This window comes from Anastrepha obliqua, chromosome 5, assembly GCF_027943255.1.
Source record: "Anastrepha obliqua isolate idAnaObli1 chromosome 5, idAnaObli1_1.0, whole genome shotgun sequence".
In the NCBI taxonomy this organism is placed as follows: Eukaryota; Metazoa; Arthropoda; class Insecta; order Diptera; family Tephritidae; genus Anastrepha; species Anastrepha obliqua.
In genome coordinates, this window is record NC_072896.1 from 44,288,460 (window position 1) to 44,360,548 (window position 72,089).

General features: G+C 37.9%; 1 protein-coding gene and 2 non-coding genes across 3 annotated transcripts; all 3 read left to right on the forward strand.

Annotated features, from left to right (window-relative positions):
• Positions 1 to 6,005: 6,005 nt before the first annotated feature.
• On the forward strand, positions 6,006 to 12,435 carry LOC129247738 (zinc finger protein Noc). Its single transcript, XM_054887016.1, has 2 exons — positions 6,006 to 6,707; positions 9,951 to 12,435. Exons 1-2 carry the CDS (start codon positions 6,618 to 6,620, stop codon positions 11,448 to 11,450), a joined length of 1,590 nt encoding a protein of 529 aa, XP_054742991.1. The 5' UTR covers positions 6,006 to 6,617; the 3' UTR covers positions 11,451 to 12,435.
• A 20,759-nt stretch (positions 12,436 to 33,194) lies between these two features.
• On the forward strand, positions 33,195 to 33,266 carry Trnap-agg (transfer RNA proline (anticodon AGG)). Its single transcript has one exon. It is a non-coding gene; the product is annotated as a tRNA-Pro (tRNA).
• Positions 33,267 to 33,507: 241 nt separating this feature from the next.
• On the forward strand, positions 33,508 to 33,579 carry Trnap-agg (transfer RNA proline (anticodon AGG)). The gene has a single exon. It is a non-coding gene; the product is annotated as a tRNA-Pro (tRNA).
• The last annotated feature ends 38,510 nt before the right edge of the window (positions 33,580 to 72,089 follow it).

A 72,089-nucleotide genomic window follows, 5' to 3' on the forward strand; every position in this document is an offset into this window, starting at 1 on the left:
TCCAATCCCAATTCATCAAGTTGCGGCAAAACGAACTCGTTGATCATTGCTTTGTAGCGCTCACCATTCACAGTAACCGTTTGGCTCGCGACGTCTTCGAAGAAAAAAGGTCCGATGACTGCTCCAGCGAAAACAGCACACCATACAGTGACTTTGAGCGGGTGTAATGGCTCTTCGTGGGTTACACGCGGATTTTCAGTGCCCCAGAAGCGTAAATTTTGCTTATTTACGTACCCGCTAAGATGGAAATGGGCCTCATCACTCATGATTATTTTTGATGAAAAATCATCTTCCTCTTGGTGATGAGCGTATGTTGGACGCGATTGGCGGTCAGCAGCTAACAGCTAATGCACCGTCTGGACTTTGTACGGAAACATCTGCAAATCTTGTACCAAAATTCGCTGTAAAGACCGTCGACTGATACCCATTTGCGTGGCACGTCGTCTGGTCGATGTCGACGGCGCTTCCATGGCATCCTCGGCTACAGCAGCAATATTCTCTGCAGAATGGCTACTCCGGGGTCTGCCACGCCTGGCAGCATCTCGTGTTGTGCCAGTCTCTTCGCGGCGAGCGGCTAAACGTCGCAGTGTTTCACCAGTAGGCGTTGGAAGGCGAGGAAATCTGGTCATTGGTCAAATAAATAGTCAGCAATATTCCGCGTTCTGGAGCAGTGTAGCGTAAAATTGTTTATTAACGTGTATTTCGCATATGTTTACTACACAAATTTCAAAACAGAACTGACATTAGGGGCCCATCGCAAAATTTATAGCATTTTCCGATAGGAGGATTACTTTAGCGCCGCCTGTTATATATGTATATAAGTACATAAATACCTTAAAAACTATTTATTAAAGAATATACCACAATGCCCCAAATTGGCATTGACAACCAAATTTCTTTCAAATAAAATGCGCAAAGCTTCTTTGCTGCAAAATAGCTGCTATGTTTTCTAATTCGTTTAAGTTAGAGGGAGAGCAGTGTAATTTTTCGTCCCTTTCGAGGTAAATAACATCACCAACCAATAGACCTCACGAAAAGAGCTCAAACTGTTACATGAGATCCGCAGAAAAACTGTTACAACTGTATTATAGCTTCCGTCGAAGGTTAAACTCATATTTATTCTGAATATACAAAGAAGCTGCGCTCGATTACAAACCACAATTCCACACGTCCACTTAAATTACCCTTTCATCTTACACTCTTCTCAATTCGGTCCCGTCCGGAAAGAGGAACTTCCTTAGGCTACTGTTAGATGCTCTCGACGACAGCGTATATGAAATGCTGGCTCAGTAATATTCAATTGTGAATATATTGACTGGAATTTATCCTCTACCGTACGCAGAGGCTGTCTGGTTGGACTATTATTGCGATTATATCACCATGATAAAAATGTAGTCCTTAAAAAATATTTTGATGTAGCCAGATCATAAAAGATTTGAGAGTGTGCCTGTACAGGGTGTCCGGTGACAGAATTAGGTTTTAAATTTAAAGTTTCTCCATAACCGCTGAGAGCATAAGCGGTGAGGGACCGCGTTAGCTTTGTTATTAGTGTATTTAATGCCATATTCGTGATTCGTGCGCGAAGGTTCTATGCAACAAGTGCGGTGGCAAACAGTTCACCACCGGGGCACACTCAGACATCGAGAATAAACGAAAGTATTGAACTCAAGTTTGTATGAAAGTATTGAACTCAAGTTTGTATTGAAGTATTGAACGCTACAAGTTTAAATGATAATCCAAGTCAGACTGAGCGCGCGTCAAAAAGGCAGTCCAGAGGCTGCCAAGAACTATTGTGCACGAAATATTGAGAAAAGGTCTACAAGCATCACCCCATCAAAATTCAAATTGTGCAAACGGTTAAGCTTAATTTTTACAATTTGCGTATAAATTTTTGCGAGCCAATATTCGTACTGTAAACACTACCTTTTGGAGTGCTGAGCCGATTTTCATTTAAACGGAAGTGTATCTAAGCAGGAGCAATGCAGCAGGAGGAATGCAGCAGGAAGAATGCAGCAGGAGGAATGTAGCTGCGGAAGCTATTAAAACATCAACAGCCACTTCACAGTCCCAAAGTGACGGTTGGGTATGTCTTGTCGAGCAGTGGAGTAACTGAATGAAATTTTTGTTTTTTAAATCGTCGACGGCAAGAACGGCATGCTGAATGATTAGTTTCTGCCAATAATGAGGGAACATTTTTCCTTCAGTACGGCCTAAACCGTGTGCTTTCTCCCTGACAAATTTCACTGTCCTATTCTTTCCGTCTAGGTTGCCCAATATTACCCCTATGGACTTTTTTCTATGAAACAACCCCAGAGACCAACAAAATGGTGCGGAAGCGCTAGTTGGATTCTGGAGGAATCACCACTCTAACCAACCCCAGCGACCATCTCGGCATTGGAAAAAATATCGTTGGCGAGTTTAGTGACATCCCCACATTACTTTTGTAGCGTCGCCAGATTCCAAGAGTTTATACAACGTAGCGGTCGACATTTAGAGGAAATTATTTTAAAAAATGGTCAACGGTCTACATTTGGAAGAAATAAAAAAATAAATCGTATTTGTCTTCTTTCTAATAGTTATTGAAATAAACTTTTATCCCTAGCAGTTCTATGTTAATTTAGCTTTTAATTCCAAATTCTGAAACCGGACACTCGGTAGTGAAATAAAAAATGGCTATGCCTATATCAAAAACTCCTTTTTTAGCCATCTATTATCAAAACGAATTTACAACTGTGAAAATTCAAAAAAATCGATTATTGTTTTTGCATAAACTGTTAGTATAACAACTCAAGAAAATGTGGTAAAAATTTTAAAGCCAAATTCGCTGTATTCCCGATTCTATAGGGTCCGCCATATAACTTTACGGAATTGAAAATGCTATAAAAAAGAAACTACTCAATATTTTTCCAAACTGTTTTTTTATTTTGAAGTACAATCCTTCCGGTTAATGATGGAACACAACTTCATTCATATGGCTGCCTCGGCTAGCCATACACCATCCCATACGATCGGCCCAATTTTTCAACACATTTTCGATTGTATGCGGCTGTATTTCAGCTATGACATCGCGTATGTTGGTCTTCAGTGCATCAATTGTTGCTGGTTTGTTGGCATAACACTGGTCTTTGACGGCACCCCAAAGATAATAATCCAACGGCGTCAAATCGCAGTCACGCGTTGGTTTGTCAAGAAGCAACCAAGTTTATCTTACTTTTTTCGCAAAGTAACGCACATACGCTTCATTCGGTGCTTTTCTTCTTCCCATTGCCGTACGTAATTTTCGTACACATTCTGCAACATTACCATGATTTTCAAAGTAATGTCACAATATTTCCCAGCGTTCTTTGACCGTATACACAATTATTTTCGTTCAGCGGAAGAATAAAACTAATTTTCTGTCAAATCAGATGACAGCTAAGTGTTACCATTCTTCAAATAATACCTAGTTCAAATGCGTAACGATAGATGGCGGGCCCTGTATATATGTGTACTTAAGTGAACGCCCGTCGGTTCGGCCGACTTTTTTTTAATACGGTGGCAACGATTTCTCGAAGACTAAGGAACCGATTTTAATTTTCTTTTCTTCAAAATTTTTGTTATCGCATTGGCTATCATTGTTCGTAGCCGATTTTCAAAATTTTGAAAATAACTATTTTTTTTGGCCTGTTGAAAATCAACAAAATTGTGAAAAAACACATCGAAATTGATATCATCACCATTTTGTCAAAAAAAAAAAAAAAAAACGGCTACGTACAACGATAGCCACTATTGTGCAGATTAATCAAATTTTTGGTTTTTTGATTTCAGCTGATTATTCATAGCTGTATCGCTGCCGCCACGTAATTTTTTTGACAGGTTACGTTTTTTTACATAAATTTGTCAATTTTCAATATTTTTTAATAAAAATTTACATCAACATAGTTTAATACATATATGTATAATAAACTGCCTTTTGTCCGATCCTCGAATAATCATTCCTACTTACAAAACAAACTTCCCAAAAATCGACTATTTTTTGACCCCCCACAGTGGCGTTCCTCCTTAACAGTTCTCGCCTAGAAAATAAAAATTAGTAACGGTTAAACACTTTTGCATTTTCATCACAGAATTTCTGAAATATTTCCATACTTAAAATGTATTGCATTGTGGCTTATCACGATTATTTTAGCTGTTACATAGAGAAATCAGCAACTCTATTTCACATACACACACCAATGCAGCTGACTTCATAAAATTTTAATTTTTAATACTTCTCTGCATAACTTGCTTTTTTCATGCCGCAGAAACTATTGTTACCTCATTCAACCGCATCCGTGCTTACGCAGCAAGACTGCGGGGAAAAAGTCTATTTTCCGACGGCAAAACGTCGTCCAACCTATTGCATAGCAGATTCCGAAAGCAAGTGCGGCGGTAGTTGTTTGCAAAGTGATTGCACGAGGAAGTTAGCCAACATTACTTTTCACTTAACTGCTAAAATCATAAACAAAAAGTAGACAAAGTAGTAAAGCGTAATAGTGAAGGCTCTTTTTTAAGCTTCGTAACGAAAACGCGCTAAATTGAAGTGTAAAAATTTTACGCGAGCATAAATTGCATATGCTTCAATTCATATACACAAACGTTGTACATTGATAGTTGCACACCTACCCACATACATACATATATGCATATGTATGTATATGCATATGTATGTATAGGCGTACGAGTGTATGTAACGCGACGTGCTAACCAACTTTTTAATGCCACTAAAGAGCCAGAAATGTGAGCGATTTACAAGCGAATGTAACCATTTAGCAGTCGAGTTGAGTAGTTAGTACCATCGACAATTTAAGCAAGCGGTGTGGCGCGGCAATGCGCACCAATGCTGCAGCAAAGTGCAGTTCAACTTGAAATGCCGACAACGCGCTCAATAAAAATAAAAATGAAAATTATAGCGCTCGTTTATGTGCCTCCTTGTTGCTTTAGCTGCTGCTACTGTTAGTTGTTATGATAGTTGTTTTTGGTGTTGTTGTTGTACTGAAAGGCGTGATAAACGTGACAGTTTAATTGCAACCTTTTGGTCACTTAACCAAACGCAATGATTGCCACCGACAAGAGCGTAGACGAGCGCAGACGAGCCACAATCAAAGCGAACTGCAAGCGCGAAAGAGCGCAGCTCACTCGCTTTAACAAATTAAGGAGAGCACTAAATTAACATTTCATGCCAATATTTAATAATGCAATGCAAAGAGTACGGCGCTCAGCGGTCATGAATGCTCTACAACGCACTCAACAAACCGCATTCACTACATATTTCCCTAAGGTAACCCCATTTTGAAGTGTTGCCATTGCGCTGTATACACAAAAACCTTCAGTGATTGGTTATAAATTACGGCCAAAAACACATAGTGAGCAAGTGCAGAGCGTAAACGTGTATGTGCATGTGGCGGAGAGCCGCTCAGCTTCAGAAATGTGATGTGCTCGTTGCGAACACAAAAACCTGTTACTCCAATTTCATGTGCATTCTCTTGTCTACTTCTCTCGCCTGCGCCACATATGTATTTGGCTCATACCAATTGACCAGCCATCCCCATTCATCCATCCATTAACAACCGCTTGACAGCTGGTTGCCACAATTAGCAGCAGCACATATATATGGAGTTGGGCTGTCACTGCCGCTACCGTCGCGCGCTTGCAAAAGATCAAAGCGCAATCATTTTTATGGCGCATGCGATTTGATTGGACAAAAAGTACGCCATATTTGAAAATTACGCTATAGCCTACTCACTCACACGCAACGCAGTGGGCTCGCTTACTCACATGTCGCCATGCAGGCGTGCACTCTTTTCAGGTTTTGAGCGCCACGGCAACTCGTTGCAGCACTGCAATGGAGCACGCGCTCTCTACGCGAGAGTGCACTTGAAATTGCCTATGGCGCGGCGCTCTGGCAGCTAGGCATGCCAGCTACTCGATTGGGAAGCACCTAAGCTAGTTGTGTGCTACAAAAATTTCAGTTCGTGTTTGGCTATCTTTGCGTTTGGACGTATCTGAAAAGAAACTCGGAACGTGGCAATCTAAATACTTTGGCTATACATACATCTATGTGTATATGTGCACTACAGTTAACTTGACAATTTGACAAAACGTTTGTGCTCAACAACGGAAGAGTTCTTCTAATAAAGCAGAAAAAATAGATATATTTTGAAATTATCGTAAGAAATACCTAACAAGTGCGACGTAGGCTGCTGAAAAGCGGCAAGTGTGCTCAAGCGAAATTTCAAATACTGCCAAAATTTAAGTGAAAACAAATTGCGAAGTGCAAAACATTGCTAAAAAAACACAAAAGCCCTTAAGCAATAATTGAAAGAAATATCAACACTCTCAAAAAATAATATTTATAAATACTGTGCCAGCTATAAAGACTAAATTGTGCTAACACTGCTAAGGTTTTGAATTACTTCGAAACTAAAGGCTTCGCAAATTAAAATTAAAAATAATTGGATTACCCGCCGCGTCAACAGATCTGCCAGCTACGCGCGCAGCAACTCCATTTTCCCACTGGATTTACCATTTTTGTGGATTAGCTGTATCATTTAACTGCGTTACCCACGCTTTCTACACAACCTTTGGATTTACGTAAAATGGTTGTTTTAGAAGGTGGCGGCGGTGTTGTTACTATTGGAAATAACCAATACTTGCAACCGGATTATTTGTCACCAATACCCACAACGGTGAGTTAGAGTTAACTGAAAAAGGGAGAAACATCTCAAAAGTAATTATTAGAAACATTTATGGGCTTATGAGTTGTAAGAGGGGATAGGCATAAAAAAGGTCAAGAAAATCGCTTGAAATTTAGGAAGCTTAAAAGATGAGAATTCAAGCGAAGTGAGTAAGAAAATTAGGTTGCTTTTTGAATGAATTGTAACACCTTTGAATGAGCTACGTAGTGCGGAGCCTAAGTTTGGGGAAAAATACGTATTTCAACTTAGATCAGAATGAGTAACTAAAAAAAATGTTTATTCACATACATATAAAACTTGCTATGGCTTAAATAAATTAAAATTTGACAAATAAATAAAAGAAATTTTAAAATTCAGTCGGCCAGGCACAGCCAAGCGTACTTGAAGCTGACTTCTAATTTGGCTCAAAATATCGACAAATAAACAAAACGAAAACAAAATCAATTTTTGAGCTTGTTGTTTTTGTGTTAAGCAGGCCTTGTGCGCACATAATAAAAATACGAAAACTAAATATTGGAAGCCCATAACTCAATTTAAATAATTCGAGAAGATATCTTAAAAAAAAGTAGAAGCAAACTTCGAAATCCACATTTTCATTTAAAATTTAAAATAGAAATACTTGCAACTGAATTTGAAGGAGAAAATGTAATAAAGTAGTATGAAACAATTAGAAAAAAAATGAAAAAAAACTAGTATGAAAAAATTAAAAAAATAGTACAAAAAATTCCAAAAATACTATAAAAAATTAAAAGAATAATAATATAAATTTAAAAAATACTATAAAAAATTAAAAGAATAATAGAAAAAAATTAAAAGAATAATATAAAAAATTAAAAAAAATATATAAAAAAATACTATCGTACTAATAACAAAATAATTAAAAAAATAATAATAACAAAATAATTAGAAAAATAATAAAAAAATTAAAAAAAAATAATATAAAAAAACTAAAAAAATAATATAAAAAAAATTTAAAAAATAATATAAAAAAATTTAATGAAAAAAAACTAGTATGAAAAAATTAAAAAAAAGTACAAAAAATTCCAAAAATAATATAAAAAATTAAAAGAATAATATAAAAAAATAATTAAAAAAAATTAAAACCAAATACTATCGTATTAAAAAAAATATTAAAAAATTAAAAAAAAACCTAGAGCTAATAACAAAATAATAAAAAAATTAAAAAAAAATATAACAATGCAAATAGTCAAAATAATTGAACCCTTTTTTAATGCTGCCTTAAATGAAAAATTTACATTTTAAACAGTAATTCCAAAAAAAAAAATTTCGACAGTATTTCAAGCATTCAGAATTCTAAAACAAAAAGAACATAGAATTGTAAAGAAACGATAAAGTTAATAACGACTTTGAAAGTCTTAGAAGAACCAGCATAGCAAACATTTCAAGTTTAAACCCCAATTTTTTGGGTAAATCTGAAATTAAACATTTAATATTTGAATATTTGAATTTTTAATATTTTGACTAAAAATTGAAAATTTAATATTTATATTTAATGAAATAAGTTTAATATTTAAATTAAAAATCTAAACATTGCAAAGTTTTCTTCCTGCTGCCAAATCTACTTTGCTTGAAATCGGCATATGGCAAAAAATTATAAAATTAAAATCTTAGAAATAAGCAGAAATGTATGTTTTTTTTATGCACTTGACCCGCAACATAAGAATTGGGAAGTAAATAAAAAAGCAATGCAGAAAATTAACCAGAAAAACAGAATTAAAATTTTATATATTTGTTTTCAATAAAGAGCCTCACAGCGCTACGGCTAAACGCTATGTAGCAACGGTTGAGCTGGACACAAAGGGCAAAATGAGAGTAAATACAAAAAAAAAAACAAATAAATTAATTTAAAAAAAAAATTAAATAAATTAATAAAAAAATTTAAATAAATTAAAAACAAAATAAAATAAATTAATTAAACAAATTAAATAAATAAATAAAAAAAAATAAAATAAAATAAATTCAGGAAAAAAAAAATTAATTAAAAAAAAAATAAAATAAAAAAAAAAATAAATAAAATAAATTCAGGAAAAAAATAATTAATTAAAAATAAAATAAAATAAAATAAAATAAATTAAATTATTGTAATTAAAAAAATTAATTAAAAAAAAATTAAAAATATTAAAGTTTAAAAGATTAAAGTTGTTTCCATAGGAGGCGTCATTATCAAATTTGTTTGCATGTGAAAATCAAAAACATGCGCTTTCTGAATTTTGAAATTTTCAAAATTTGTTACTCACAAATGGAAAAACGGTGAAGTGGTTTAAGTAAGCAGGTATACAATCACAAAGAACGAATTTCATTTTCCCTCAAGTGTGCGCTCTTTCTGGGCAACCATTTCAAGTCACTATAGACATATGATGGCATATTCCTTTCCTTCCCATTGCCTAAATAAAAAAAAAAAAAAACATTAAAGTGTTTGCCCAACTCAATTAGCCCAAGATTTCCACTTAACACCGAAACAGTTCAGTTCGCTGCAAACTAAGCGATAAGTTAATTATATATTTTTGCTTTTTTCCACTTTTTAATTAGCATTAAATTTTTTAATTTACCGAAAACATGTTTAATGCACTCGTAAAATTAAAATTTAAGGTATAATAAAAATCTGGAAAAAACACGAAATACATTAAACGAAATTTATTTTTATTACCACATCGCCAACTTTATTGACATCATAATCTCTGTGTCACAATATGGACACATAAAATCTGGCTATTATATGCACAAAAAATGTTTTTATGGGCCTGTCATTGGCGGTGAAAGCGGTTTTATAGCTTGAAATTCCTTCATAATGCAGCTATCAAAACTGAATTATGGATTTTGCTGCTTTTTTTTCAAGTAAGAAATGGGCTCCATAAGTAATTTGCTACGCACAAAAAGTAACCAAAATATTTGAATATAAACTATAAATAAAAGTAGCAGCGCTAAATAGACGCGCCTTCGATCGGGCGCACTAAAGAAAAGTTGCGCGTGCATGACAAAAAATAGATGACTTCAATTCATATGCAAAGTTTGCGGCGAAATCTGCATGCCCATGCTGACATGTGGCAGGGAAGGTAGACATTCTCAAATTACCATGCACAGCTAGAAGAAAGAAAACATTTAAAATGAAAGCGAAAATTAAAGCATTTCAAACGCGTAGAAAACTTATTAGTCTCTTGTATTTGTATGTATAAACGCACCACTTATAAACTTGTATTCCTTCTCCCATTCCAGATGGATGCCAAAAAGAGTCCACTCGCCCTATTGGCACAGACTTGCTCACAAATTGGCGCCGATTCCTCGGCCGTCAAACCGCTACTCGCTATGGATAAATCAAAGAAATCCACATCTTCGTCTTCATCATCCACCTCATCGAATGCCAGCTCGGATTTGAGCGCTTCCAAATCGCCGACTCAGGCCAAATCACCCAAATCCACAACGCCCACCACCACCGAGGTGAAATTGGCTTTCAAACCGTACGAAACCAATGTTCTCAGCGCTCAAAACCACAACACATTCAAGTCATCGTCATCGATTGCGGACGAGCAACGACCCAGCTCAAAATGCTCGTCGAGCGGGGCCGATAATATGACACGCGCACCGTCACGCAGCAAGTCCAATTGCACACCGGAATCGCACACAATCAAAACGGAAAATGGTCATGGTGCCACACCAACACCCAGCGACAACAATCGCAAAACCGTATCACCCGCCGGCTCGTCACAGCGCGGTGCCAGCCCCATTGTGCGCTCCGGCATGGAAGTACTCAATAATGCCAACGGCTCGGCCACACACCCAAAGGAGATGAGCAGCATGGCTGCCGCAGCCGCCGCTGCTGCTGCCGCTTACAAGGCAGCCAGTCCATATGGCATTAATCCACTTTCCGCACTATGTTGCCCACCCGGCATGGAACAACACGCCAATCCTGCTTTCCGTCCACCATTCGCCGGCGGCTTTTCGCATCACCATGCAGCCATGATAGCCGCTGCTGCAGCAAGTGGTGGCTATCCAGGCGGTCCCAATGGTCCTGGCTCGCAACCAAATCCCTACATCAGCTACCAACGCATCAAGACACCATCAGGCGGTGAAGCCATAGTGCCTGTTTGCAAGGACCCATACTGTCCCGGCTGTCCTTACTCGGCACACACGCAACAAATGCTCATGGGTGCCCCCTGTCCGGCTGGTTGCACGCAATGTGAACACCAAAAATACGGCATGGCAATGATGGGTGGCGCCGCTGGTCTCCCACCGAGTCATCCTTACTCACAAGCCGCCGCCGCTGCTGCCGCCAGTGCTGCTGCTGCACGCTCTGCGCCTTATGTATGCAGCTGGGTAGTAGGTGACGCATACTGCGGCAAACGTTTCCAAACCTCCGACGAACTCTTCTCCCATCTGCGCACACACACTGGCAATCTCTCCGATCCAGCTGCAGCCGCCGCCGCTTTGGCACAGTCACAGGCACAATCATTGCTGGGAACACTCTTTCCGCCGTCGGCTTTGCGTGCTGGCTACCCAACGCCACCATTGAGCCCAATGAGTGCTGCTGCTGCGGCGCGTTATCATCCTTACGCAAAGCCTGGTGGCATACCAACAAGTGCGCTAACAGCGCCATCCGCTTTTGGCATGACTGGCTTCAATCCAGCAGCAGCAGCTGCTGCTGCGGCACTCGGGCCCTATTATTCACCTTACGCCATGTATGGCCAGCGTATTGGCTCAGCAGCAGTACACCAGTAAGCGAGCGCTGCAGTGGAGCGATAAAATGCTCAAGAGACGAGCAATCAGACGACAGCAAGGCTAGTCAAGGAGAACGAAAGGCTAACCGAGTGATCTTTTGGGAGTGCGCGTGCGCGTCTATGGCGACTGCAAGGCCAACAAAAAGGAGGCGGCAGCACACAGGAGGCCGCGCGCTCAGTTACAATTTGCATACCAAAAATGAGGACAGGAAGGGAGAGTAAAGATCAGAAAATGGAGGTTGAAATTGAGGAAAAAAACGTTAAAAATGATTAAAACAAAATTGCGTTTCATAAAAGTATAAAGAGTATAAGGCAAAAAATTAAAATTTGAGAATGCGCTATTGTTGCGATCTTTTTACACTGTGATACTAAAATGTAGTTGGATGCTAGGCTTATTAGGTTTTAACTGATACAAATACCATATGACTTACAAGCGTCTAGAAAATGTGAACAAAAGCGAAAAAGTAATTGAACTTTTTAGTTGTACGTAAAATGCAGCCAAAGCATTTTTTCAATAACCATTAAACCTTAATCAAATAAAAACAACAACAATAATTAGGTTTTTGTTACTATTAATTTAATATAATATATTGTATTTGTATGTACGTACGTTCTTTTGCCTTCAATTATATAATTTTAAGCGTGAAAATGGTGAAGTTTGTTTTTGTTTCGCGCAGAAAAGCCGTCTAAAGGCCTTTCATTTCTAATTGTAATTTTTATGTTATAATGGCTTTTTAAAAATTTGATTTAGCTAAGTAATGAATGTTTAACCATACATGAGGAGGATAAGGAAAACGAAATATTTGCAGACAAAGCATGTTTAACTACATATTAAGCGCTTGTATGTGTTTATATACTTGAACAAAATTTCTGTAAAAAATCATACAATACAAAAGTCAAAAACTTCAACTACAAACTTGATGGAATAATTAGTTTTCATTTTAAAATTAAATGAAAATAAATAAAAATACATAATAAAAAATAAACGGTGCTCTTTTATTTCACAAAAAATTTAATATGAAGGCTAGAGTGAAAATTTCCGCACACAGTCAGCAGCGCCTGAAAATGTCGAGCCAAGGAGCACCAGGAGATTTGGTGGCTCCTAAAACACTCAGGCTAAAAAGCCATTGCAGCGCTTAAATCTGTTAGTAACCTCAGTATGGACTTAAAAATGGCCACAGTGCGGAGGAAAATCCAAAGCGTACGAGGTAGCCGAATGCGTGGCAAATAATCAAATGCGGACTCTATAGGAATGCCTCTTGCCTGATTTACGCATTTCATTAAGACTACGAAACTTTTATGAAGGAGTGAGAGAAAAGGGGGTTTATACGATGCCCGATGGAATGTCGAAACACAGAGGCAGGAAAAACAGTTTATTCTTCCTTCTATCGGGTATTTTTTAGCTGCACGAGAACTATCGATATCGATAACTATGGTTTGACAGCTATGAAGAGCAAACTGTGTTGACATTTTGGTTCAGTAAAGCTTGGCAAGCCTTAATGAATTATTTAAGGGGGGGAACCGGTTTAGATCGATCAAAAAATCGATTTATTTTTTATTGCATAAATCGTTAGTATAACTATTCAAGAATATGTGGTAGAAATTTTAAAGCGAAATTCGCATTATTCCTGATTCTATGAGCACTTAAGTGACTGCCCGTCGGTTCCGCACCGTAGCGCGCGTTAGTTAGAACGACTTGTTTCTCGAAACTACTTTTTTCGACTGGCGGGCATTCTAGTTTAAAAAGTTATAGACCAATCGTTCTAAATTTTTTCGGGATTTTCTCTTTATTCAATTCTAATTTATATGCACGTAATTCTGAGATTATATTATTATTTAAAATATGATTTTTTAAGCAGAATAGATTAAAAAATATGGTATAAAAAAACTACTTCGAGTTCAAGCGCCTCAAAAGCATGCAACTTTCAATATTTTTTTACCACAATTAGGTTTATATTCTTGGAAACATATTGTTAATAAAAAAAAAAGTTGCCGGTGATTTCAGAGAAAAATTGCAACTTCAGGAATTCCCACCAGCAAGACACTCGCATGGCGATCGTCTATGGACAGCACGCTCTAACGCCACTATCTCCAGCATAGCTTCAAAAAAATTTAAAAGTGTACCTAAAAATATAAATAAAATATCCTCTCAACTTAAACAATTTCTGATTATTCCTTCTTTGTTCAAAAAATTCACGAAAAACACCAAAATGTTGGCCTCCTAAACCGGTTTCCCTCCTTAATGCCAGAACAACGCTTCCGAATTATGGAAATTTACCTTGAAAAAAAAAAGAAATCTTTTCGCAAGGTTCATAAAGCAGTGGCGATATGATTGGTCTTTATTTCTGTCCAAAATAGGAAGAAGCTGCCGTTGCGGTGAATGACAAGCGCTATCAAGCCATGCTAACTAGATTTTTGTTTCCCAAAATTAATTAGCTAAACATCGGGTTCCAACAAGATGGTGCAACTTACCATACAGCGGGCTTAACGATCGATTCATTGAAAAATCAATTTGCCTTCAAATTTCTTTTCAGAAGTGGTTCCGTTCACTGGTCCCCTTCATCGTGCAATTTAACGCCACTGGATTACTTTGTATGGGTTTATGTTAAGTAATTGATTTCTGCGGACAAAGGACAAACCAGCAACTCTTGAAGCATTGAAAGTCAATATTCAAGCCACTATTGGCACCATACGACCAGATTTAGGGGAAAAAGTAGTCAAAAATTCCGCGAATGGCCCATGTACTTCATAGCTGCAGTGGACTCATGCCGAATATCAAATTAAAAGATTACAAAAATAAATTCCATGAAATGATCTACCAGACTATAATAAAAAAATGCATTCCCGCCATATTTCTGTTTGGCATTTTCATTTTAAGTGCCCAAGTTCTTAAAAAAACACCAGATAGAGAGCACCTAGTATAATCCAAAATAACTCAATAAAGAGAGAGCTTACAAATTCTCACCAGATACTACGCGGCCTTTGCAGTATTGGTTATCATTTCTGGAAATTTGGTAGAAAGTTAGTAGAAACAACATCTGGTAAGTTAAAGGCGCTCAAGGACACTATTAAACTTAACAAAGCCGAAGCTCGAATTCCGTGGGTATCCTCACCGGGTATTGTCCGTTAGGTATCCATGCGGTGTGACTTGGGATTGATTCAAGTCCTTTCTGCAGAAGATGTCTGGAGGATAAGGAAGAATCATTTCAACGCCTTCTCCTCAACTGCCCAGCTCTCGCCGCGCCAAGATTCAGACATTTTAGCTCGGATTTTTTTGCAACAACTGCAAACACCATAGGAGGCTTAAAGCGATTGACGTGCCTAATTGTAATTAGCCACGATTTGGACGTCATCCTCTGCTGCATTTAAAGCGCCTTTTCCGTTTTCTCCGCTGTTTAGTTCTGCTCGCTGTGTTTTTCCCCTCTCAATGGTATCACAATAGGTGAATTTGATAATTTGTCCAAGTGAGCTCTGGCATGAGTAGTCATTTATCCTATGCATATTAATAGAAAGTTCCTCTAATTTGTGAGGTACGCCCAAACCGTACTCTCCAAGTTATATAAATAGTTAGTTGTGGCAATGGCTGTTTATAAGAACAAAACTTTTACACTGCTTTAACTAAATGTTTTTATATATGGCATCTATGTACATATATACGCACGACCTTCGGATTATTAAGCCATATGACATGGACAATCACCTAAGATAAATACAGTATATAATTATGCAAAATGCGTGTTAATACTTTATTATGGGTTAACGGATAACTGAGCCAATAACAGCCAAAATATGTGAAAGCTAAAATCGTGCGCTCTTTCGGTGTCTGAGCTTTGGCCTAGAATGTGTTAATTAACATGAATGTAGCGCATACTACGTACATATGTACATAAGTAAATATTCAATAATGGGCGTGGTCGAATGTTTTGCTCAAAACCGAATCATACTAAAAGAAAAGGTCACGATTAAGCTGACGTGACCGCTTGAATAATTTCATTATGGGCTAATAAATCCTATTGATTTGCACTGGCTGGTTATTATTATTTTTTGACGTGATAACGTCTTATAATTCGATGTAGCCGGCTGCACGCACCAAAAAATGCGTCATTATCTTGCTCATGCGGCGTCATCTTGCTCATGTGGCGTTACCTTGCTTGAACCGCATGCTATGTTATGTTATGTTATGTTATGTTATGTTATGTTATGTTATGTTATGTTATGTTATGTTATGTTATCTTATGTTATGTTATGTTATGTTATGTTATGTTATGTTATGTTATGTTATGTTATGTTATGTTATGTTATGTTATGTTATGTTATGTTATGTTATGTTATGTTATGTTATGTTATGTTATGTTATGTTATGTTATGTTATGTTATGTTATGTTATGTTATGTTATGTTATGTTATGTTATGTTATGTTATGTTATGTTATGTTATGTTATGTTATGTTATGTTATGTTATGTTATGTTATGTTATGTTATGCTATGTTATGTTATGTTATGTTATGTTATGTTATGTTATGTTATGTTATGTTATGCTATGTTATGTTATGTTATGGAACCACATTTTCGGTATAGTCGTCAGAGCCGTTTTCAAGGTTTCCATTACTTCCTTTTGGCTGTTCCCCGTAGTGGTTTTTTGACTCGATTCAAACAGAAAATGATTGCAAGGACCCTTGCCAGGTGAATTGGATGGCGGTTAAATGGTATTCGGGTCTTTATTGACAGAAAATTCACAGATAATGACAGCACTCTGCGAAGGTGCGTTGTCATGATGCGAAATTTTCTAGCTGTTTTCCCACAAATTCGTCTTATAACCCCCAAATAATGAATAGGTTAAATGGTTGAAGTACCGCACTGCCACTCCCAAAGTAGCACTAAAGTTCCGTTTTGACACCATTATGAGAGCTCCATCAGGCAAATATCTACAGCGAGGAGAAGATTGACGGGAATTGGGTCGGAGCACTGCTCTAGGCTGTCGAAGAATGGAGCACCCAGCTGCCAAACCTGGTCGTTTACAGGGAAAGTGCTCTACAGTTTCCTTCTCTGAAAGGTCCTCACAGCTTCTGCCTTCGGGATTAAATAGTAAACTTAGTTTTTCTGCGTGTGTGCCAATCGTCCAATGACCGGTAAGTACAACTATGAGTATGAAAATTGTGTGGTGTGGAGTCCCCAGGACTTTCTATGCGTCTATTGACTAAGGGTTTTATTACAAAGGGTTTTCGAATTAGCACCCAAAGAAATGAAATCTGATCTGCGCTTCATTGAAAAATAAGTTATGCAATTCCTCTTTAACAACAGTCAGAGGGATGCCGTTGACCGGGTCAGTGCCTTTTCTGGCAAGCTCATCAGCAATTTCATTTCCCTCTAAGTTCCTATGTCCTGGAACCCAGATCAGAGAAATGTTACCTGCACACCCAAGAGATTTGATATCCTCTTTACAGAAGTTTACTAATTTCGTTCTGCTCCATGGCGTCTTCAGAGCCTGAATCGAGGCTTGACTAACGGAGAAAACGTTAATATCTCTCTCGCTCCCATGTTTCCTAGGCATTTTGCATGCCTGCAGGACCGCAAACACACTAGCAGTATACGGCAATTTTAAGGAAGCAGATAAATTGGCTCATTTTGAGAAACCCCTGCTCCGACTTTCGATTCCATCTTGGAACCGTCAGTGAAGACGGAGTTACCAGCTTCAGTACAGATTTTCCTTGGCCCAAATAATAGTCCTTAATAACTGACCTGCGGACGAACATTCGTGGTGTATAACACCGTTGTACTCCGTAAAACCAGTGAACATCGCTTTCTTTTTTGTATGAAAACAACGTGGTTGTTTGGTCTTGGTTCATTCGGAGCTCTCCACTCACTCACCGGATGTCTGGATTGCGTGTCGAACTCATAAACCCATGCCTCGTCTACATTAATAATGCGTTTGATGAATATTGGACCGTATTCAGCCCTGAAATCATATATGTATGTATATTAATTACAGATGTGTCAACCTAACAAAAACAAAAAAAAAGAAGACTCAAATCAGTTGACTTAGAGCGTCACCTGGCGGTTGTTCCGAGAACTTTTTGATCAAGGTGTGACTTTATGATTATTGTGACATTAAGATTTGTGATTTTTAAATTAGACAAATTAATAAAAATTAAGTGCCGCGTGTCAAATTGTGAAATCACAAACTATAACAATACCTCTAAATGTAGTTTTTTTTTGCCGATGACACCGTGGCGAAAAAGTATGTGTGTGGGCATATTTTCTTGTGCTTCGCAGTTTCCATTGAATTCATTTAATTTTCTTGGCAATACATTCACACTGTTTTACTAATACATTCAGAATTCTCTCAATGTCCTCGTCACGGTTTATGATTTTTCGCAGAGAGTAAATTCGGCAAATGATTTGACGTCACTGGCCTATTCGACGACATCTCGTTGTGAATCGCGAAAGAATCGAAGTCAGAGCAAGTAATTCGTACGAAACGACACTAACGTCAAATATTTACAAGTGAATTGTCTGAATGCCTCTCTTAGGAACAAATGCTACCTTAGACTAAGTAAGCAACTGAGTAGTAAAGTCCTCTCTCGGCGAACAAAACTAGCACGCTACAAGGCTCTCATCATGCCCGTCTTAACGTGAGGCGCAGAAGCGTGGACGATGATATCATCCGCTGAAGCGACGCTTGGAGTGTTTGAGAGAAAGATTCTGCGTAAGATTTTTGGACCTTTGCACGTTTGGTGACGGCGAATATCGCAGGCGATGGAACGATGAGCTGTATGAGCTTTACAACGACATAGACATAGTGCAGCGAATAAGGACCCAGCGGCTATGTTGGCTAGATCATGTCGTCCGAATGGATACAAACGCTCCGGCTTTGAAAGTATTCGATGCGGTACCAGCTGGTGCTAGCAGAGGAAGAGGAAGGCCTCCGCTGCATTGGAAAGATCAGGTAGAGAAAAACTTGGCTTTACTTGATGTTTGCGACTGGCGCCGATTAGCACGAGAAAGAAACGGATGTAGGTTTATCTCAAAAGGTTACCTTACGAAGGTAGTATTTTGTGACTCTTATAAACTCTTACAAAATATTAAAGAAATTTCCAAATACTATCGCTCCACCTATATTAAATGTCCATATACCACGTACAGCAAAATAAATTTCCCCTCAACTTGTCCACCATCAATCAATCATCTTTATATGTTTTGCTTAATTATAAAAGTATAAAGAAGCGAAGTAGCACTGCTTTGAAATCACGATATTATTACGCCCAAATCGCAAAAAATCTGAACAAAGCTTCCAAGTTTAATGGTGGTGCTCATAAATACATCCGAATAATTAAATCCCACTTAATCGCCTTTCAGTCACAAGCCAAATGCTAATGCTGGCGATAAGCATCGCAGTGAAAGCGGTGAGCGACAATTGGGTACTCACGCCATTCACAAATTATGCAGCCGTAATAGACTCTTATAAATTAAGTAAAATTTAGCTAGTAATCAAAGTTATTAGGCAATAAAGTGGAAATTCTGAAAGGAAATAATTGTATTATTTATAACTCGACTAACTATAGTGAAAAGTTGGTGATATGGAAGTTTTAGTGTAGGACGTGATATTTCTTGGTCACAATTTATTTTTGAAATCCCAAATCAAGGCAAATTGTCGCAAATAGTCGTTCACTTTGAAGTAGGCAAATAAATATAAACAAATTTATGAACGTTTTATTGTGCTGTCAGTCAGGGCGAGCAGCCAGTCAGGTATTTAGTCATCATACCCGTATTATCAGTTCGTCAATAGTTTCGTCAAACTGATTGTGATTGTTGAAATCAGAGTGATTGCTTGACTTTTAAGTGAGGCCTCCATCAAATCAAGAACTTTAAATTGTTTATTAGAGTGATTCATTACCTGGTATAAAACCATTTGGTTCACCTTCGATATACATATTTGGAATTTTTTACTATAGAATTTTTTTATATTTTTTTATATTAGTATCATACAAGTGTAAATACAAGGTTAGGTTGAGTGGCTCTCATCCGACACTCTTAATAGTCCTACTCTGATACTGGAGCTCATCTTTACCCTCCTGAGTCTTCTCTGAACCAACCTGTGGATTTAATGGATTTCGTTAATTTCGGCAACCCTATTTTTCGAGACCTCGTCAATGCTGTCAAGAAAGGCGAATCTGAGCATGGAACGTCTTTTTCGGCATAGAGCATTGCGTGTACACAGGAGGTGTTCCATGGTTTTCTATTCTTTCATTATGTGGCACCCCAGTCTATTTGCATGCCTTCCAATTACACAGTGTACTGTGAGTACCCCTTTGTTGTTCCCATAACCTGTCTCCAAAAATTCAGTTGCCTGCTTATTTGGCAAAAAGGTGATTGCCTCCAACAGGCATTAGCAGTATTGGTAGAGTCTCCATCTATTAATAATTTGCACGTAGCTAAGGGAATCGGTATTGGCACCTACATTTTAGTGGTGTGAATGTTTAGTGTTGTACGTTTCCTTGCAAGCTCATCTGCTTTGCAATTATCTTTTTATTTCTATTTCTATTTAATTCAGGTTTATTTTAAGATATTGCGATGCTTCGCATTTTAATTTGTAGCATTCAACTACGATTTTTGGAAAGACTAAATATACAGTGGCGCAAAATCAATCACCCGATCGGTAGATTTATACTTTCTGCAAATGAAGTTGTACGCGAATCATATTTGAGACTTGTGAACTAAGCCGCTGCAGTATACAAGCGGAAAAGCAATGGAGCGCGCAAAGGTCAAACTAATGATTTCTTCGAGTATGACTCAAAATCACATTTTTTTTATTTAGTAAAAAACTTTTTCAAAACTAAATTTTGAGATATTCGATTGAGATCTATTATACGCAACCACAACTCATTTCCTAAAAATTAACTAGTAAATCCTCGATGTAAAAGGCTAGTGTTTTTAATTGTCTTCAGCCTGACTGTGAAAGAAGCAAATCGCAAGCATTCTTAAAGTCCCCCAAAATCGTTGAAGTAGTTGAAGCTCTACCTAGTAAGTGGTGCCTTGCTTCGCGAGCGATGTTGATGAGTGGATTAAATTTAAGGCGCAGCAAACATTTATGAGCCGAAAAGCCTTCACTTATTTATGGAAATTTTTGTTCATCAAATATTATGAAAAAAAAATGTTTCGGAAGAGACTTAAATTAGTACATTTATATTTAAAGTAAAATTACAATTGGCTCTTAATAAAAAGAAAATGTTAAGTAATTTAATATTCTTCTATATAGCCAGAAGAAATTAAGAGAGTCTATGTCCGTCGAAAAACAATATGTTCTAATGCCTCATTCCTCTTCAACAGGCATACATTGTGTGTCAGCAGATATAAGGTGGAAGAGGTACAGTGGGTCGCCGCCAAAATTTTGGAGTAAAATATTTAAACCCAGTACTGAGATTAATGAAAAAATTAAACATATTTTTGACAAAATTCATTATGGTAGAAGCGAAAATTTTCCCGAATACTCGTATGTAATTTTATGGAACTTAGTAGCAAATTTTCCTTTAAGACATCAATATCGAAGGATGCTAGAAGGAAGCTGAACCAAGTTATGGAAAGGACGTACACATAAAGCCAAAGTCATCCTAAAGACATAAGGTTCCATCCCACTCGAGGTCAGCATGCAAATAGGCGGCATGCTCCTAGTAACCTAAAAAGTAGTGAAATAGCCAGGTATATAACTTGACAACAGGCTTACTTTATAGGCCCAGATACGGCATGCGGCTACCAAATCAACAAAGGAATGCTTAGTAGATTAATGGCAGACATCGGTGTGCCAACACAGAGTAAAATAATGGGGTCCACAAGCTCAATTCTCCTGTACGGCAACGAAGTATGGGGAGATGTGCTAAAATGCAAAGCCAAGTGCAAGGCAGCCAAAGTGCAGAGTTGCCTCAGCCTATCGCACTGTCTCTAGCGCTGCAGTCTTTGTGATCAGCGAGGAGACACCCGGCGACCTCATGACCCGGGAATGAATGGATACGTGGAACTCCACGAAGAAACACGTGATCACTGGCGTTGCGGAACAGACAGTCGGTTCTGCGTTACCGAAACGACCCAGATTTATATCCGGCTAAGGATTGTCACTTCAGCAGCATTCCTCATATACATATATATGAGGAATGTTTATGCTGCTTTAACAACAACAACAACAGAAATGCGAAACCATGATGCGGTGGCGAAGCCGATGGCAACCGAGTGGCCTATTGGCGGCGGAACTCATTCCCTCATTAGGCAAATGAGTCCAAAGGAACTTCGTGGAAGGGAATTACTTGTTAACTCAGTTTCTCTCTGGCCACGAATACTTCCCGAGATACATATACTGCTTGGGCAATGTAAACGATCCAAACTGCGTATTTTGTGAAGCGCTGAACACACTTTTTTTAGTTGCGACAGATGACTCGCGGAAAGAGATGCTCTGAGGAAGCAGATTGGCGGCATTGTGCCGAGCAACAAACAGCGAGCGCAGCTGTAATGTGGGTAAGAGATATATCGAGGACGTACCACGGAAAAAACATAGACCTCGACACAGTGCAATAAAGCGAAGCCTCACGATAGAGACAAGCCTATAGCATGAAAGTTGGCTACAAATTTGGTCGACCCAGACGTGGATGAATAGAATTGGTCCTTTATGGATGCCGTTCTGGGCGTCTCCGAAGTAATGCAGAAAGTAGTCCCGGTAAGGGTGTCTCAAGAGCAGAAGAGAAGGGATTGTTTTAGAGGCCACACCACTCAACGCAGTAGACGACAATCGCTGTAAGTGCGACGGCATTTTGGACCCCAGCACACCCACCAAAAGAAAAAACAATTTTTTTTTTTTTCATAAACTGCAATAAATACTGCATTTCTAGATTATTATTAATTGAAACGAATAGTCCCAAACTTTGATCCCGAAATTTCGATATTACATTAAAAATCTGAATTTATTGTTTATTAATAATTAAAATAAAAAAATTGAAAATAATAAAAAAAATAGCCCCGAAATGAGATACCGAAACTTCGGTATCGCATTAAAAGTCTGCATTTCTCGATTATTAATAATTAAAATTGAAAAATATGAAATAATAAAAATGTAGTCCCGAAGTCTGAAAATCCCCACATTTCGGTATTGCATTAAAAACCTGCATTTCTAAATTATCACTAATTAAAATTAAAACAGAAAATATAATAATAAAAAAAATTTATCCCGAAATCTGATCCCGACATTTCTGTATTGCATTAAAAATCTGCATATCTAGATTATTATTATATTAATTAATACAAAGTTAATAATTCTGCCATGAAAAAGCTCCTCTTAAAAATATCTGCCGCTCGGAATCGGCTTAAAACTGTAGGTCCCTCCATTTGTGGAACAATATCAAGATGCACACCACAAATCGAAGGAGCAGCTCGGCCAAACACCCAAAAGGGTGTACGCGCCAATTATACATACATACATACAATACAAAAATAGGAAATAATAAAAAAGTTAGTCCCGAACTCTGCTCCCGACATTTCGGTATGCCATTAAACATCTGCATTTTCAGATTTTTGTTCATTAAAATAAAAGAAAATATTCAAAAAGTTAGTCCCGACATTTGATCCCGAGATTTCGGTATACCATTAAACATCTGCATTTCCAGATTTTTGTTCATTAAAATAAAAGAAAATATTGAAAAGGTTAGTCCCGACATCTGATCCCGACATTTCGGTATACCATTAATAATCCGCATTTTCAGATTTTTGTTCATTAAAATAAAAGAAAATATTAAAAAAGTTAGTCCCGACATCTGATCCCGACATTTTGGTATACCATTAAACATCTGCATTTCCGATTTTTTTTTCATTAAAATAAAAGAAAATATTAAAAAAGTTAGTCCCGAAATCTGATCCCGCCATTTTGGTATACCATTAAACATCTGCATTTCCAGATTTTTTTTCATTCAAATAAAAGAAAATATTAAAAAGTTAGTCCCGACATGTGATCCCGAGATTTCGGTATTGCATTAAATATTTATGCATATAAATCCCGATATTGACAGTAACCTAAAACCGTTAGTTCTTTGTTTACTAAAAGAAACTCTCATCCTTAATCGTGAAAACTTTCAATTGACTAAATAGAAAAAATTATTGCCATTCCAAGTGTCGCGCTCGTGCAGAGCAAACGATACTCGTAGATAAGTGTTAAAGCAGTGTTGTTTTAGCTTATATAGACCCATACATACATGATTTTTTTCCTATCATCAAATCGACAATTTATTTATTTTTATTGCTTTTAAATTTTCAATTTGGTTTTCAAATGCGATGCCAGTGATTTCTGCTGTGTTTTGTTATGCTTAATTTTAGCAATTTAGATACCATGAGCGCCTCGTATTAACGTAAAGACAATTTGATTAAGTTCGCGTTTGATTGTCACATCCACACATATGTATGTATGAGCTCGTGCACACATCTATATAAGCAAATTTATGTATTTATACCAACACACAGACATACGCGTATAATTTGTAAATAAATACATATCTATTCAATTAGGTATGTTAAGCGCGTTTGTAGCTAGAATTTTTTATGACTGACAGCTGTTGAAAGCACACAGTGCACAATCAACTCCACAACCATTCCCACTACTCCCCTCTCCTACAGCTTTGTGCCATTTTTTCCGACTTTTTTATTGTCATTTAGCTGAGTTCATTTATTAATTCAATTACTTTGCTATTACTGTGGTGGATGTCGGCTTTGTTGTTGGTGTTGTTGGTGTTGTTGCTGCTATTCTAAATGTGTAAACGGTTTTATTTTTACCGTCAATTGTTGTGATGTGACTGCCTGGCCGCCACTTGATGATGCCTGACATGAATAGGTAATTTGTTTTCTAAGTTTACCGCCCAATTTTACAAGTTATCGTCGGATGCCTGTTCGTTCGTATGTTCGTATGTACAATAAACCATTCACCAGCTGAGATGATGATTATTGTTAACTTATTTTGTTTGCTGTCAACACAAATGGTATTTTAAATATTAATATTTTTAAGGCTGTGTGCACAGTTGACAAATAACTAAATTGAAGTGAATGGAAAATTAAGCGTTATGCAATCAACATACACATACTTACATACACAAACATGTGCATATGTACATGTATGTAGATGCATGCAAACAAATTTCTATGCAAACAAATAAAGACTTATTTTCTCTAGTTGCTTTTGTGATGACTGCCTATTGACTTTGGAGCATGAATGTATTAGAAGTAGTTCCTTGAGTAAACTTTTCTAAATATAATTTGGTTTCAAATAAACTTATAGAGTATACAAAAATAATCAAGCGGAGTAAATAATTGTTAAATATTTGCCTCCTTTTATTGATACGTAGATTTACAAGTACATATTATAGCATAGGGTGTGCCAGTAAGACCGCCTAAATTGAAATTTGGAAAAAAAAAAATGAACAGCTCGATTGGTGGATGACATGGATATGCCCTATAGATTCGATTAGATTTGTGGGGGGTTCGACAAGTCCAAGCACCACCCATTGTACTACATCCGGATAGATATCAGTAGAATTAATTAAGATAGGAAAGCTAAAAAGTGGATGGTAAGACGGATAAATTAGTTTGAGGTCACTCTTCCGCAAATCTCTTGGATTCATTGATGAATTTTAAGGGGGTAGTATGGTATTTTTTTTTTTCATTTTTTTTTTTTTTTTTTTTTAAATTATTCTATAACATCTTAAGATTATTGTGTGAAAGTTTGAAGTGCATTGGAGTAAAATTGACAAAGACACAAAGGATTAAGTATCTACCTCTCCAACCGGATTTCACGCTGCCGAAATCTTTAAACGCGTTTTTCTCACACTTGCCTTTTTTACGGTCGGTGTCCACTGTAGATTCATATCTACTGCACCGATTCTTTTCAAATTTGGTTTTTTTGTTTCTTTACTTTATTCACGAGGTAATGACGTCGAGTTTTTTTTTTTTTTAATTTTGTCATATTTTAAAACAACAAAGTTTTCAAGTTTTTTTTATGAAAAATCGGTGTTTTGACTTCAAAAGATTCAGTCGCGATTTTATGCGATCACGATTCCATTCTGGCCAAGTTTGGCTACTTATTTGGCAAAAAGGTGATTGCCACCAACAGGCATTAGCAGCATTGGTAGAGGGTCCATCTATTAATAATTTGCACGTACATAGCTAAGTGTTTTGACTTCAAAGCGCTTTAAAAAATTTAAAAAAAAAAAAAAAAAAAAAATCGACGTTGTTACCTGCGAAACTTTATTAGCTTATGAAATCAATTTGGTTTTTTGATTTTAGTTGATCCAGTAATGAGTTCTGAGGGATACCGCAATAAAACTTTTTTATGAGACGTCCGCGAAGATTCGCTGCCACCAACTCATTTCTTCATAAAAATCAATGAAAATTTCACACAATATTCTTTAAATATGACTTTATAATGAAGTAATTTTAAAATTTTGAATAAATCAACTGTGTCGACAAAAAAAATTTCGAAAAATATGCTTGTTTTACACCGAATTAACCATACTACCCCCTTAAGAGATCCGGAAGAGTATGAACTTTGTCCATACTCAGTGTGTCGCCACCCAATATCCTAAGTCTAATTCTGGAAAATGCAGGACAGCTACAGAGAAAATGCTCTGCAGTGTCTTCATTCTCGAGACAGGATAGGCATATCGGGCTATCTACGACCCGCTTGGTAGCTATATACTAACCACAGACGTTGTGCCCTGAGATTACCACCAGTACTCTCAGGTCCTTCCTGCTGAGTTTTAGGAGAAAGGTCGCTGTTTTGGTTCTTTCACAAAGCACTTGACTACTCTGCACAAGTTCAACTCAGATCAACGATTTCTGTAGGTAGACCTCATGAAGTCGTCAATCCATAGTTGAATCGATGCAGAATTTACACCTAGAAAGGGTTCAGAGTCTAGTGGCATACTTGCAGAGCCTTCATTTGCCAATTTATCAGCTAACTCGTTCCCTGTAATGCCACAATGTCCAGTCACCCAAATAAGACTAACTTAAAAAATAAGACTAACTTTATTGTGTTTTGCAACACAGTTCAGTTTTGTCTTACATTCACCGACTAATTTCGAAGAGCAGCGTTGGTTAGCAAGGGCTTTCAGTGCAGCTTGACTGTCAATACAAATTCTAATACTGTTACCCCGCTACTTTTTATCAATTAGCCAGTACGCCACGTTCAAGATGGCATAGACTTCCGTAAGGAATACTGTGGCCATCTGTTCTGTTGTTCTTAGTGGCTTCGTCTAAGTACCATATGTGCCCAATACATGACTGCCTCCCCGACTTAAATCCTTTTTTACGCAGTTTCCAATCACAATATCATAAATGTCACATTGAGTCTAATTAAATTTCAACAATAAATATTTGTTAATTGGCGCCCTCCTTCATCTTCGAAAAACCAAAACGCAAGAAATTCAACGGCGTCAAATTATTTGTTCTCAGTAACCAATTCACAACTCCCTGAGAGGGTAATCTCCCTATATGCAAATTTCATCTTCCGCAAATAATGGTTTAACAACTAACGGTAATAAATGCTTTACACGCCGATCACATTTCCAACCACAAAAAAAAAAAAAAAGAAAAAACGATTTAAGAGCTTTGCCAACACAAAATGTGCTCCAAAACAATGTCGCATTGTGAGAACATGAAGAGTCACCCTCCGACTTCTGAGGTTGACAAAGTTGCAGCTCTCGAATTTAGTGGATGATCTTACTGGGCATTGCCCCTTAGGTATTCATGCAGTAATACTTATGATTGCCTAAGTATTTCTACAGAAGCTGTTTGGAGGATGAGGCTGAATCACCTCAGCACCTTCTCCTCAGCAGCCCTGCACTCGTTGGGCTAAGATTCAGATATCTGGGCTCTCACGTTTTTGCTAACCCTGCGAATGCAGCAGGTTTAAGCATGACACACCTGGTCAATCAGCAGCTTGAAGTGGTCAATATAAATGTAATTAGCCACCGTTTGGTTTGCGTCCTCCAATCTATAGCCCCTTTTTCCTTTTTCCACTCCATTCGTTTTTTTCACCTCTATTTTTCCTCTGTATAACATCACAATAGACGAATTCTGATTCTTTGTCCAAGTGGGCCCTGGCTTAGGCAGCCATTTATCTCAATTTCAATGCAAATAACTTACAATTCTCGTTCTGGAAGTTGTAACTAACAATAGGGGCAACGGGAGCATACCCATTGACTACCTATACCGACTCATCTCAACATGATAAAATGTTTATCAGCCCCGAAATTCAACTCTGACATCTAGGCAATTCCAATAAATTTCAGTTATCTAAGCGTTCCTGATCTCAAACATAAATTGCGACTTGTTTCTAATGCTTCAATCGAACATACCTTCACTAGAAAATCGAAGAGACTCAAATATCTACAACAAAACTTCTCAAATCATGCCCGTCAAGCTGATCTACGGAGAACTTCAACTTGATGAATATTAAAAAACACAGTTGCAAACATTAGGACGGAGAAAAGAAAAAAAAACTAAGGAAAAGAACTAAGCCAAGTAGGGCTGGAAACACACCAAACATTCTAAAATACAAATCAAAGAACTTCGTAGTGTGAAAAAAGATAAAATAATACTATGCTGGTTTTAAACATCTCCAAAGCCAAAGTGAGGCGTACTAACAATCAAAGTATGCAGCAGTTCCTAATCGATGCTATCCACTGGAGGAAAAGCAATCTTTTTGTTTTATGGACAGTACCATTTCGGTGTCAGGTGGCTCGAGGGAAGACATTGAAACCCGCATCAGAAAAGCTCTAGCCACATTTGGCTACGCCGAAACTGAAAATCACCTACATTTCACAAAGCACAAATCTGAGAATCTTTAATTCTAATGTCAAATCACCTTTCATCTATGCCTGTGAAACGCGGAATACAACAGCGGCCAATATAAACTCACTGCAAGTTTTCACTAATCAATGCCTTCGCAAAATCCTGAAAATCTTCTGCTAAACATAACGTCGATATTTCTTCTCCCTCTCAATATTTCTTAAGATTTGCTGAAGAAAATTGGTAATATGGATTGGCCTTGTCCTTGGTAGACTATGTGGTGACCTAGCAAGAACCGCTACAGAGTGAAATCCCCCAGGCAGCCGTAGACGAGGAAGGCCATGGAACACTTGGAGACGATTGTTGGATTTGGAAACGCCAAGAATTTAACCTGGAAAAAAGCTAAGAGACTGGCGCAGAAGAGATCTGAATGGAAGGAATTTGTTGTGGCCCTTTGTTCCTCTCTGGAACCGTAGTAAGTAATAATAATAATAATAAAAATGAAAGATAAAATAATACGACTTACTTACTTACTTAGGTGGCCATAACAACCCGTTACCGAGTTACGGCCGACCTCGCTAGCACTCTCCATGCGCCTCTGCTCCGCGCGCGCCTTCTCCAATTCTGTACACCAAGCGAGCTTAGGGTTTCCTCCAACTGGTCTTTCCACCGGAGCAATGGTCTTCCTCTGCGTCGGCTCCCTTGGACTTCGCCTTCGAACACCTTCTTTGCTGGAGCTTCTTCATCCATACGCACGACATGCCCTAGCCAACGCAGGCGTTGGATGGCGATGCGTTGAACTACGTCAATGTCGGCGTAGAGCTCATACAGCTCGTGGTTCATTCTTGAACGGTAGTCTTCGCCAACGCGCACAGGACCGAAGATCTTACGAAGAACCTCTTCAGACGCAAGAAACGAGAACAGGAGAAGCGTGAGCGTGAGCTGCTAGAGTAGTACAGGGGCAGGAATGATGCTCGAAAATTCTATCAACAAGTCAAGCGTCTGACACAAGGTTTCAAAACCGGAGCATCAGCCTGCAGAGATAAAAACGGAAATCTGGTTATGGACTGGGCATATGGAGGAAACACTTCTGCAATTTACTTGCAATTCCGCCCCAGTAGAAGATGACCCGATACCACTAATCGATGATAATTTGGACGTTCCACCACCTAGTCATGACGAAGTCAGAGTTGCCATTCAGCGGCTCAAGAATAACAAAGCGGCTAGCGCTGACGGCTTGCCCGCTGAATTGTTCAAGACTGGCGGCGATGTGCTGTTAGGGGCATGCATCAGCTCATCTGCAAAATATGGCTAGCAGAAAGCATGCCCAACGATTGGAATCTCAGTGTTCTTTGTCCTGTACTGAAGAAGGGTGACCCGACGATCAGCACCAACTACCGGGGCATCAGTCTTCTAACCATCGTCAACATCAAAGTCAAAAGCCCTTCATCAAAGAAGAGGTGTTTCTTCAAAATCGGCCACTTGTAATACATCCTCTGATGGCCCTAAATTTTGTATCAATTCAATGTTTTTAGCCTTTAATTTGCCGTAAACTGCTTCGTGAAAGTCCCACTGATGAAGCGACTTTGGCAAGGCCTAAGTTAGGTTAGGTTATCCAGGTTGCTTGTCTAAGACAAAACACTAAGTGGCCTGAAGCCCATTGTGATAGATGCATTTGTATATCTCTTCTGGGTAGAAACTGACCAAATTTCCTCTACTCTACTCCCTCAATTTACTGTGCCACTTGTCGACGAAAAGCTGGAACCGAAACAAGAAAGACATCTACGAACCATCCGTAAAATACTCGCCATTCCGGGAGAGAAATTCTCCAAGACAAATCCTTAGAGTTTACCCAAAACTACTGCCAACCGCAGGCCCTGTACAGCTGACCTAAAAATTGGCATTAAATTCAAAACAGGCGGTCGTAATGGAATACCCGACATATAATATAAAATCAAGTAGCGCCAGCTTATACTCGTGGTTTGCGCCTATCAATTCGTATCTAAGTGTAAGTCAAACATAAAAGTTCCACATATTAGTTTACAATTCCTGAAAGCTTCGTTAGCGTGGCGAAAAGTAAACTACTTTATTTGCAATTGAACTTAATTTCGCCTCTATTATTATCTGAAGCATTAGTTATCGCCAACTTGAAGTTAGCAAGTGCTACTTAAGAACTTAGGGGCCCACGTACCTTGAACCAATTGAAGTAAGGAATCAATCTCAGCCACTTAAAAGTTAATGTTTAGAAAATCCAATTATATTTATAATTGGCACACACATCCTTCGTTAGGTATTTGGTTGAGAGTATTTACCAATTTGTGATGCGCATCTGGGTGTGGTTCGTCAAATTGAAAGATCTGCAATTTTATATCAGCTCAGAATAGTAGAAGATTTTATAATAGCAGAATTGCACCCGTAGCTGGCCTTTGTATGCCGTTTGGTGACCGCATTTAGAAACAACCTTTTTCTGTCATTTTCGACGAGGGTCGTTCACAAAGTCCGTGCACAGTCAGAGAGATGGCACTACTGGCGCGTATCGATGCTATGTTTAGTTAGTAGCATCTCTTGGAAGAACACACACCAAGCCTCAGTCAGATCGGCTTATTTCCTTGTGCTTGGCATTTGTTTGAATAGAGTCGAGGGATTTTCCTTTTCCATCACGGCAACGCATCAGCTCACGCCGCAGGAGTTTTGGGCGCAAAATTAATAGAAATAGGGTTCCAACTCGTTTCACATCCCCCTATTATCTAGCCTTGGCTCCTTTAGATCACTCGGACTATTATTTGGTCTCCAATTGGGTTTTTTTCAGACTTTAACAATTGCTAATATATTATTCGGAAGGGATCAAAAAACTAGAACAGCGTTGGACGAAGTGTTGAAGACGACGAGCCTAGCATAAATTTACAAATGAAAGCTTATCGGTTGGAACTAAGAAGCCCCACATGAAGCCAGATTGAAAAAAAGTGTATTTGTAACACTTCAAATGGTAGCCAATAGGGTAGACATGAAGACTATCGAATAGACTTATGTTAATTTAGAAAGCAGTTTAACTATTATTACGCCACGGGGGAACCGGGAAATATGAAAAGTAGAGTGTTCTGGAGTGTTCTCGCGTAAAGGATTTGCACACGGACGCTTGTTGCCGTGCCAGTATTCAAGTACAAACCGGGGTCAGACAGGGCTGCGTGCTTTCGCCGATGTTATTCAATTTAGTCTTGAACAGAGTTAAGCGGCAAGCTTGCGCGGCAAATAGAGGCATAGCCTGGGGTCTGAACGAAAGTCTAGAAGACCTGGATCATCCGCGTAGATATATGCTTGATGGCGCACAAACACTCGCATATATCTTCAAAGTTGCATGCGGTCAACGCTTCTTCAGCTCAAACAGGACTAAAATCAACATTGCTAAAACGAAATGTATGTGCATTGATAGCAACGAAACGCAGGCTATGCAGATCGCCGGCCACCCCTTAGAAATAGTAAATAAATTCTGCTATCTCGGCAGCATTAGCACAAAAAATGGCGGATCAGCAGAAGATATTTTCAACCGCATATCAAAAGCATGTTCTGCCTTTGGTATGCTGGATAAAGTCTGGAGATCGGCGCACATATCCAGACGTACGAAGTTGCGGATTTTCGACGCCAACGTAAAATTCGGCGCCAGTTGGACACACCAAGTGAAGTCAAGTCCTTCTCCACCTGATCTTTGCTCTTCCTCTGCTACCACCAGCTGGTACCGCATCGAATACTTTCAGACCCGGAGCGTTTGTATCCATGCGGACGACACGACCCAGCCAACGTAGCCGTTGGATCTTTATTCGCTGGGCTATGTCTATGCCGTTGTAAAGCTCATACAGCTCATTGTTCCATCGCCTGCCATATTCGCCGTCGCCAATATGCAAAGGTCCAGAAATATTTCGCAGAATTTTTCTCTCAAACACTCCAAGCGACGCTTTATCGGATATTGTCATCGTCCATGCTTCTGCGCCATACGTTAGGACGGGAGTGATGAGAGCCTTGTAGAGTGTTAGTTATTGTTAATCGCTGTCTACGCAAAATCATGCGGATATTATTGCCTAAAACCATAAGTAACACTGCCCTACGAGCTAGTACTGAATAAATATCCGTCCTCCTCGAAGTACTACGTCACAAATGGATGGATCGTCCATACACTGCGTAATCTCCTGGACGACGTCACAGAAACTGCGTTGGATTGGACTCGCCAAGGGAGTCACAGACGCGAGAGACCAGCCAACGCCTGGATACGACAGGTGGATTCAGAAGCGCAGAAAGCAGGCTATTCGAGGAGGCAAATAAAATTTCTAATCACATTTTAAGCTGTTTGTTGAAGCCCCATGCTCCACCTAGAAACCATGGGCAAATATATATTTATTTATTATCTACTTCTGTGTTATCGAGCTTTATATCAGATCTAATAGAAAAAATTGTTGCGCTTTCAATTTATAAATAGATATGTATGTATATTTTTACTTTCTCTTACTTCTTCACTGCCATTTCGACTCCGATTGCTACCGCGAAAACCACTAAAACACAAACAAGTTGTCAGACATTTGTACTTTTTGTTGTATCTTTTTGTTGTATACTATTTACAATCGAGTGTGCCTGTGTGTGTGTGTTTGTTGGCGACTGATAATAAATATTTTCCAAAGATTGCTGGTACAGCAAAGAAGTCAAACCGAAAACGCTGACATAAAAATATACAGCACGAACAAGAATATGTAGCTGTATGCATGAGTATGTTTGTGGTGTGTTGGAAATGAACACACTCGTGCAAACAAACGTTCGAATTTACACATTTAACATAAAAACCAACGAATAGTTATGATCAGTTGGCTTTTGGTTTTATATTTTTTCTTTATTTCTTTCTTTTGCTCCACAATGCCGTAGTTATTCACAATAGAGCAATCGGTTTTCAACTGGCTCGTTGGTCTAGGGGTATGATTTCCGCTTAGGGTGCGGGAGGTCCCGGGTTCAAATCCCGGACGAGCCCAAGAACCAAATCTTTTTTTTAATATTTCCTTTTTACTTTTAACAAAATTACTATCCAGTTTAATTAAGATATATTGATATATATGTTAGATATCTTATTTATAAAATAATATTTCCATGCGAATTTCGTCTTTTGAGACATTTTTTATCTATAGTAAATATTTAAAAGTCAAAAGCTTGGCCTAAATTTTGTTTTGACACCCTGCACCCATCAGTATTAGGTATTATTTTAGTCCCTAACTGGCTCGTTGGTCTAGGGGTATGATTTCCGCTTAGGGTGCGGGAGGTCCCGGGTTCAAATCCCGGACGAGCCCAAGATTCTAGCGTTTTATTAAATTTTTTTAACAATTTTATTTATTTTAATAATATATTTTGAAAATTTTGAGGTGCGGTTCAAGCAAATTGAATTTTATTAGTTTACAGCTAAGATCGAGCGATGTGAAACAAAATTTGTACAAAACTTTTGGTTTGAAAATTCCAACATTTAAGATTTATTGCCTAATAACCCCTATAGTAACCATCAATTAACCTCCTCCAACTTATTTGCATAAAGTAATTAATTAAGTGTGTCGGTATATGCAACATTTGCACACCTGAGTTCACTACAATAGCTGCGCGACACATTGCAAGGTTTGAATATTTTTTTATTTTTATTTAAAAATTGCTTTATTTATTTATTATTTTTTTTTCATGTTTTTTATATATAACCAATTTACACGACAACAAAAACCATGGAGGAATAATAAAAGTGAAGTAATAAAGCACACTTTCCCTACTCATTTTCTGGCATACGGCTCCCTTATATTTTACAACGCTGCCTTTATTCATTGGACGTTTCATGTGTTGCTTGCTTGGTGGAATTTATAAACATTTAAAGGGCAATTTTTCTATAAACTTCAAAATATTATTTGTTGCAACAAACCCTTCACAAGTTTAGTACAAAGCTTCATTTAATTATTTAAGCACAAATTTGAAACATTTCTCATGGAAGTAAATTAATACAGCTTCCATTGGGCTCAACTGTGTACTTTCATTGATATCGAACTGGGATTCCGATGACAACGAGTATGTATGCACTTGAAGGTCAATCATTTCAATAAATATTGAAATTCGGGAAAGAAACGAGCGTTGGGTGGGGTATACTCTGCGCTAATTAGTGCATGAAGTCAGAAGAAATGCTTTAGACTGAAAGCCACAGGCAGCATGAAATATCGGACGTCCAAGGAGCTAATGGCGAAGTAGCAACATAGATGACCCTGATCTATTTGATATGGCCACAGATTAAGGCAAAAGCTGAAAATCGAAATCAATGGGAATCATGTGTTCTGACACTATACGCCCAATGATCGACGCGATAGGAATAAATCAAGTTTATCGCCTCAGCTCCAGTTAGTGACTCAATATGACCCAAACCTGACCCTAAATAAGATTTATTGAATATCTCGATCATAGCGCCACCTAACGGATCTATTTCGAAAATAGAAATTTTATGACTGATAAGACATATTTCAAATATGAATCAAATCGAACTATTTCTTAGAATATCTAAGGCATTCCATAGCCGTTTTAACCTTCATCCGCTCCTCGTATCAATTTGGTAGGAATTACGGCATAAAGATTTATTCTTTATTATTCTTGTTCGCATTGTTTCAACTGTACTTTTGGCTCAAATAATTTCTGCACATTATCTAACAGAAACTGATTTTAAATTTATTTTCCCGGACACGGAATATGTCCAGCAAAAAACTTGCGATATCAAAAGTATTTGGAAATAGCAGCGTAAAAATAAAATTAAAATATTAGCAAGATCAAGACATTAATGACGAAGAAAGTGACTGTGAGCCTTATAGTAGTGACAGTAAAAGTGAGCAGAGTAAACAAGGTAAATACAAGGTGAAGTCCAAAATAAAAAAGACTGAGCTAAAATAGAAACGCCAGGAGGTTTGTACTGAAAACTTTGAATTTATTTATTCAAAATAGCCCCTCTGGCCTCCAAACACTGTTTTGCGCGACCTAAAAGCTATTCGAAAAAGTGTTTCCGGTCATTGGCCGGAATGTCCTTCAGGATTGTCCTCCTATGGAAGCGAAACGTGTTCCTTTCATGGCCATATCCTATTTTCCGAATAGGTAGAAGCACAGGGAGCCACATCAGGCGAATATGGTGAGTGATTGATGGTTAAAATGCGATTTCTAGTAAAAAAATCAGTCACAAAAATGGATCGATGAGATGGTGCATTATCATCCTCCTTCGCGGTATTCAAGGCGAATTCGGCGAATGCGATGCAACAAACACTTCATAACGCCAAGATAAAAAAATGTATTGACAATTTGACCCAATGGCGCGAACTAATATACTTGTGGACAATTCCTATGGAATGGAAAAACAAATGAGCATCGACTTGATTTTTGACTTCTCCAAACGCGATTTTTTAGGTGGTGGCTCGTCTGGGTCCTTCCATTCGGCACTTTGACGCTTAGTTTCAGGTTCATATTGGCAACGCCACGTTTTATCACCAGTTACAATGTTGTAAAGGAAGTTCTCGTCTTTTCTCGTCTCTTTAATGAGATCTTTCGAATATTGAATTTCGTGCAATTTTTGGTTCTCATTTAACTTGTGCGGAATGAAACGTGCACAGACCCTTCGTAAGCCCAAAAAATGAGCAAGTAGCTTGTTGGATATTTCCAGGAATACATTAAGCGATTAATATTTGCTTCAAACAAAGTCTCTCTTTTAAATTTATATAGAGATATAATTTTTAGATATAATGAGGTCAATAGTGCAGCAGTTTGCCATACAACAATTCCGTGCCACAATGAGGTCTATTGAAAAACCTCGAGAAATCAGAAAAAACTAAATAGATTTAAATAGCAAAATATGTATTAGGTTTTGTTCGATATAAAAGGGTCTTTTGGATAACTGAGGACAATTTTTTTCTAACTCTAGAGTATATTTGGCACACATTCATACATAGTTTCTATTGTTCTCCGCGAAAGATTATGAATTGGCTGCCAAATAACTTCCCAAAGCAATTAATTTGATGTTAGATTCGCTGATTCAGTGGCAAAAATGAATCTTCTTACTCAACACAATTCATAAAAGATGCCAAAACCTATCACTCAGCTTACCTAAAAATTACATAAAAATGAGGTTGTTTTCATTGAGTATCAGCGTTTTTAAATAACCGTTGCCTTTGCTAAGCATGTAATGAAATCGCATTTATTTTGTCGACTTTTTAAAGTTTCTGCTGCTTTTTCGAAAATAATCATTAGCCAACAATTAATCATTGCGAAAAAACAACACAAAAAGGCAAGAAAAATGAAGAAAATTAGACAAAATGAGCTTACGTGCAAGCTCAACAAATAATTAACTAAAAAACCTATAATCGAGTAATTGCTTGGTAAAAAAAATATAAATAAACAAGACTGCTCAATGAAAGGGAAGAAAACGAAATCTATCAATCAATCAGCAATAGCAAAATATGAGTTTCATTTTTCGATAGATGCTGACATATACACATACATACATATGCATATTGGGTGCCTTTTTAAGAGCTTGAGAAAGAACTTAAAATGTATTTTTTTTATATAATCTGGTATATAATTTCATAGTTTTTTGTTTTTGTTTTTTTGAATATGATATCCGCCATACATATGTCCGCCACGGCTACGAATTACGTGCTCCATTCGATCAGTCCAACTTTTTACTATTTTTTCCAATAAATCTGAGTAAAAAAATCAGCAAAAATGCGACCCCAACGGCTTGACTTGAATTCTTACCCGAACTGTACTTTATAGTCACGTAAGCCAAAATTCTAGAGGAAGAGGAAGAAACAGTTAAGCACTTCCTTTGCAATTGTCCAGCCTTAGCGGATTGTAAATACTTTTTCAATTCTCTTACAGAACTGTCTGGCGTGGAGATGGGCCCAATCCTGCTCTTCATAAGAGCCACATAATGGTTCCACGAAGAAAAGTAAATGAGGTTCACGTGCAGCACAGTGGTATCACAATGGACCTGTAAGGTCTAAGTGAGTTGGTTGTACAGACCGACTACCCTCATAACCTAACTTAACCTAAACTAAATGAAGATTCTTGTGTAAAATTTTCCACATAGTCGATGGACAAAGGCCAACAAATTGAGAACGACAACGAATTTCGGCTTTTCTTCAACACTTACGTCTGTGAACTTCGCACACAATTTTTTTGTTTTTCAAAATAAATTTGCACAAAATTTCCAAAGTAAATTTCCGGTGTAGCCGTACGGGTTGGTGACTACCATTTTTTCCTAATAACGGTCGCCCGTCGACAGGCTATGGCAAACTTCCGCGTGTATTTCTGCCATGAAAAAGCTCCTCATGAAAAACCATTTGCCGTTCGAAGTCGAACAGAAGTGTACACGCCAATTATTTATTTAATTTTTTTTTAATTTCTTGGATGCGTTGCTCTTTGTGTTTTTTTTTTTTGTTTTTTTTTTGTTCTTGGTGGGTGAGGTAGGGTTCAAAATGCTTTCGCACTTACAGCGACCGTCGTCTACTGCGTCATGTGGTGTGGCCACTAAAACGATCCCTCCTCTCCTTCTGGGGAGACACCTTTCCCGGAACTGCTTTCTATATTACTTCGGGAGGGCCCAGAACGGCATTCATAAAGGACCAATTCTATTCACCCACGTCTAGGTGCACCATATTTGTAGCCAGATTTTATGCTATAGGCTCATCTTCTTGTGACTCTATCTGTGCGGCTTCACTTTGTTGAACTGTGTCGAGGTCAATCCTGTTTTTCGTAGTACGTTCTCGATGTATTTCTTTACCGCGTTTAAGTTGTCCCCGCGTTCGAGCATTTTGCTGATTATGTTGCTCGGTGCGATGTCGCCAATCTGCTCCCTCAGAGCATTTCTTTCTGCGAGCCATCTGTCACAACTAAAAAACGTGTGTTCAGCGTCATCGCTCGGTATAGGTAACTCCGGAAGTATCCGTGGCCCCAGAGGAACTGAGTTAAGAAATAGTTAACTTCGCCAAAGTTCTTTTGGACCCATTTGTCAATTCATGGAATAAGTTTCGCCGTCCATCTGCCACTCGGTTCAGTGTCCCATCGGCTTTGCCACCGCAGCATGGTTTGGGGTCTTCGTTCTGGGAAGCTAGTGATGACGTGTTTCTTCTTGGAGTCTCACGCATACATTCGTCCCCAAACCATGAGGTCGATGGGTATCTGACCGCTGATCACGGTAGGCTGATGCAGTAGGCGGTAGACTGATGCAACTCTGAGTGCCGCTGTTCGTTACACAGCCTTCAGTGCTTTACGCTTGGCTTTGCAGTTTAACACAATTCCTCATACTTCGCTGCCGTACAGGAGAATTGAGCTTGTGGTCGCCACAATTAGCTTTCTTTTGCTTTGTGTTGATCCACCGATGTTTGCCATTAATCTACTTAGCATACCCGTGACCTTTGCTGCTTTGGTAGCCACGTGCCGTATCCGGGCCCAGAAAGTAAGCCTGCAGTCAAGTTGAATACCTAAGTATTTTACTAATTTTTGGGTCACTAAGGACATGTCGCCTATTTGCATGCTGACCTCGAGTGGCATAAGGATGACTTCGGTTTTATGTTTGGCGAGTTCCAGGCCGTGGTCCTCAAGCCATATTTGCGTCCATATCATGACTTCGTTCAGCTTTCTTCTAGCGTCCTCAGTGTCCCGAGCTGGTATGACCGCCACTATATCGTCCGCGTATCCCATTAGGTATGTACCTTCTGGCATTTCTATGCTCAATGTCTCATCGTAGCTCAGATTCCAGAGACCGGGGCCGAGAATAGATCGCGGGATGCGTTGCTCTGGCGTTAAACGATTCATGATTACTCGCCAAACTTTACTGATCAGAAATGTCAACACAGTTTGCTTTTCTTAGCTGTCAAACGATAGTTTTCGATATCAATAGTGCTCATGCAGCTAAGAAAACACCCGATATTTGTGTCCGAAGTGCAACTGTATGTGCTATGAGTGTATAAATAAGTATGCATGACTTGCCAGCGCGTTGACGTTAAGTAAGCAAGCGGTGGCAAGTAAGACAAAGTCGCGCAACGAATGTGGAAATGGAATTTAGTGAAATGAAGTGGCATCAGTTAATGTAAGACTAAAGTCAAACGAATGAAAAAGAGCAACAGCGACAGCTTGTAGGATATTAAAAGCTACCATGGGCAAATCGCTGCCAACGGCGAAAAACATTAAAAGAAATCAATTTGGCCGCTGTTGGAAAAATGTCATTAACAACAGATTTTTCGTTAGCAGTTAAAAAGCAAACTCATTAAGTAATTAATCACCATGAAAATGTCAGTAAGTCCAAGAAATTATGGGTAATTTGTGACCAACAGTGATACCATGGCAGCCGCAATATATCGTCAAAGCTATAGCGGCGGTTAGTAGCAGACTCATCTAATAACACAGCAAAATAGAGCTTTCTTGAGGTTTAATATTTTTCCACATTGCCGACGATAAATTAAATCCCATATAATAACAACATTAAAAATTGATAGAAAATTAATAATATGTACTGAAAATTGCCAAAGTAGGAACTCCATCACTTAGCGTAGAAATCATTTATCATCATCACATTATGGCATTTTAGGCACAAAGCTGAAAAAACGACTTCAAGTTAACACAAATACGCGTATAGGTGTACCGGTGTATCTTTTTGCTGCATACCTACCTCTAAGCTGACAGCATTTAGGCATAATTAATTTAACAACGCCAGCAGAAAAGCTGAGAATACTGAAATTCATTATGAAATGCTCAAGTCAAGTTGCTGAGGTGCAGAAAACGCATAGCATTAATCAAAAAAAAAAAAAAATAAGTAAAAATATGTATACACACAATCACTGGTATATGTATGTGTGCACATCATTAAATACATATTTACGCGAAGAAAATATCTACCGCACATTCAAAATGCATGACAGCCAAAATTGAGTCATTCATGACAATTAAATACCAAAGTGATTGATGGTGATGCAGATTTAACTAATTTACGCGAGCAATAATCAATCTAAATATATAAAAGTGTTTAATTTCTGTTTTCCAGTCGGTAATTAGGAATTCATAAATAAAATACGAAAAATATTGGCATATAAATAATCATCATTCATTAGTGGTGGTAGCGAGGAATGTGAATACTTTATATCGATTATATGAACGATTTTAGTGCAGAAATGTAAAAGTAATAAAAGCACCCGTAAACCGCACGTATAGTAAGTAGATAAGCAGTATATTCGCATATGAAATATTTATTCCCTACTCTAGAATAGCAAAATCAATGAATAATCGAAGTCGCACAACCTGAACTCTACATGAGTTTAGTGACTAAGAAACGGTTGGCATACCGATAGGTGGTTTAACTAGTGACTTTCACTGGGTCACGAGAACCAACTGCTCATGGAATGAGGTTAAATATTTTCTTTGGTCGTGTGCTTTGGTATATTGCAGAGCATTTCGAGAACACAAATTATAACTTAAAAACCTTGGTATGAAAATACAGTCAGAGACTAAAGTTGAAATATACCCTTGAAATTTGAAGTTTAAGGGGACAGATACCAGTAAACAGCCATATTTTCCCTGATTTTCATTAAAATTATTTAAAATGAAGAAATCAATATATTTTTTTCAAAATTGGCATACAGTTTATTTATTCATTAGAATAATATAATTTTTTTATTTTTTTTTTTATTTATAATATATTATAATTTTTTTATTTTCATTTAAAATGGCTGATGTACACTCAATTCTTCCAGAAAGGTCGCAGCGTGGCAAAAAACCATAAATTTCTTTGATTATTAATGTCATAATTTCTATATAAATTAAACAAATATAATATGAAAAACAAAATTCGCGGAATAAAACGCTTAAAAAATGAATTTTGCGGCGAATTTTCCTACTATTTTTGCTTTGAAAAAATTTTTGTTTCGCAAACTTGTAAATTCACATAAAAAGTAATATCACAAAAAAAAAGATGTCTCCAAACTATTAGGGAGATCGGTCTCTAGCTTTTCGAGTTATCGTGTACGCCAATTCGAAAAATATAGTTTTGGGAAAAACGCGTCTAAAGTTTGAATACAACGTAACTATACCTCTCCCAGTTTTCGAACGCAAAGAATAGAGTCGTCGGTTGATGATCTAAAATATAATAAATACTTAAATTTACGATGTAAAAATATTTTGACATATTCTTAAGATTATATTAAGATTCGGCCGCCGTAGCCGAATGGGTTGGTGCGTGATCACCATTCGGAATTCACTGAGAGGTCGTTGGTTCGAATCTCGGTGAAAGCAAAATTAATAAAAACATTTTTCTAATAGCGGTCGCCCCTCGGCAGGCAATGGCAAACCTCCGAGTGTATTTCTGCCATGAAAAAGCTCCTCATAAAAATATCTGCCGTTCGGAGTCGGCTTGAAACTGTAGGTCCCTGGAACAACACCAAGACGCACACCACAAATAGGAGGAGGAGCTCGGCCAAACACCTAACAGAAGTGTACGCGCCAATTATTTATTTTATTATTATATTAATATTTTATAAAAAAAATTTTTTTTTTTAGAAATTTTACCGGAAAGAAATATACGTATTTTACCACAATTGCAAGTACACAGGTTTATTTCACTTCATGAATGAAAGGTAGTATGTTTGCCGCAATAATAACCGTAAATTTTACAAAAACAAAAAAGTTTACTGCACAAAAGTTTAAATACACACCAAAAGTTAACTAAAGGGTTTTCCAATAACAGGTGTTATTTTGAATAGCCCGCAATTTCGGTAGATGCCACTTTTGAAACTGTAATTTTTTGATATTTGACAAGTAGAAACTACGCCATTAATAAAAATGGAACGAAACACGCTTAAACAACGCATTGAAATAATTAAAATTCACTATGAAAATGGTGAAAATTTGGGAGAGACGGTTCGTAAAACTCGAACGTTTTTGGGTCATCGTGAAGCACCTTTTCCAAAATTCCACGCCCTTGCCTTTGAACTTATTCGAAAATTCGAAACTAAGGCGCTTATTTTTCCTACTTATTAAAGGCTTCTTTGGAGGAACTCTGCTTTATAATCGTTCTCCCGCAATGCTCTTTGCGTGTTTTTTTGCCCGTTGACCGGCACTCAACGATTTTGAAGCAATCAACCGATTGTGATGACGTAACTAGAGTCATGACAGCGGTTTGCTTACGAAAAAACTGAGATTGTGTTGGTGGCATACGAAAGAAATTTGCATAACCTTCGCTCGTTATGTTACTTCGTTGCATCTGAACAACGACTGATTGGACGAGTGTGTGAATACTTGTTAAAATAGCAGGAGAGTTCTGCTGCTGAGCCCCCAGTGACGTGGCAGCCGAGGTTACACGCACACATGGGGGAAAAGATTCTTAGAGGTGTTGACAATATAAGACCGTAAATCGGCTCTCAGCGAATTTGACAGAATCAGCTGATAGACTGACGTAACAGGGATGTGTTTACAAAAAAAGTGAGACTTGATTTTTATAAAAAAAATCAACCAATGACACTTCGGTGCCATTTGAACAACATATGATTGGACGAGTGTGTGAAATGATTGTGCAGAATTCGGCTGCCGAATCTCCAAATTGACGTGGTAGCCGAAGTTCCCCTCACAATTTTCTTTTTCACCATAGTTAAAGAGCAAACCTTGTAAAATCTATCATCCTTGGTTGCTCGCACAATTTCACCATAACTGATAGCCAAATCTGGTAATTTTTTATCCTTGCGAGCAACGAATCGCACAGGAGAGGTCTCGGCTTGATAATGGGTACAGACACTCGGCTTTTGAAATTATTCCTTAGAGGAATGTATCGATTTCGTTCGATGTTCCGAATTCAACTTCGAAGCCTATAATTTAAACTTGAATTACACTATGTTATAAGGAAGAACTTTAGTTTGTCATCTGGCTCAACAAGATTGAAGAAACACCTATGTAAATTTGGTCTTAGAGGGTTTAAAGTCGCCACTTTCTTTGAATTCACATTTTCGCCTGATAGTCTGACTATGACTGACTATGGCAAGTATATTTTCTGCTTCATAAGTTATATAATTATTAAGCATTCAAACTTTGATTATATATATTATATATTCAAACTTTATATATAAAAATGAATGTTTGTCTGTATGTCATCGATGAACTCAAAAACTACTAGACCGATTTTTATAAAAATTGGTATATAGATGTATTTTTCCACGGAGAAGGTTTATAGAATATGCTCATTGATGCCACTCGCCACCAGGTGACGCTGCAGATGCATCGGCTGGAAATTTTGCAAAACAATTATTGGATATTGAAAATGGGCGAATGGAAATTGATGAATCTGCACAATGTATCACCCTGCCAGGAAACTTCTGTAAGATCACAGAAAGCATCGACGAATTGCTGCAAAAAGTTTTCCCAAAAATTGCACAAAACTACAAAAACCATCAGTGGCTCAGTACGCGTGCTGTATTAGCAGCCAAAAACATCGATGTCAATATCAACAACTTAACCATTCAGCATGGAATACCCAGTGCAACGACAACATGTAAGTCCATCGATCCATCGATACTGTGGAGAATCAACTATCCAACTGAATTCTTGAATTCGCTTGATTTGCCAGGTAGGCCGCCACACGTTCCTACATTGGAAATTGGCGTACCCATTATTCTTCTTCGAAACATTAATCCACCACGTCTTTGCAAAAGAACCAGACTTTCAGTCCAGAAAATGATGAAAAATGTTGTCGAGGCAACTATTTTAAAGGTGAAAGGTGAAGACGTACTGTTGCTACGTATACCAATGATCCCAACAGATATGCCATTCGAATTCAAACGTTTACAGTTTCCGGTGCGACTCGCTTTCTCAATGATTATTAACCAAGCACCAGGACAATCGTTACAAGTGTGGGGGTTAAATTTGGAGAATCCATGCTTCTCACATGGACAGCTCTATGTGGCTTGCTCACGTGTCGGAAAACCTTCTGATTTATTCGTCTACGCACCAGATGGAAAATCAAGAAATATTGTGTATCCCACAGCACTTCAATAAACATCGAATTGAAACTAAACTTTGTAATGTTACCATTTTTTCGAAATGAACAAAATAATTGAAATGGTTTAGAATGAATTGAATATTTGTGTACTGATTTTTCTTTAAAGTTATTTTTCTTAAATTTATTTTAGTTGTTGGCGTAGCAACGCGCGCTGGTTACAGCTGGTATTAAAATAAATAAAACATTATCGCAATAGTATGACAACAGAGCAATCGAAAAGCCATATATAATATATCTCTATATAAACATAATGTGTATATAAATCCTGTTTACGCATAGTTTATTATTTTCGGTTGAGGCCCATCGATCGTAGCTAGGATGGAGTGATGCTTGCAGCACTTGATTGCTCGTTGGTTCCATGTGGCTGATTTTAAAAATGTATGCCGCGTTGTACATATTTAACTACACACACACACATTTGCGCCAAGTGAAACGTGCTCAATTCGCTCTTTAACTGTTAAGTATTGACATTTACAATTTTAAATGACGTTATCTCACCTTGCACACTTGATTTCGATAAACTGGATTCGAAACTTGAAATTAACTTTGATGTTGCATAAATTTTTTTTTTTAATATTTATAAGTATGCATTTTGTTGATAATATTCAAACATGACCCGCTTATTGGCGTGATTTAATCCTTTGATTGATCACCGTTTCGGTTGCTTGTTATCAGTTACAGAAATTGATTTACTTATATTGCTCAAGATTTGCGGGCAGCGCTTTTGAACTGTGACGAAAATAAAATTATAATTTATGATTCATGAATTACTAAAATTTATTTGTATTTGAGCTTTCTTTAGACTGCTGCTGTGTGTGTAGGTATATCCTCGGCCAGTTTCGGAGCAGAAACTTTTTTGGATTTTTGTCCACTTCTTTTAGAATCAAGCTGATGTCTCTGCTACATAGTTCGCTCGGGCGGCCACTGTGCTTCTTATAATCGGTGGAACCACTATTTTTAAAGCTGTTTACAATGGTCTGGACTGTTTTTGAATTTTCGCCATAAGGTTTTTTTCTTTCCTGTGCTGAATAACTAAATTTCTAATGTCAACTGATATTTCTTTTCGAGGAGCCATTCTAGATGCTTAAGTATTCAAATTGCAACTTAAATCAATATTAGCAAAACAACAAACATAAGAAAAGGAAAGAAATAGACAAACGGTATTTTACCGTTATCACAACATAGGATATCAGAGTACAAGCAAGGAGACCACTTTTGTAGGTACACTTTTGTCAACGCTGTTTCTGCGTGTTAGAGAATGGATTTGTTTTAGTTAAGTCGATTAGAAAAAGATTTCAAATGAAATAGCATAAACACATTTTTAAGCAAAGTGTTTGTACTTTGTAAACAACGAAAGGGAGTGGTGTACGTAGACTTCTGTCGGTCACTGTATAATGTTTTTAAGCCTAATTTACTGGCTGTTCTTTTGTCTTTAGGTTTCTCTTTTAAAAGATTTTCTTCTTTTTTTCCTATAACTCCTATAAGTCTTACCTCCTTTATTCTCAAGGTGTTTGAAAGAGTGATCGACTGTCACATCCGAGAGCACTGTGAAACCAGACTTTCTCCAGCCCAACACGCTTACCTGAAAGGGAAATCTACCGAGTCAGCCTTACATGAGGTAGTAGGGACTGTAGAGAAATCTCTGGAGGGGAAACAATTCACTTTGGCAGCCTTTATAGACATAGAGCTCCACTGGAAGCTGCACATAGAAAATCGAGTTAAGAAGGCTAATATAGCCTTCTACGCCTGTAAATCTATGTTCGGCAAAAAATGGGGCCTCAAGCCACGTGCCGTACTTTGGATGTACAACTTAGTGGTTCTGCCAATTTTGACATACGGTTGCCTAGTTTGGTGGTTAGCTCTTCAGAAGGGCTACAACTTCACTAAATTAGAGAGAGTGCAGAGAACTGCATGTGTGGGCATCACTGGTGCCTGTAGAACATGTCCCACCGCTGCGCTCAACGTTATACTCCACTTAATTCCTGTGGATCTGCAGGTTAAATCCATTGCTGCTCAGAGTGCTATTAGACTGAAGGAGTTTGGCCTTTGGAGACAACTCCCTGTAGGGCATAGCAGCATCTTGAAGCAGATCTCCCCTTCTTTCTCTGATATTCGCACCGACCTCTCCATCCGCAAACTGTGCTTTGAGGGTTGTGCTAGGGCTGTCTTTCCGAGCAGGCAAGATTGGAAAGAGGGGAGAGTTGTTGCGGACGGATCCAAAATGGAGTCTGGAGTGGGAGCGGGGGTCTACTCCAAATCAGCCAGAATTTCGGTATCCTATAAACTGCCGGAGACAAGCAGCGTCTTTCAAGCAGAGGTCTTCGCGATCCTGCAGGCATGCAAAATGCTTCGGGATCGCTGTTGGGAGGGAGACATTAATATTTTTTCCGACAGCCAAGCTGCAATCAAGGCACTGTCGTCGCCGTATTGCAGCTCTCTTCTCGTGAACTCCTGTAAGGAGGAACTTAAACGTCTCGAACGTGCAGGAAACATTTCTCTCATCTGGGTTCCTGGGCACAGGAATATAGAGGGAAATGAAATTGCCGATGAGCTTGCCAGGAAGGGGGCGGCAGAACCGAATCCAGCTGCCCTCTTCTCAGACGTCGGTATCCCCTTGGCCGTCGTTAAAGTGAAACTACACAAGTTCTTTCTAAGAAAAGCGCAAGACAGATGGAGGTCTGTCTCATCGTGTGCCATTTCAAAAGCACTATGACCTCAATACGATATAAACAGAACGCTTAAGGTGATGGGAACCCCCCGCCACTCAATTTCCAAACTCATTGCGGTGATCGCTGGCCACTGGGTGATCGGCACTCACGCGGAGAAGCTTGGAATTCCGTACAACCCCCATTGCAGAAGCTGTGGGGATCCTCTAGAGAAAGAGACTGTGGAACACTTTCTCTGCAGATGTCCGGCTTTGGCGGCTAGGCGCTTGAGATTCCTCGGCGTCCCCTTTGGGGATGACTTGATGAAATTCTCCAGCCTAGATCCCTTTTCTCCCCTCCGATACATCAACAGCACTGGATGGCTGTAGACGGTTTTATCTCCTCCCCGGTTTTATCTAATCCTTTCACAGGTAGTAGTACCTGGGGTACTCTTGCCATCTTACCTACCTACCTACCTATAACTCCTTCTATAGTTTAAAAAATGGAAAGGTTAGGAGCACCCATGTCAGGACTAGGAGTTGGGTGGTCAATATTTGTGAAACCCGTAGATTCTAAGGTATACCTCAATCCCGATCTTTACAAATCTCCACTTGTTGCTGTTTATCGGACATATAAGCTTTAGGAGTACCCAATCCACACTAATTTTTTCCATGTGCAGGTAGATAGATAGGTTGGGTGGTTGTCGTAAAGACACACTTAGACCTCTCGCAGGTCCATTGTGATACCACTGGAGCTTATCCTTATCCTACGTGTTCCTTTTCAAACCATCCGGTAACTTTAATAAACGAGCAGAGCTTCGTTAATTTTAGTTGGGCTATGTCCGCTACATCGGTTAAAAATGCTGTATCAAGAGTGCGCAGCCTCCTCATAGCAAAGCTTTCACACTCACATAAAAGGTGTCTGACTGTTTCCTTCTCTTCTGTATTAATCCATTGCATATTTCCATGTGCAATGTACATGTAAAAGCTCACCATGTACAATGTGCATGTATAGCTGCTATAGATCTGCCAAAATTTAATTCTTTATTCGGTCTCCCCTAATTTGGTTCACATTTTATTCTAACGTCACACGGGGGTAACTGGGTGATCGCCTTTAGAAATCTCTGTTCCTTGTTGAAATAGTCAAGGCTATTTGTGGAAATGGCTGAATGGTTTTGTACCTACGTGACTACCATACCGGGAGACCGGGTTCAAAACACACGCCAAATACCCGACAAAACGTACGCGCCTATTAAATTTAAGTGATTCCATGTCAACTGATCCAAGTCTTTAGGACATTGGTGAGACGAATTTTGTTTTTTGCCGTTTTTGGGGCGAAATGTAAAATTAATAAAAAAATTTTGCTTAAATATATTTCTTTCCAAAATATTTAAGAAATAATGATAATGTTAAGAAGAACCGAAGATATTTCACATTAAAAACCTCTTTAAAAAAATTTTCAACATTAAATAAACCTCAAATATTGAAATATTTTCGGTTCTTTTAACAATATTCCAATTTTATTTCAGGAAAAATTTTATTCTGTTATTTTCGAGGTAAACCGCGAAACCTATGAAAAAAATTGTAATTTTGAAATTTATTCAATGTTGAAAACTTTGATGTAGAGTTGTTTAATGTGAAATATCTTCGGTTCTTCTTAACATTATTTCTTAAATATTTTGGAGAGAAATATATTTAAGCAAAATTTTTTTGGGATGCATTTTTAATTTTTTTTTGTTTGAAAATTTTGCAATATCTTTAACTTTATTACCCCAGCGCTGCTTAGATTCGCCTACTTTTGGTATTCATAGAGGTCGGTCTCCATCTGGTATCGCTATGGACCAAAAGGTCTATGCGTGGCTTGTTGCCAACCAGGCTAACCTTACCCAACCTTAACATTATTACGAATTTTTGTTAGTAATTTAAGATAAATACATTTAATTTTTTTTTTGTATACTTTTGTTAAAAATTTTGGGACATTTTATTACCATTTTGGAAGTATAGGTTTTTAATATGAAGTATCTTCGGTTATTTTTAACATTACCACGTACATACATATATGTTTTTTTAGTATTGAATTTTAGGATAAAATATATGTACAATTTTTTTTGTTTTTCTATTTTTGTTAAAAATTTTCAGAATTTTTTTGTAATTTTTGAAGTAAACCGCAAAATTTTTGAAAAATATTTGTAATTTCTTTTTTATTTATTCCATGTTTAAAATTTTTTTAAAAAGGTTTTTTATGTGAAGACTCTTTGTGAGACCATTACTTTTTTTCGTATTTTAGGATATAAATATGAAAAAAATTGTTTGCGATAATTTTTAATTTTTTTAATTGGTATTTTAGGATAAAATATATCGAGCCATAACCGCCGAAAAAATGTATCCCACAAACTCGAAATTTTACAGGGGAAGGTTTTTTTTAAATTAAATCAGTTTAAATAAAGCCATTATTTTTAAATTTATAATGTAAATATTTTTTTGTGTAATACATTTAATTTTAATAATTTTAAATAGATATTTGCATCATAAGGGTTGTTTTTGTGGGATACATTTTTTTTGCTTTCCTTCTGGCAACCTATTATTAAAAAAGTGTGTGGGTTACACAAAAATTTATTTTAAGGATGTGACTTCCCGTTTGTTTTTATTTAATTTTTTTTACTTAGTCCTTCAAATTAAATTACATTTGATTTAAAAAAATAAATGTATACATTTCTTAGTATATTCGATAAAACAAAAATAAAGTAATGTACTTCATATATTTAAAGTTTCCTGTTAAGAAAGTAATGTTATTCATATTAAAATCTTGTAAACTTGAATAACGATAGATAAAAATATATAAAAAACGCTAAATACTATCTTCCTGGTCGGTTTCAGGTAGCAAATCTTTAACAGATCCATCCCATTTTAAATTCAAATACTCGTGTTGGAATTTTACGGGTAAAGTTTTTCTATCGCAAAGCGTTTTCAAATCCTTATATTTAGCAGAAGAAATGTTTAATATATCATCATATAATTGAGTAGGTCCCTCACAAACTATTTCCTAGTTTCGTCTGGATCGTGGAATTGAATCTAGATCACAATTTATGGTTTGAGATTCATCAAAGTAGCCATATTTAAGAGTAATATTTGGAATATTTTTTTCCAATGTAACAGAGCGTAATTTTGTAAATTGAATTTTCACTGAATTTGGAAGTAACGCCTGTGAAAATGTCTTCCAGTCTTTAAAACCACTGTTAGTTAATTCAATACAATTATATTTTCTTGGGTTAGTTCTTGCATTTGATATTATGGTGTACCACTCACTTGGAGCCCAAATAGTCCTATTCCGAATAAACGATTCAATTGTACTATGTATCGAATCAACAGGCATGATGGTGTGTCCAGGCAACAAGTATGTGATTTTTATATTAGTCACAAAATTAGAATTTTCAACAAAATAGGTTAATGTCGCAAGCATAGCTCTGTTTTTGTTCTGTCCTGTCACAATAAAGATGGACTATCGATATGCTTGCTTCCTCAGATTTGTTGTGTGCAGTTGGCTTTTTTATATTTTCAAGGCAAGTTTTATACGAACTTCTATTTTTTATTACGGATATTAAAATCGTTTGTGAAATGTTCAACGTTTTCAATAAAAATTGTTGACAAACTTTAAAACTGCTATTATTGATATTGATAAAATAATTAAAGCTGCACTTTTTACTGTCACTTTCTCCATATGGCCTTTTAATATCGACTTGTTTAACACAAGAAGACAGCCAATCTTTCTGTCTAATTTTGTTGCCGATTCCCCAAAAATGTTCATTTATTCTTACTCTTTCATCTTCAGAAATTTTATCATGACACGAATTTGGACATTTTTTCTTTAGGCACGGGTTGGGCAAAACACTCGTATATTTTTTCTTAACTTTTTGCAGCCTTTTAGGTATTCTCTTTTGCTTTCTGTAGCCCCTTTTCCCAACACACGTTTCCTCCTCGACTTCTTTTAAACTTTCCAAACCATTTAAATCAACGAAAGATTCATCTGAATCGCTATACGGTACCAGGGAGAGCTGTAAAAATATCCAATAATTGAAAACAAAAACATATTTTGCAAAAAAAACAAATTAAAGTCTCAAAAAATTGGGTTTTTTTATTTTTTTCCCTTGTGTTTCATTTATTTTAAAAGAGAATTTAATTGTATCCCACACAAGCGTTCAAAGAAAATGTAAACAAGTCACCATATGCATTTACATTAAAATTTTTTTTGTTATAAAATCATAACGGTTTAATCTACAGCCATGAAATTTTGACAGATGATGCAAATGATGTTGAACTATCGATTTCGACAACAAAACAAAAATCGATTATGGTGTGGGATACATTATTTTGGCGGTAATGGCTCGATATATATTTAGAAAAACAAGTTTTTGCGTTTTTTTTTTTGATATTGGTAAGCTTTTTTTACTGTAATTTTTAAACAATATTATCTCTGATATTGATCTTATTACTTGTATTAACAGCTTATATGCGGGGTTGTTTGTGTACCTATATACGAGATAATTAATTTCTCTCAAAAAATATTTATTTATTCATCAATTTCTACTTTATCTCTTTCAAAGTAGTTCCCCTTAGGTAAAATACACTTGTGCCAGTGTTTTTTCCAATCCTCGAAGCAGTTCTGATATGCTCTTTTTGTTATGTCTTTGAGCTCTCTCAGCGATTGGGTTTTTATCTCCTCAATCGCCGCAAAATGCCGTCCTTTCATGGGTCTCTTCAATCTTGGGAACAGGAAAAAGTCGCAGGGGGCCAAATCTAGTGAATACGATGGTTGAGGTATGATAACGGTGCCGTTTTGCGCCAAATAATCACTCACAAGTAAAGATGAGTGAGCAGGTGCATTGTCATGATGCAAAAGCCATGAGTATTTTTTTCACAACTCCGGCAGTTTTTTTTCGTATTGCTTCACGCAAACGGCGCATAACTTCAAGGTAATACTCCTTATTTACCGCAAGACCTTGTGGTAAGACCTTCTGATGCACTGCGCAGTGAGCGAAACCTTGGCATTTGATCGAACTTGACGTGTTTGGTTTGGTCTTGGCTCTCCTGGACTCTTTCATTCGCAGGATTGGGCTTTGGTTTCGATGTCATAATCATATACCCATGTTTCGACACCAGTCATAAGCCTTCTAAGCAAATCTGATTCATCGTTGACGTCATTCAACAACTCCTGAACGATGCTCATGCGAAGTTGTTTTTGTTCAAATTACAGCATTTTTGGAACGAACTTCGCTGTCACACGCTTCATGCCTAAAATTTCCGAAAAGATTGCATGGTATGAGCCAACCGATATGCTGACATCCTCAGCAAATTACTAAAATAAACAAATATTAAGGCAAAATTAAAAAAAGAAAATTTTAATTCAAAATTTAATTTTTAAATTTTACTTCGATAAATCAATTGTTTAAGTTATTTTATTTCTTTTATATTTTAATTATTATCTCTCCTCTAATTGTGATTCGACGATTCTCCATAAAATTTTCTCAACATTTTCATCGGTTGTTGATGTGCTGAGGCGTTCAGAGCGAGCGACCTTCTGTGAAAACATTGGTACCACTGGTAAACATTTTTTTGACTCCGAGTACTCTCAACATTTCAAGTGTTTTTGAACACTTAATTCTATTTTTTCCACAAATTATTTTTCGAACAAACCTCGTATGTAAGTATTTTACAACTTTAAGACAGTTCAGGCAGATGTCCTTACCCATGACATGAATAGCAAAGTTGTTCGCAATTGGCGAAATCGTACCAGTTATGAACAAGAAATTTACTTCTTTAGTGCATATTTTCCTGCAGAATATGTGTGTTTGTATGTACTGAACTTCGATCTTCTTGGTTTTTTGCCTGGCACTAAATTTCATACCGGTACAGATATTAACATCCAGCAGGCAATGTAAACTAGGAAAAGGCAAACAAAAATCAAAGATATGCACCAAGAATTATAGTGCTTCGACTGTTAGTTTCCAATTATGCTTGGTAGAATACAAAAAATAAGTGAAACATATTTCTTCACATTTTCTATCCGCGTATTCCTTCTGCTCTTGCTGAGCTATCTTTAAGAAATCACGTATTGGCAACAAAACCGCTCTCGGCGTATGCGTAGCTTCTTCCATCCGTATGATTTGTTCACTAATCCGTGCAGGAAAATTGATTACCTTTGCCAGCTTCAAGTTGTAATGCTATCATTCATCCTCGTTCATGCACTCCGCCTTCAATGACTGCCTACTTGCATCCTTCATCTCACCTCACTCGCGTTCTACCAACTATTCCATTGCTTTTGCTTGAATCGCTTTCAACACCTCATACTGCCAGTCAGTCATTCAGTCAGTCACGCAACAAATGCATCAGTCAATCCTATCAAGTGTCGCACCGACAACCGCACATCATCAGCTATGGGGGTACGATTCGAGAGAGGGACATTAGCAACATGCACATAATTGCCTCATCAAAAAATTAATGCATTCATACCTCCAGCACTGCGCTGAATTATGGGCCCTCGTCGCACAAGTCCCAAGGTTTGGGGTCGCGTGCATCCAATGCATCACACACGCATCCTAGTTACTCTAACCACTCCATTATAAGTTATTGTGTGTACTCGTATGTGTATTTGTTTGCTTGTGTGAGTGTATGTAGGATGTTACATTGTATGCATATACTTAAAATTTTGACCTTACATTTCACGCAGCCATAAATTATACTCGAACAGCTGATGTTGCAGCTAATTAACAATTTTGTTATAAATTACACGATGAGCCACCCCTTGCATGAATAGCTGCAACATTAAAAGCAACAACAACAACAACACGAGCACCAGCAGCAACAAACTACTGCAGCCGAAGCTATAAAATATAGATTATATCGCAGTCTGCAGTGGTATGGTATGACTTTAGAGACCCCTGCCACTAAATGACAGCAACGACAACAACAGAGCCAAAGCCCATTATAAGTGGCATCCATCCACCACAAGTAATTGCAGCAACAAAGATTAGTTGAAGCGATGGGGAAGCAGATATGCATCTAAGTACATATACATGTAAATGTGTGAGTGTGCATATAAGTATGCAGTATACAATTAAAATTAGGTTAAAGGGCACGTTGTTTTTGTAGTTTTCTAGATATTTTCTCAAATGTGATAAATACGAAGAAAAATGGCAGCGGTTTTGAAGTGGATGATTTATGCAGTACAACAGATCATATTCAGTTGAAATTAAAAAAACTCATAGCTACTTGCGTATAAAGCGGGTCGTCTGGCGCGAAGGGTAACAAATATTAAATGAGTTTTTTGCATAAGGCGCCGTTTTTATACAGCCACAATATAGGATTCCGAAATTCTGATTCCTTAGCAAGTAGCAGATGTAGATAGCGACAGGTGCACGCCGCTTGGCAATCATAATTAAACTTTCCAACTCGTTTTTCTCCAAAACTGCTTTTTTCAAAATTATTACTATTATACAGGGTGGGCCATATAGCGTTTGCTTTTTGAACCACCTTTTTTTTTTTGAGAATGGTAACACAAATCACATGTCAAACGTGTTCACAATTTACTTAAAGGTTTGACATTTACGAAATGGGACGCTATTCGCTTGAACAAAATTGGGAAATATTGGAAACCTATTTCCAAAGTGGTGAGTCTTCTTTTTCTTTTCTGATGATGCTCATTTTCACATCGGTGGCTACGTCAATAAGCAAAATTGTCGGATTTGGGGCTCAGAAAATCCACACGTTACTGTAAAGAATCAAATGCATCCACAACGAGTCACTGTTTGGTGCGGTTTTTGGTTTGGCGGCATCATCGGGCCATTTTTTTTCGAAAATGAGCGAGGAGCCGCGGTTACAGTAAATGGCGAGCGTTACCGTCACATGCTCAACGAGTTGTTTCCAAAAATTGAAGAGGATGACATGGACGACATTTGGTTTCAACAAATGCCAAAGTTACACTCGAACTTTTGGCTACCGTTTTTGAAAACCGAATAATCAGCCGAAATTCCGATATCAATTGGCCGCCTCGGAGCTGTGATTTAAGCCCGTTGGACTATTTTTTGTGGGGAGCCGTTAAGAACAAATGCTATGCGAACCATCCAGAGACGATTGATGCTTTAAAACACGAAATCGAAGTTACCATTCATGAAATTGGAGGCCAAACAATCGAAAATGTGCTTAAAAATTGGGTTGATCAAATGACCTACTGTAAAGCCAGTCGTGGCAGTCATTTGAACGATATTATTTTTCATTCATAAATGACAATGTTCAATCGTCAAACTAAAGAAAAAGTTTGAAAAAATATTGATTAGTTTTTTTTTATAGCCGATTCAAAAAGCAAATTTTACATGACCCACCCTATATCTCGAAAACAGATCAAGCGATGGCACTAAAATTTTGTGCTACACTTAATACATAAATATTTAGTACTTAGGCGTAATTCGTGCCGGTCAGTCTTGTAATAGAGCCAAGACTGTTAAGTAGACCTTTTAAAACTTGATATCTTATTTCAATTTTTCAGAATAAAATACTAAATATAAAATTTTTTTTTGCGAGAAAAAAATGAAACATTTTTATTGAAAAGTTTTGAGAAAGGATGTTTTTTGTCATATTTGAATTTTTTTATTATTTTTATTAATAGCTGCGATTGTGCTCGGTACTCCCTGCTAGTTACATAAAGGGGTTCCATAACTTGCTGGTTATGTTCAAATACGTAGAACGAATTAGTGAAAAATAGCGGCGAGACGTTTCAATGAATTTATTAACAATTACGTATACGAGCACTTCGTTAAAGGAGCAGCATTTTCTGCAAAGGGTTAAAAACTTTAATTTTGAAAGCGCTTTCATGAAGCTCAAGAGTTTTTTATCATCTAAGTGAGCCTTCCAAAAATGACAAGACCTCACCGATGCTCGGAAAAGTTTGCCTCGAAAGTGCGAAGAGGGGGCTGTTGCACTTGCACGAAAAAATATGCATACGAGGTATGTTCAAAAAGTATCGCGACTTTGTGTTTTTTTCAAAAATTATTTATTTATTCATTCATATATCGCACTTGTTACGTTAAAGCGTAACAACTCAAAATCTGAACATTTTCAATAGAGACGAAAAACTGTTTCCGTAAATATTAATAATATATTACAAGGAAAAAAATATGTAATTGCACGAAAATATCATTGAAAAGAATATAACGGTTGTTTCGTTCTTATTTGTTTAGTAGTTGCGCTAAAATAACACATTTTTGAGTTGTTACTCTTTTCCTGAAATTTTTTTTATACACTTAGTGGTATATTTTAAACATACCGTTTGGTTGTAAACAGGCACAATTCAAAATGTTACAGTTTATGTGACACAAATTTGTTCAAACACTTGGAGACAACTAAAAATGTAACTCTTTAGTTGAGACAAAAAAGTCTTTCTGAAAACAAAAAGAGAGTCATAACGGTTTTTTTTAACGAAAGACTAGACAAACCACTGAACGATTTTTACAGTGTGTAGAGATGACCACTGTACATTGTTTTCTTGCAAAAAACTAAAATTTGGAAATTTTGAGTTGTTACGCTTTAACGTAACAAGTGCGATATATTTTGTCCCCTTCAAAGTAATCTCCATGAGATATTATGCACTTGTGCCAACGTTTTTTCCAATCTTTGAAGCACTTTAAAAAATCATTTTTTTATCTTGTTCAGCTCCTCCTTCGATGCCGTCTTTATCTCGTTAATCGTAGCGTAGCGTCGCCTTTCATGGGCTTCTTTAGTTTCGGGAATAAGAAAACGTCACAGGGGGCCAGATCTGGGGAATACGGTGGCGGGGGCATCATTAGTGTGTTGTTTTCGGCCAAAAAGTCGCGCACAAGCAACGATGTGTAAGGAGGGGCGCTATCGTGATGCAAGAGCCAATTTTTGTTCTTCCACAAATACGTGCGTTTCTGGCGGATTGCTTCACGCAAATTGCGCATAACTTGCGGTCAATATTCCTTATTGACCGTTTTACCCTGTGGCAAGAACTTATGATGCACAACGTCCCTGCATCATCATCAATCGAAGAAAACGGCAAGCCAAACTTTTACATTCGACCGACTTTGGCGCCCTTTTTTCGTTCTTGGTTCGTGCGGCAGCTTCCATTGAGATGATTGAGCTTTGGTTTCCACGTCATAACCATAAACCCATGATTCGTCACCAGTTATGACACTTTGGAGCAAATTTGGGTCGTCGCGGACAGAGTCCAAAATCTCATTGGCGATGTTCATGCGATGCTGCTTTTGGGCGAAATTGAGCAGTTTTGGCATGAATCATTGCCATTGAAACATGCCCAAATCATTGAAAAAAATCGAATGGCACGAGCCAATCGATATGTCTAGATCCTCAGCAGCGAAAATTCAAAATTCGCTATTCTTTCTGAACACACCTCGTATATGTTTGTTTGTGCGAGAGCTGACAAATATCCTCCATATAGTCAAGGTGAAAACTGCCGCCCAAGAACAGGAAAAGCCGCTTTTATCAGCAGAAGCTTGCATTATTAAGCCCAGGACCAGGTTAAATAGAAGCGGAGACAGAAAGCATATTTTTTTCCTTTCTTTTTTTTCTTTTTTCTTTTATTACTTCTGAGTGCATTTAAATATCGTTGCTCACTCGACAGCTGGCATCTCTGTACGGTTCTTTTACTCGATTGATGTTTTTATCAGGTATATCTTTGCAAATGGGGACCTTCGACGAAAGTATTTGCGAAACCGAAACCAGCCGATTAGCGAGCATACATGAAAACGATTCCAAACTTTTCGAACTCAATCGGAATTTAGATCACCACCACGAAAACGAGTTGCTTCACGTATCAAATTGAGTCGAGATGCGAGACTGGGCTGTAAACCAAAAGAAAAGAAGGGAACTTAGAAACCTTTAGTAAAATTATTTATTGAAATTTTGGTAAAGGCCTTTAGTAAGAGTAATAAATTATTTTTAAGTAAATGCCTCCACCATTAAATCTTTACATTTGTTTTTATTTTTATTTTCTGTAAAAGCAGGAGCTACCGCGCCTTTGTGTCCTCGTGTCTGTCAATTGATCTCCTTTTATACTCTCACACACTGATTTTTCGATGACATTTACAATGTCTCAGCTGATATTGAATCTACAAGGTGGCGCAAATTTACTCTCAATAATTTAATTTTTTAATAATCTTTCTTACTATGAGTTTTCCAACGACAGGTGTTACAGGTGAATGGATGGCGCTATCGAGAAATGCTTAACGATTTTTTATGGCCGGAATTGGATGGTATGGATCTGGACAACGTTTATTTTCAACAAGACGGCGCTACGTACCACAAAAGCAACGAAACCATTGATCTTTTAAGGGAAAAGTTTCCGGACCGTGTTATCTCTCGAAGAGGTGATCACAACTGGCCACCGAGATCTTGTGGTTTAAGACCTTGTGACTTTTTTCTTTGGGGCCACGTGAAAGAGAACGTATACGCCAGGAGCCCAGGGTCGATTCAAGACCTCAAAGATGGAATGCGTGAGGCTATCGAGGGCAGCCACTTTGCAATTCGGTATTTGAAAATTTCATGCAAAGGATATTGACCTGTAAGCGTGGTCGTGGTGGTCATTTGCTTGATGTTATTTTACACTATTAAGGGCATACCTTCTTCTTTATAATGAAATAAACATCTGATCATTTATATTAAAAGGTAGCATTTTTCTTTGAATATCAAAATAACACCTCTTATTGGAAAACCCTACATAAATAGAATTATTTTGAGTTATGGAACTCTTTATTTTGATTTTTGCCCGGTTGTTATTGTTGTTGTAGCAGTATCTTCGCCCTGTCAGTGTAGTGTAATTACCGGTCGTCTTCGTCTAGCTCATCTAACGGTAGGCCCAGGAAACTGGCTGTTTCGACGGATTGGGTCCAGAGGGAGAGGGGTGTTAGATGAGTGGGTTTGTTGGGGTATGTGAAAAGGCGGTTAGTGTCGTGCGGCGTGCCTTCACATGCTGGACATATGTTTAGTATGTCGTTGTCGATTCTGGATAGGTAGGAGTTAAACCTGCTACAGTATCCAGAACGTAATTGTGCCAAGGTTACGCGGGACCCTCGGGGAAGCTGGAGCTCTTCGTCTGCGATGGGTGCTGGTTGGACTCCGATAACGACATTCGGGGGTCGGGAGCTTAAGAAGGTGGTAAGGGTTTCCCGATGAATGTCGTCAATGGCCTGTCTGTACACTATCTGATCCTGGAGTGGTCTGTCTGTTTTGTCCAGGATCTCGTCCACGTAGTTGGGGAAGTGTCTTCTGATGTGCCTGGGAGATGGCTTAGGCTCGAGCAGGTGTCTGCATGGGTGAGGTCTACGATGACACATTGCCGAGCATTTTGTTGTGCTCCTTAACAGGGAGCATGTTAGCCTCGTCGTGTAAATATTGAATTGAGGACATCAGGAGACATCCTGTCGCGGTCCTAATGGCAGTATTCTGGCAGGTCTGGAGCTTCGTCCACTGCGTATCACTGGTTCCAGGCGACTAGACAGGCGCAGCATAGTTGAGAACCGGTCGGCCTATTGCTTTGAAAGTCGACAGCAACATTTCTTTGTTTTTGCCCCAAGTGCTGCCGGCGAGCGACTTGAGGACCTTGTTGCGATTCTGTACTCTCGTTGCAATAGCGGTTGTGTGCGCTGAGAAGGAGAGCAAGCTGTCAAAGGTGACTCCCAAAATTCTGGGGTTATTAACCATCGGTATTGGGGTATCATCGACGTGCACCTGAAGTTGTAGCTTGACCTCCTTTGTCCAGGTGGTAAAAAGGGTCATCGTAGATTTAGTGGGAGAAAGTTTTAAGTATCTCGTAGTGAAGAAGCGAGAAAGGCGGGCGAGGTAGTCGTTTACTTTAGAGAATAGGCCATCAATGTTTGCCCGACGCCATTATCGTGCAGTCGTCGGCATATGAGACCAGTGAGACTCCCTCTGATGGCTGGGGGAGTTTCGAAATATAGAAATTAAAAAGCAAGTGTGAAAGGACACCACTCTGCGGTACTCCTTTTTTTTACCCGGTGGTCTATTTGTATGCTGTAGCTGTCTAGTTCACAAGTGTCCAATTTGATTGACGTACAACGCCTTTTGCAAAAAATGGAAATTTTCGGATAGGATGATTAATTTTAAGCCACCTTGTACATCATAAGTATACATTTTCACATATGCTTGCATATGCTGGTACGTAACGGTATGTATGAGCTTGAGCAGCAAACTGAAATACTCAATCATGAGAAGTGACAAAAAAATGGCATTTTAACAACATCTGACAGAACGCCCACATAGAAAAAATGCAGGCGTAACATGAGCGGAAATTACAAAACAAAATAGTGGAAAAAAATTGAAGTACCAGCAATAGGATTTATATTCATGCTTTGTTTAGCAGTTTTTTGTCTCTAAAACAATTTTTTTCCGTTGACTTTTCTGCACCAGAATTTGTTATTTTATGTTAATATGTTTTCTATCTCCACACTTTTGAATTTTTTACGACTAAATTTTCTAATTTTTTTTTCGCTAAAAATGTTGTGCACAAATTGTAATTGTTGTTTTTGGTATGAATAGTGACATTTGAAGTTGCTTGTCAGCAAGCATTTGCATATGCAGTTGTTGTTGTTGGAGTTGTTGTTTTTGTTGTTGCTGCCGCTTTTGCTACTGAATAGTCGACTTGTGTAATTGCATTTGCTAGCGTTTTTTGTCGTACATTTTCTTCATATGTATGTTGTTGTTGCTGTTGTTGTCGCTGCACTCCTTAACGCTAATATTTATGGCTTCCTTCTGTCATTTTCGTTATGTTTAGTTTGACACTTTCTTAAGTTACATCTACATGCCTGACAGTCATGGCTGTGCTTGCTGTTATTGTTGTTGTTGTTGTTGCCTGTCATTGTCACAGCCATCGTCGCTAGCTGTTGCAGTTGTCAGCACTGCCGTTGCTGTCATCATCTTGATTGCTGTTCGCGCTGCTTCCCTGTTTTTGTTATTATTGTTGCCGACAATGTTGCAATGCAATGTTGTAAAATTTAAGTCGACAGTTGTAGGTGACAGGCTGAGCTGTCAACATCCCCATGAGATACATTTATTTTATTTCACACACATGTGCACACATTTATGTAACTACCTACCACTTACATGAGCACATATGAGTACAAACATACACAGATGCAGATATATGGCACATACATACACACATACATACATGCATCCATTCATATTACACCAAACGTCGTGTGGTTACAAGTATATTTGTATACCTTGGAATTCGTTCCTTGCTACTTACTTAATTTTATATTACAACCCTCCACACTCTTCGCCATCAAATATTTCAAATTTATTTCGAAATGTGCAGCAAAGTGAAAATGAGGGCGTACTCTTTACAACATTTTAATGCCTACATCAGAAGGTTGACATTTGTAAGAGGAGTGTACCTAATGAGTTATGCTTCGATTCATGTGACATGACAGTCATTAATATTACGGTAATAAATGTTTGCTGACACTTTAACTAATGGTATAAAAAAATTAACAAAAAAACGATCTATCTTTGCCATCCTCAACTAGTTGCGTCGGCTTATTCTTATCCACAGTAGCATTCAGACGCAGAGGAGGTGGATGCGTTTCACGTGCACCAACGCATGTTTTGAAAGCGTCTACAGTTCTTTGGTAACGAGGTCCAAAATAGGCAGGCATCTCAAGAAAAAAAATAGGCATTCATTTAAGCATATATAGGCGTTTCCACCACAAGGCCTACCACAGGCAAAATATTAAAAGTTAAGAAATAAATAATGGAAACGATCAAATTTAATGTAAACAAATTTCAATACGTATTCATAATCCATTTTGAGACATTGCTGATACAATTGATTTCATTTTAATTTATTCTTGCTTATTATAACAGGTGGCGCTAAAGTAATCCTCCTATCAGAAAATGCTATAAATTTTGCGATTGGCCCCTAATGTCAGTTCTGTTTTGACATTTGTGTAGTAAACACATGCGAAATACACGTTAATAAACAATGTTACGCTACACTGCTCCAGAACGCGGAATATTGATGACTATTTATTTGACCAATAATCGTTCGGTGACTTTGGCACAACGTGAATTTCGTCGCAGATTTCCTCGCCGTCCAACGCCTACTGGTGAAACACTGCGACGTTTAGCCGCTCGCCTCGAAGAGACTGGCACAACACGAGATGCTGCCATGCTTCGCAAACCCCGAAGTAGCCGTTCTGCAGAGAATATTACTGCTGTAGCCGAGGATGTCATGGAAGCGCCGTCGACATCGACCAGACGACGTGCCACGCAAATGGGTATCAGTCGACGGTCTTTACAGCGAATTTTGGTACAAGATTTGAAGATGTTTCCGTACAAAGTCCAGACGGTGCATCAGCTGTTAGCTGCTGACCGCCAATCGCATCTAACATACGCTCAAGCCATCCTTAATCACCACCAAGAGAAAGATGATTTTTCATCAAAAATAATCATGAGTGATGAGGCCCATTTCCATCTTAGCGGGTACGTAAATAAGCAAAATTTACGTTTCTGGGGCACTGAAAATCCGCGTGTAACCCACGAAGAGCCATTACACCCGCTCAAAGTCACTGTATGGTGTGCCGTTTTTGCTGGAGGAGTCATCGGACCTTTTTTCTTCGAAGACGTCGCGGGTCAAACGGTTACTGTGAATGGTGAGCGCTACAGAGCAATGATCAACGAGTTCTTTTTGCCGCAACTTGATGAATTGGGATTGGATAACATGTGGTTCCAACAGGACGGTGCAACGGCACACACTGCACGTGCCACAACCGATATGCTGAAGGATGCATTTCCCGGGCGCCTAATCTCCCGTTTTGGCGATTTGCACTGGCCAGCAAGGTCGCCTGATTTGACCGCTCCAGACTTCTTTTTGTGGGGCTTTTTGAAGTCGCGGGTTTATGTCAACAAGCCTCAGACTCTTGCAGCTCTTAAAGACAATATCCGTCAAGAATGTGAGGACCTATCGCCGGAAGTTTTGGCCAAAGTGATGGAAAATGCCATAAAAAGGGCTCAAATGACAATCAACTGTGGCGGCGGCCATTTACATGACATCATATTCTCGACTTGATGTAAAAAAAATTAAAAGACCAAATAAAAATAATCCACTAGAAGAATCAAAGATTTTTATTTTTTTTTTTAAATTACAGCCAAAAAACATCGCAAGGTTACTTTTGTGCCACCTGTTATTTGATAATTGTTCACTCCTCTCGGTAGCATAGAGCCTCGACAAGACTCATCGTAGACGGCTCTGTGCTGTTGTTTTTGGACCCTCCCATGAGATGTCGACATCTGTTAGTTCGCGCAGTATTGACCTTCTCCAAGTGTTTTTTGGTCGACCGCGATCTCTGCTCTCTTGCGGGTTCCAATCCAGTGCCATTCTCCTGATGCTATCTGGTGGTTTTCTCAATGTGTGATCTATACATCGTCAATTTCTGCGTTTGATTTGCCTAAGGATGGGTTTCACAGTGCGTCGTTACAGATGGTGTTTGGCCAGAATATTCTGTATGTAGATGATGCGGAGGCATTTGGTGACGAAAGATTGTAGCCTCTGTGTGATGGTGTGAGAGACCAGCCATGTTACCACACAATAATATACTAGGTTGTTCAGCAAGTTTTGCAGTTCGATAAGAAAAACACCATTTTATGATTTGAAATCCACTTCATTATTCAGGAAAGACTCCCTGAGCATCAATACACTTGTTCCAACGAGATATCAATTTATCTATTGCATACCTGAAGTGAGAAACTGGAAAGACTGCAAAATACGCCTCCACAGCTGTTGTGACCTAATCATTTCATCAAGTTTTCCACGCAAACATTTTTTTAGGTCTGGAAACAGATGGAAATCGCTAGAGGCCAAATCTGGTGAGTGCGTTGGATGCTCTAACAATTCGAAATTTAATTCATAGCCATTGGCAAAATGCTCTTGTGATACGGCGCATTGTATTTTATTTCCTCTGCAAACTGGGTATTTTTTCACGAGTTTTTTCTTTCAGTTTGTCTAACAGGTTACAGTAATATTCAGAATTTATTGTTTTTCCAGTTTGCAAGTAGTCCAGAAACAAAATTCCTTTCGCTTCCCAAAAAACTAATGCTAACATCTTCTTGCGCGATTTTAGGGCACGAACTCGTTTCGGAGCCGAAGAATCAGGTTCACAGCACTCTTTAGTCTTTTGTTTTGATTGGATTATAGTGATAGATCCAAGCCTAATCGACAATGCTTATGCGACGCACAAAATCCACTTTAGCCTTTCACTCTAAATGTTGCTGAAAAAGTCGCATTGGAATGTGTTTTGGTTCCCTTGTTAGCGAACACGGCACCCATGTCGCAGACAGCTTTCTGAAACTCAATACTTCTACTTCAGTCAAAATTTTGCTTACTCTGCCCAATGATATGCCTAGAGCTACTACTAAATCCCTTTCAGTCACTCGATGATTTTTCAATGCGATCTCCTGTATTTTTTCTACGATTTCTGGTGTAGTTTATGTTTTTGGACGTCCTTGATGTAGATCGTCTTTTAGGCTACAAGACTAGGACTACGGTTAAATTCAGCAACTCATATTTCTACTTTACTAATTGATGACAAAAAGTTCTTATACACTTTGAACATTCGTTCATAGATTTCTTTTGCTTTTAAACCTTCCCAAAATAAAAATCCAATCACTGCAAGCTACTTGATTTTTTCCCATTGTAGCCAATACTGTGACATGTCGATACTAAATAGTTCGAAAATATGTAAAGAACGAATTTGCAAATTGAGTTGAAACTTCACGTATGTACGTGCATATGGAAAGCGTGCCAGCATAACAAAAAAAAAATGAAGGCTAGCAGCCCTCTCTTATCGAACCGCATAACTTATTGAACAACCAGTACTTTATTCATTTTATATGTTTTTGCTAAGTTTGCTGTTATTTTGTGAAAAATAATAAATGTTGATTTAAAAACATTTTTACTAACTATATATATATGTATATAAATTTATTTATTTATAAACGTGAATTGAAAATGCACTTATTTTTACACATAAAAAAGCAGCACTGGCTGCCACTGCCAGGAGCTTCAGTTAGCTAATGAAAAAATAAAAGGTGCTTTGTTAGCTTAAATGTCTGACATTTAAAATTGAGAAAACTTAGTTAATTATGACTATGGTAAAAATACAAGACATACGTAAGAAAAGAAAACAACATTTCTGAAATTTTTGATATATTATCTTAGGAAGTAAATAGCCCTCTTGTTCTTAATAGCTTAGATGGAATTTGTTTCGGAAGATACTTTTTCTGATTGATGCAAATGCGGGCAGTCGTCGAGTAGATGGCAGATCGGTAAATATGATTAGTGACAGTGTTGAGAGAAAGGAGGACTGGAACCTTTAAAAATACTAATAGGTGGCGATTATGTACCCCAGTCGTAGGCAGGCAAATGCTTTGATGTCGTTGCAGCAGAAATTAAAAACAGGTTAAATGAAAAACAGGTTTTACCCTATTAGGTTTATTTGTGATATAATTTTGGGAAGTGGATCTCCAAGTGACCGTTTGTGTATTATAGTGCCTGTGCGATATAAATTTGTATAGGTATTTTTTTCGAAATATAGTTATGAGTTGTTCTTTCCCATCGAGTTTAGCCCACTCGTCCTTTAGGTAGTCCCCTTTTGTGCCTGCATAGCCTGGAACCCACATGAGTCTCATGCGGTCGCTATTTTCTGATAATTTGTTCCGGATACAGGAGATGATGCCCAACTTGCTCGCAATTCCATAAAAAGGTCCAAAGTAATAACATAATTATAGTGATAGAAAAAATGTCCCTTGCGAAATGTCCTATGCGCCAGTGATAAAACTTTAATGGCAAAAATAATATAATATAATATAAATAAATGTTTGGGTAAAATCACAACCATTTTTAAGAAAAATCAATACACAACATTCTATGATTAGTAAAAACAGGTTTTCACCTGGTTGTTAAAAAAAAAACACTTGGGTGTTAGTTTGTTGAGTTTATCACTGATAACTGTTTACTGAACTTTATTTCTTTGAACATTCTTATTTATAATAAATATTTGATTACTTGACAATATTTAATTTAATTATTTCAATTTCCAATTCTTGAAATTTGCTTAATAGTTCGTTAGTCTTTATTAGTTTTGTTTACAACGAAATTATGATTACTTGACAATATTTACAATATTCAATTTACAATTCTTGGAAAAATGCTTCATTGGTCTTTGTAATAAATTGCAATTGCTTATAAAGCAGTAAAGTTTAAATAAGGCAAGTGTGAAAAAATACTTATGTACTCTGTGGGCAAAAAGTAAGGTGAATTTGGTTGTAAAATGAAAAATCTTTATTTATACTTGTAAATCAATTTCATCCCCTTCAAAATAATCCCCTCTCGATGAAATACACTTACGGCAACGATTTTTCTAATCCCCGAAACATGCCAAATAGTCCATTTCCGGTATAACCATCAGCACCTTCTTCGATTCAGCTTTTATCTCCTCAATCGACTCGAAACGCGTTCCCCGGAGTGGTCTCTTGAGTTTTGGGAATAGCCAGAAGTTACACGGAGCCAAATCAGGCGAATACGGTGGTTGCGGAACGATATGCGTGGAATTTTTGACGAAATGGTCACGAAGAATGATTGCAGTGTGAGACGGTGCATTATCGTGATGCAAAAACCAAGAGTTGTTGACCCATAATTCTGGTCTTTTAGACGAATTGCTTCACGTAAACGAAGCATAACGCTCAAATAATATTCCTTATTAACAGTTTGGCCAAGTGGAAGGAATTCATAGTGCACCACACCACGAAAATCGAAAAAAAACTGTCATCATGACCTTCATTTTTGAACGACTTTGACGTGCTCTTTTCGGTCTGGCCTCGCCTTTAGCACGATATTCGCTTGATTGGTCGGTTGTTTCAGGGTCGTTAGCATAAATCCAAGTCTCATCTCCCGTAATGATGCATTTGAGCTTGTCCTGATAGTCTGAGAGCATTGTTTCACACACATCAACGCGACGACTTTTTTCCAAGAAATTGAGAGTTTTCGGTACCAAACGAGATTTGACTTTTCGTAGGCCCAACTGATTTTTCAAAATGGTTTTCACAGATCCTGCTGATATTCCGATCATATCAGTAAGGTCTTTAACAGTCAACCGACAGTCACTTTATTGACGTGTTAGTCATCAGTTGACGTCGATGGTCGTCCGGAGCGCTCCAAGTCATCAACAGGTTCTCGACCCTCTTTGAAGTCTTTGTACCATTTATAAACATTTTTCTGCGACATGGTCGAATCACCAAATGCCTTCTGCATGCTAAACGTTTCCGCAGCCGAAATTTCATTCCGCAAACAAAATTTGATGGCACTTCTCTGCTCAATCAAATCAGACATTGTAAAAATCGAAAAATGCACCCTTGGTCGTTTGGTAAACACAAGCGTAAATATAATATATTACTGATAATGACATTCACATGAAAGTTGGCCCAGATGTTATTAAGAGTGCTGCCAACTCATGAAAAAAATAACTAGAGCGAAATTTTAATCCCGCGAAGTTTGACAAATAAATTCCCCTTACTTTTTACCCACAGTATATTTCTTATTCTTATGAACAAACATTTTAGTTTTTTTTTTATATTTCGAATACAGTGGAGGTTATAACTATTAGTATTAGTTAACATTCTAAAATTAAAAATTTCGCCACAACCTTGCCACCAATTGCCGGTTAAGCCTTTTGTCAACATAAAAACAAGTTTTAGAAAACGATTTTTTTCAATTTGAACGTGCACGATGGTCGCGTACTATATATATAAATGAAATGCCCATATTTAAAAGGTCTTTCAAAAGTAACGCCTAGATCTCAATAATGAATAATTCATGGACGGAGTTTTTGAGTCGACAATTCAAAGGTTGATGCAAAAATTTCACGCAACTGGCTCTGTCGAGGATAAAAAAACGACTGGTAAACGAGACTGGCCAGTATTGAAAAGCAAATACTATGGAAGCCAGCAAGAATTCCTTTTACTAAATCGACTCGTGCACATCTTGCGCTACAAATTAAAAAAAAATTTCCCACTGTAGCACCTGCCAGAATGACAAGCCTACAGAATAATAATTGGTTTAACTTTTTCGTTTCAGATGTCCTGAAAAGAGAAAAACCTGTTGAAAGCCACCTATCCTTTTTTTAAGACGCTTACTTTGGTGCCACACTACTACAAAAAAATATGTCAAAAACAAAAATAATTTTTTTGTATACTATTTGATGCCAATAATAACAGACTATAAAATCAAAACGATTGCATTTTATTTTCTTAAACAAAAAAATTCCCAACAAATATCTATAAAAAATGAGTATTTGACCAGATTACTACCATAAATGAACTCCTCATAAAAAGCCATCTTCCGTTCGGGTGCGGCATAAAACAGTGGGTCCCTCCATTTGTGGAACGACAAGTTCGGGCAAACGCCTAACAAAGAGTGTAATCGGCAATTTTATGTGTATATATCGAGTGTTTTTTGCCTGCATGAGAACTATCGATATCGATAACAATGGTTTGACAGCTCAGAATGGCTGTCTGAATGAATGTATTGATATTTCTGTTCAGTAAGGTTTGGTAAGCTATCATGAATCGTTTAACGCCAGAACAAGGCCTCCAAATTGTGGAAATTTACTTTGAAGAAAAAAACTTTTCGCAAAGTTCAGCCATAGAGCACTCAGTGCATTTTACATGCGGTTTACACGCTGTCAGCATTATCGGCCCCTATTTCTTTCGATATGAGGAAGGAGTTGCCGGTATGGTGAATGACCAGCACTATCGAACCATGCTGACTAAATCTTCGTTTCCAAAAATTAATCAGCTGAACATCGATGGCATTTGGTTCCACCAAGACTGCACAACTTGCCACACAGCGCGCTTAAAAATCGACCATTGACGTCATGCGTTCAGATTTATTGAAAAAAGTAGTAAAAAATTGGACTTAACGAATGAGCCATGTAACTGGTAGCCATGGCAGACATTTGTCGGATATCAATTTCCAAAAACAAATGCCATGAAATTATCTACCAGATTACTATATATGTAATAAAAAACAAAAATCATTCGAACAATATTTCTGTTTCGTATTATCATTTGGAGCTCCCAAGCTTTAAAAAAACACCCACCACAAATGAGTAATTTTAAGTTTAGGACAAACTTATTCATGACATGGCCTTAATCGAGTGCATTACTTGCCTGTTTGTTCACAAGTGTTAAATGTGACTGACGTACGATGACATTCGCAAAAACTACAAATCTTCCGATAAGTGATTAATTTTGTGCCACCTTGTAGTAATAATGAGGCATTATTTTTTTGTCATTCCAAGGAGATAACCATTTGAAGAATTCTTGTTGGTTTGATTGAAAAGATAATTTTTCCGAAAATAAAATACTCTTCTTGGAGAAGACTTATAGAAATATCAGTCTGGTAGAACTCACTGGAGAGGATGACATCAGTTAAAAAGCTAGAGAGAATTAAAAGGTCTGCACTCATTGGAATTAGTGGGGCGCTTCGAATTACTCCTACTCTAGCGCTTAATGTAGTGCTAAATGTGGTACCTATAGATATCGCAGGCAAAATTGGCGCTGACGTACCGCAATCAGACTGAGGGGCTTGGGCTATAAGCTTAATCTCACATATGGGCACTCAAGCAACCTCAGAAACTTTGAGTTCATCCCCCGTCGACGGATCAGTGTGTGCCCTCGCTTAGTGTGGAGTCCTTGTCCCGCTACACTTGAGGACAGGGCCTGGATAACATGTTCACGGATGGCTCAAAGTTGGATGGTAGGGCTGGAGGAGGAGTATTCAGCAAAGAGTTCCCCATCAAACTCGAATTCAGGCTACCGGATCACTGCAGAGTGTTCCAAGCAGAGGTGGCCGCACTAAAAGAAGCAGCTGACTGGCTGTTTACTTGCGTAATAACTGTTAAGAAGGTAAACATTTCCTCCGATAGTCAAGCGGCAATTAGGGCCTTAGACTCTATTATGGTGCATTCGAAACTGGTCAGGGAATGCCTGGTCTCTCTCTCGATTGCACCAGAAATCTTCGACTTAAGTATAATTTGAGTACTTGGTCATGGTGACATTACTGGAAACTGCGAAGCCAACGAGCTGGCCAGACAAGGGACCTGTGAGGTATTGTGCTCGCGAAAAGAGAGGATCGGGATGCTCTTGAGAACCTGCGCTCTACTCCTGGAAGGATGGGCTTTGCACCATCTCAACGAGCGCTGGGCAAGTATGCGAACGTGTAAGGTCGCGAAATCCTTTTGGCCACGTTTGGATAGGAGGCGTTCGAGAGATATTCTGAGGACAACAAAATCTCGTCTCTCAAATTTCGTGGGCATCCTCATGGAGGGCACTATCCGCGGGGTATACATGCCGTGAGACTCGGAATTATTTCAAGTCCTTTTTGCGTCAGCTGTATGGAGGATGAGGTGGAATCATCTCAGCAACTGCTCCCTAGCTGCCCAGCTCTCGCGGGACTAAGATTGAAGCATCTTGGTTGTCACTTCTTTTGTGCACCTGCTGATATAGCAGGTCTTGATATCAAAAATCTGATGAGTTTCATCAACAGCATAAAGAGGCTAACACAACCGCAAATTAGTCACCGTTCATAGTCCACATATACTCAACCCTCCCTACCCCTCTCCTTTTCGTTCTATCGTTTTTTTCCTTCACTTCTTTTTTCTCTCTTGCAGTGGTCTCACAAAGGATGAATCAAACTTTTGTTGTCCAAGTGGGCCCACTCTCTGGACAACCATTACTACCTACCCTAACCTATCAGTTTTGTTCTATTTTTTTAGGTAGTATAGGCTCTAATAGCGGCCGCCCCTCGGCAGGCAATGGCAAACCTCCGAATGTATTTCTGCCATGAAAAAGCTCCTCATAAAAATATCTGCCGTTCCGAGTCGACTTGAAACTGTAGGCCCCTCCATTTGTGGAACAACGTTAAGGCGCACACCACAAATACGAGGAGGAGCTCGGCCAAACACCCAAAAAGGGTGTACGCGCCAATTATATATATAAATATAGGTTCCGTATATTATCAACCAGAAGAATGCGCGGAAAGACTACGCAGGCTTACTTTTCTGGAGGTCAAATATTTTTTGCAATTTTCTCTGTATGCACTTTTTTAAGAAACTCTCCTGCTGGGCTTTCCTTTGAGCTCACTGGACCCAAGCTCAGCTTATCCATTTTGTATGATTTTTCAGGAAAACGTTTTCATCATTTCCGTCAATAGAACGTACCCTTTCGATGAAACCCCTTTGAATTGATTTGCTGTACTTTGAGTGTACTCAATGGTGACCACTCTTACGCCACCAATACAAATCGAATTGAATAATGTGCATATCATACCAATACTCTGGATTTTGAAATAGTAAATAAAATGAATCAATTTTGTAGCAAATCAAAAGCATAAAATTTATTTATTTATTTTTTTAATTTGCAAAGCAGAAAATGAAGAAAATGAAATCATCTACAAACTTATTTACGCATGAAATATTACTCTTTCGACAATTCAAAACACATCTTTTCCACCTACACCCTTTAGTTAATTTTCTGTTCCGATTCGACCAGTGCAAGTATTTTCAGTATTTATGAGTACTTGTACAAAGCTCTCAGCAGGAAGCCGTCAGGCCACAAATCAATTTCATTCGAATTGTGATAAGTTTGTTATTTTGTTTGCCGCACGATTTATGAGCACACAAAAAAGGGAGGGAGGCGGAAAATACAGTAGCGTACATACATACATACATCCTAATGCATAAATAACTGCATACAAACGAATATTGAAACATAATAAATTTGCGGACTCTGGTAATACGAGTATTGGCACGTCTGGGAGTTATAACTGCAGATTTCACATATACACATACAGACATATAATTGTATATGGCACGGGAAAATGGTGAAGGGTAAACGACGACCAGGATTATTGGGTCGAATAGTGTTGCAATTTGAGGAGGTGGCGAATGGAGTGGCTTTGCCAACAGTGGCACTGGCAGTTGTTTGCATTCAATTCCAACGAAAATAAATTATTTTAC

Bases quoted from the DNA above. Each gene is read 5' to 3' on its own strand.
- LOC129247738 (XM_054887016.1), top strand. From the start codon at position 6,618: ATGGTTGTTTTAGAAGGTGGCGGCGGTGTTGTTACTATTGGAAATAAC. The intron at 6,708-9,950 runs GTGAGTTAGAGT...CTCCCATTCCAG, and splicing joins TGTCACCAATACCCACAACG to ATGGATGCCAAAAAGAGTCC.